General features: G+C 37.6%; 2 protein-coding genes and 1 long non-coding RNA gene across 4 annotated transcripts in view; 2 read left to right on the forward strand and 1 right to left on the reverse strand.

Annotated features, from left to right (window-relative positions):
• Positions 1–2,542, forward strand: part of LOC135209173 (SET and MYND domain-containing protein 4-like) — a 24,420-nt gene extending 21,878 nt beyond the window's left edge. For both annotated transcript variants that reach the window (XM_064241852.1, XM_064241851.1), the window contains exons 4-5: positions 730–1,209; positions 1,512–2,542. In XM_064241852.1, the coding sequence (XP_064097922.1) occupies positions 730–1,209; positions 1,512–2,159 (1,128 nt within the window). In that variant the 3' untranslated portion in view covers positions 2,160–2,542. The remainder of the gene's footprint in view (positions 1–729; positions 1,210–1,511) is intronic.
• Positions 2,543–6,471: 3,929 nt separating this feature from the next.
• Positions 6,472–55,289, reverse strand: LOC135209175 (mucin-17-like). The gene is made up of 7 exons (XM_064241853.1): positions 54,380–55,289; positions 17,918–18,030; positions 16,256–16,873; positions 15,584–15,695; positions 13,732–14,206; positions 11,640–11,771; positions 6,472–10,879 (listed from the first exon to the last, which is right to left on the reverse strand). Exons 2-7 carry the CDS (start codon positions 18,015–18,017, stop codon positions 7,514–7,516), a joined length of 4,803 nt encoding a protein of 1,600 aa, XP_064097923.1. The 5' UTR covers positions 18,018–18,030; positions 54,380–55,289; the 3' UTR covers positions 6,472–7,513.
• Positions 55,290–67,280: 11,991 nt separating this feature from the next.
• On the forward strand, positions 67,281–70,331 carry LOC135208964 (uncharacterized). The gene is made up of 3 exons (XR_010313256.1): positions 67,281–67,364; positions 68,627–68,721; positions 70,165–70,331. It is a non-coding gene; the product is annotated as an uncharacterized LOC135208964 (long non-coding RNA).
• The last annotated feature ends 1,758 nt before the right edge of the window (positions 70,332–72,089 follow it).

A 72,089-nucleotide genomic window follows, 5' to 3' on the forward strand; every position in this document is an offset into this window, starting at 1 on the left:
TGGCTGTTGGTAAGCCAATCACAGGGCTGGAAACTCTCTCAGTCTCTCTCGAGAATTCACGTAGGCAGGGTGTATGTTTCACCTCTCCTGAAAGACGTATACCTCAGCATAGATGGAACATACATCCTACCTATGTGAACTCTCGAGAGAGACTGAGAGTTTCCAGCCCTGTGAATGGTTTATCAACAGCCAATCAGGAGCGTCGTAAGGGACTGGTCTAGACATCAAACGCATGGCTGATGTGAATCTGCTATAACCAACATACCTACTTTGATGTGTTCATTAAAATTCAACATCCATTACTCAGTTATACTGATAGGTCAATGAGAATTCCAAAGTGCCACCTATGCAGCTGAAGTGGTCCTTCTTTACAAAAGAAAATAATTATGAAATTAAATTCTTTTGTCATAATCAGCTGAATACACTGCAAGGATTACTTTCCAATTTTTTGTCAAAATGCCTCAAGTTCATTTATCATTTATTTCCGTAGTTATTTATGTCAGTATCCCCTACCCTCCTGATCTCCTACCTACCCTACCCCCACCCAGGCAAACAAACAGATTTGCAAGAGGTGGATGGATATCTCTCCTCCCCTACCATTCCCCCATACTGTCACCTGGGGGAGGACAAACAAGATCCACTTGGATTTTTAATATCATAGGATATACTGAACTGGTGTTGAAAATGAGAGAAGTGACAAAGGCGATTACAATTCTTACTGAATTTCAGGTTGTATTCTGCAGTCAAGGATGCAGGGGAAAAGGACTCTCAGGACAGCACTCCCTGGAGTGCCCAGTCCTACCAGCCCTAGGCTCTATGAACACCTGTCTCATCATTCCATACAGGATCATTACAAAGCTTCCCTTCGCAACCGTGAAGGACCTTCTGGCTCACTTTCGATCAGAAAAGGACAGCAAATCGCCTTTAGCGCTTGGGTTTAATGAAAAGGGTGTCTATGATTCGAACAGCTACCGAACCGTCTATTGTCTGGTTACTAACCAGGAGAAGAGGGACTCTAGAAGCCTCTTCACAATCTGCGCAGGTGCCTTCATGCTGACGAAGCTACTTATCCGATCACAGCGTTACTTTGTCGATGATTCGCTGAAACCTTTTGAACCCAGCAAAGAGGATGCGATAGCGATTGGCAGTGCCCTCTTCCATCACATCATGAGTGATCTCTCCAACGGGCATCGCTATGGAGAACTACTGGTGGGTAGGCCTAACTTTTCTCTCTTATGTAATATCAATTTAGAATATAAACCTCATCACAAACCCCACAAAAAATATTTTAAACGAGCTTTGTACATGTCACACTTCGACATTATGTAAAAAAAAATACTATATACGAGAAAGTACTACGTGAAATTTGTAGGAAAAGTTTATATGTTTGCGTCTAGTTTTGAATTTAATCTCAAAATAATACTTTATTATGTATATTAGCTCTGCGCCAATCTTATAGCAAATATTCTCTGAAACTGGAATTGATTCCTTCCACCTTTTTTTTCTACCAGACATCAGGTGCAGACGGAACCCCTGACATTCAGAACATAGGATCGTGGATCTCCCCAACACTGAGTTTGGCCAACCACTCCTGTGACCAAGCTGTGATCACATGCAACAAGGGAAACCTGGGCATCATGCAGGCAATCCAGCTCATCCAACCGGGCCAAGAGGTCACGACAGGTTACCTGCGAGGCTATGGCACTCAAAACCCCTCTCTGAGGAAAGAAATCCTGACGAACAACTACCTCTTCTCCTGCACCTGCAGAGCCTGCACGGAGGGATGGCCAACCTTCAATCAACTCCCGGACAACTACCAACTGAAATGCTCCCAGTGCTCTCACTTCATTAACCGCAGCGATAACAAATGCTCCTCCTGCGGCGAGGACTTCTCAATGGATACCCTTACTAACTTGAGCTTGAAGACGATAGACCAAGAGGTAGGCCTAGCAGTTCTGAAGTTCTTGCGCATGCGTAAGGATTTCAATATGAGTACCATCATAGCTAGGCAAGAAGACCTAAGGGTGACAATGAAAGTGATAGAAACCATGGATAGGTATGTCATTATGCCAAATAAGATTTATGCCAATGCCAAAGCTTTCTTGGCGGGACTGTTAAGGAACCAGAGAGATTACCTGAAGATCAGATCTGGATTTTAATTAGGGTCATTGTTTCATAGATGATACTCTTCACCTCAGAACTCAGAATCAATTCCACTAAATGAAGCAGAAACAAATAGTTTAGTTGATGTATGCATGTTGTAAAAATAACAATACAATTCTGCTTGTTAGAAAAAATTATTAACTGAAAAAATATATGGGAATAGTTCAGTCATTTCTGAAATGTTCTGGAGATCCTAGTGGAAGAAAAAATATGATACACATATTTTAAAGATATCATGATATTAGCTTCTCAGATTTTAAAATTTCTTTCTGTACCTAAGCAGAAACTTGATAAACATAAGGAAGGCCACATATATGGGAAATGTTTGCTTCGGAGTAATCCTTAACTCAAAATTCCTTTTCGAGAGGTTCGTACTGTCGACAGGGTAATAATAAATATATATATATAGATATTATATATATATATATATATATATATATATAAATATATATATCTATATATATAGATATTATATATATATACTGTATATATGTTGCTACCCCACCCTACCGATCCCCTATGTACCCCACCCCCACCCAGGCTGGACAAACAGATTTGCAGGAGGAGGGTGGATGCCTCCCTTACCCTACCATTCCCCTACCTACCTACCTACCCCTACCCAACCAGGGTGGACAAACCAATTTGCAGCAGGTGGGGGGCTGTGTCATGTCTCCCTTACTGTCACCTGGGGAGAGCACAAACATTTTCCCTGATCATTTTGCAACATTTCTTTGCAACAATAAAAATCATGATGTGGGTTCTATAATGTTATTTGTGGCTCATCTATTACAGTTTTATGTATTATACCCGTTGTTTGTTATGCTTCTTCATTTCACGTTACTGTATTGTTATCTACCACGATTACTTTTTGAAAATAAAATAAAAAATCTCTCTATGAAAGTGTTTATTTTCTGGTAGGTAGGAGACAATAATTTGACAAGCTACAGGCAGTCCCCAAGGTAGGAGACAATAATTTGACAAGCTACAGGCAGTCCCCAAGGTAGGAGACAATAATTTGACAAGCTACAGGCAGTCCCCAAGGTAGGAGACAATAATTTGACAAGCTACAGGCAGTCCCCAAGGTAGGAGACAATAATTTGACAATCTACAGGCAGTCCCCAGGTTACATCAGGTTCAGCTTAAGTCATTCTGGACTTAAGGAGCTTGCTTCATGGGACTGTTAACTTGCTTTAGAGCGCTCTAAACCGGACTTGCAGCTTGGTTGCTATTTATTCCCATTATAATTATTTGAGTTAAGGTGATTTTTGGATTACAGCGCCCTGCCGGGAACAGAACTACCGCTGTAACATAGGGACAGCCTGCAATCTGTTCCTGAATTTTGTTGGAAAAGTTTTTTGCTTCGATATAACTGAAGTTTGTCATCTTTAATATTTAAACTTCCTGTATTTTATACAAGTTTCTTTCTGCTGACTTCAACTGTCCCTGGGCCTTGATATGAAAAATTGGAGATTTTTTTCTGTAGTAACTCTGCCTTACAGTGGCCGTAAAAACTCAGTTTGTAACTCATGTGAAGAGTTGCCCCACTTGGCTCTCAGAATTCATTTTGTCCTTTTGCATCTCGTATCCGACCCCTTTGCGTTACTTTGCTCCGAGGCATTTCAGTCCAATCATCATTTGGATTTCCAGTATCCAGCAGATGTAGTAGGCTGTTGAAGTGGGTTGCCCCATTTCAAGTCTCTACCGACTGTTCTGCCTCCTTCCATGGGGTTGCTAGGCAAATCAGGTCCAGTAGGGGGGTTAGTCCATTAGTGCATCCTCACATGGTGCAATGTAGGCATTACTAAAGGGTGGTGTAGCGTCACTTGGCTCCCTAGCCCTTAAACGCCGAGCCGGTATTTCCGAAAGTGTCTCCCGTATGCAAGTATGGCGTTCGCAAGTGAGTGCCGAAGCGGAAAAAAAGTTTTTAAAAAAATCACAGCTCGCTTAATTTTCATTATTAAGAGTTCCTTTTTTTGTCATTGCCTGAAGTTTAGTATGCAACCATCAGAAATTAAAAAAAATATCATTATCATATATAAATATTGGAATATATGACAGCACGAAAAAAAATTTCATATATAATTGTATACAAATCGTGCTGTGGGCAAAACGGTTAAAGCTAATGAGTTAATTTTTTTCTTTGTATTGTACAATAAATTGCGATGATTTTGGTATATAACAAATTGTAAAACGATCAAAGCAACACAGAGAAAATATTATCACAATATGATGCATGAATTCGTAACGCGAGGACGTAAAAAAAGCTCTTTTCAAAAATTCACCATAAATCGAAATGTGCTACAGACTTCCCGTTTGTTGCAAAATGAAGGTAATTGATTGAATATTACTAGACTGTAAGTGTTGTAGCTTACAATTGCAGTTTACGACCATTTTGGTCGAGTTAAAGTTGACCAAAGGTCAATTTTTTTCTATTTATCGTTATTTATCTGAAAATATTTCAAAACTGATAAAAGCTACAAACATGGTTTTTTTTTTTTACATGAAATTGCGCACATTTTCATATATAAAACTTTATGTAATGGTTAATTCAAAATGGTGCAAACATTATGACAATCGGACGAAAAAATTTATGATTTTTTCAGAAGAGTTACCGCGTTGACGTAGGAAAAAGTTATTTTTCTAAAATTCACCATAAATCGAAATATTGTGCTAGAGACTTCCAATTTTTTGCAAAATGAAGGTAAATTATTGAGTATTACTAGAATGTAAGAGTTTTAGCTTACAATTGCGTTTTTCGACCATTTCGTTCGAGTTAAAGTGACCAAAGGTTGAAATTTTGGCACATCGTTATTTATATGAAAATATTTCAAAACTGGTTAATGATACAACCATGGGTTCTTTTACAGTTGTATTCTACATGAAATTGCGCACATTTTCATATATAAAACTTTATGTAACGGCTAATTTAAAATGGTGCAAACATTACGACAGTCGGACGAAAAAATTTATGATTTTTTCGGAAGAGTTACCGCGCGGACGTAAGGAAAAAGTTTTTTTCATAAATTCACCATAAATCGAAATATTGTGCTAGAGACTTTCAATTTGTTGCAAAATGAAGGTAAATGATTGAATATTATTAAATTATAAGAGTTTAGCTTACAATTACGTTTTTCGACCATTTCGGTCGAGTCAAAGTTGACCGAAGGTTGATATTTTGGCACTTATTGTTATCTATATGAAAATATTTCAAAACTGATAAAAGCTACAACCATGGGTTGTTTTTCGTTGTATTCTACATGAAATTGCGCACATTTTCATATATAATACTCTATGTAACGGCTAATATAAAAATTATGTCAAAGTGATGAAATCATTTCTGAGATGTGTCGCTAATGCTTTTTAGTGCGAGAAGAAAGAAATTCGCGCTTGCGCGCCTGGGCAACGATTGTAAACAAAACAACAGCTTGATCCGTGAGCTCCCAGCATCCCCCAAGGCGCGTGATTCAAAAGTTTTCCCCTAGTAGGCCTGTAACTATTTTTCCGCGAATTTTTAAAAAAACTTTTTTTCGTCGATGTACCATACGTCGGTTCGGCATCCGACAGGCAATTTTCGTCGACGTTTAATACGTCCAATCGGCGTTAAAGGGCTAGCTGCACCATCTTTTAAGTCTTTACATATAGTCATTTATTGTTTGTCTATCACTGAGCCCAGTCTTCTTTGACTCTGTCTACTATAGCTAGCACTTCCCTTGGACCTCATTTTGACCTATGCTAGATAGTCTACGAGCAAGAGCCCGTGCTGGCGTAAGGCCAGCTTAATAAAAAACAACAACAGCTAGATAGAGATTCTATAATAGGCACACAAGCTTTACCAACGAAATCTTTCTGCAAAGCAGGGTCAAGCTCTAGGTCATACTGGAAAGTCAAAGGTCAAATAAGAGTTCTCCACCACCTTGGGCACTGCATTTCACAAACACATCATCTGTCCACCCGCCTGTGGTGTTTGGGTATGGTAACACCGCGTCCTGGGCTTTAGATAGTTACGCTATGTGTAAGTTTTAGGTAAATAAAAGGATATCTGGGAGTACATTTGCAACTGAAAAGTGTTTTAATAATTTAATGTATGAGAATTACACCGTTAATATTCGGAAAAGGATATTACTATTGTTGAATGTAAGCTGAATGTAACTATCTAAAGCCCGGGACGCAGTGTTACCATACGCAAACACCACAGGCAGGTAGACAGATGGAAAAAAACCGAGTATAGTTCCATAGTGAAATGAAATAGAACTAAATGTTGCAGGGTCTCTTGAAGGGAACCTCAAGTAAGACGAAATAAAAGCCAAATTTAAAAAGTTAACAATGCTGATTTATTCAGAAAACTTAACATGTTTACCAGACACCCTCACGAGGACGTAAATTCTTTCAAAAGGCGATAACATCAACATTATATACAAGTAACAGATAACAACTAAAAAAAATAATTACTTATTAACCCTAATATGATAATAAGATGGATCTCTATTGTTTGAAAAGGCTATTTGGCTCAAGAATTAATACCTTTCTTATCTATACAGAACGCCTCCCTGTAAAATGAGTTACTAGTATACTTGGAACTAAATTTATGTAACATTCTGAAAACCAGGAAAAATTGTTACAGATATCATAGGTATTTTTAAAAACCTAGTCTTCGTTCAAGGAAAAACACCCATTTTCAAGTAAATGAAAAGTAGATTTCTTTACAGCATCCTTCTGTAGTCTAACAAAGTTTAAGATTTAATTTTTTTTTTTATAAATTATTTGGCATATTCGCAGGGTAAGTTTCCCACAGCTGCCTCAAATGCTCGACGGAGTTTTTGGATGGCCGTATTTTGAACTAATCAGGTATTTACAATTCCTTCTCGTTTACAGAAAGGTGCATAATAATGTTAACCGAATGGAAATGAAAGAAGACCATCAATCTGAATTGTACTTGAATACTAGACAAGTCTTGTCAGATAAATGGGGGAGCCATTTGGAGAGCGTCCTTCCTTATGCAAATATGTCATAACAACTTCCTTGCTATTGCATCCTGTTATATAATAAAAATATTCAATAAATAAATTAACGAATAAATATTTAAATAACTCTCTAGGGAATAAATAAAAGTTAACTATAGGCAAGAAAGCAGATAATGCTACAATTAAGATATGCTTAATTTCAAGTCAGCTACTAACCCCACCTGTTAGTTTAATATCTGCCAGAATTTTCTGAGAAGTTCACAGCTGGTCAGTAGAAGTCTTGAAGGCATGGCCTGTTTCCTGACTCGCAATTTATCAAACAGTAAAATATTAACTCTTACACATACAGTATACCTTAAACTGAATTGCAGCTTTCAAAGACGAAAACTTTACTTGGCTTTCTTTTGTTTCTGAACTTCTTTTAAAACGTAGAAGACAAACTTTTTTAGGGATGGATAGTGTCTGAACAGATCAACTTCATCATCTGTATTGCCAACAGACATGGAAGTCCCTTCGGTCAGGCTCTTAGATTCATACAAATCTGTTTCTCCCTCTATGAATGGAGGGTCCTGGGTCATCTGCAGAATATTTAGGGCTTCCTCAATGTCGTCCTCTGACTGGAGATCTCTCCTTCGGCGTCTCTTGCCCAGGACAATGGGCAGCCACAGAGGCATGAGGGCTGCTGCCCCGTACACGGCAACGGAGCCGACGAAGCCCATAGCTTGCTGAAATTGGCCGTTTGAGTCTAACACTGCCGAGGCAACGGAGTCAAAGAACCCAGGAGCAATTGTTGTTGTGGTAGTGGTCGGTTCAGTAGTCGTAGTAGTGGTGGTGGTGGTAGTTGTGGTTGTGGTCGTAGTAGTTGGAGGATCTGCTCTAACAGGGGGCGGTGTGGGTGAAGTGGTTGTCGTTGTTGTAGTGGGCGTGGTTGTTGCAGCAGTTGTAGGTGCAGAAGTTGTGCTTGTTGTAGATGGAGCAGTTGTGGGGAAATCAAATTGTGTAACAGGATTGGCCGTCGTTTTCTCAGTCACCCACTCTGGGGAAAGATCAATACTAACGTGGTGCAAATCAAGGGGATTTGGTGATGTTTCAATGTTGATGAATGCTGTGTTTGAGTCTTTCACTGGAGTTGTTATAGGCTGATTATTTATGAAAGCTGTGATGCTTTGTTCTCCGCTGGAAGAAGTTACAGTAGCGCTTGGTTGTGCAGAGTTACCTGGGTTGATAGGTGGTGTTCTAGTGAATGCTGAGTTTGGTCTTTGGGGTTGCTGAATGCTGTAAATAGGACGAGAGGCTCCACTGGTACCATCAGTTATCATTGGCACACCATTGATGAAAACTATTGGACTATTTGTACCAGTTACCATCTGCTGAGGAGCATCTGTGATCAACTCTATGTCAATAAATTCAGTAGAATCTGCAATTGGAGACCCTTCTTTAGGAGCTGGGAAATTAGGACTTTCACTCCCAGTTTCTTGGTCATGATTCCATTCATTAATGGCACTGTAAAGGAAATTTGTAACTAAGGCAACATCAGGGGAGCTACCATCCTCTTTTTCCTGACCACTCACTGTACTTACTGGCTGTGAGGAGTCATCATAGCCAGAACTTTCTTCTGATGTTAATGATGATATAACTTGCGTAATAGACTGGTCCATTTTCTCACCTGTTTCAATATTATCTGACTGATCTGTTGATCGTTTCACTGTTGTGGCTTTCTCTGTAGTTCTGATAACACCAGGAGTCACAGAGTCTTTTTCCCCTTTTGTATTGTCCTTACTTTTAGATTCTCCATTTCCAGGCTGTATTACAGTTGGCTCTGTGGCTCCAGATTTCAAAGTCCCTTCTCCTGATTTAGCTGCGTCATTTTCAGAGAGTGTTACAGGCTTCTCTTCATCAACTGGCAATATCTCTGTGTTTGTCATTTCTGTGGTGCCTTGAACTGTGCTCCTGAGTGGAGTAGGATCTGTTTCTGGTAATGAGTCAGTAGTAAGAGTTTTTTCTTTAAGCTTTGGAGCCGATGATGGCCTTCTATTCTTTATTTGAGCATTGGTTTTCTTGAGGGTAGTTTTATTCCATGCTGATGGAAATTCAGTTCCAGCCTCCTTGTATTTAGTTCCAGTGAGGATACTCAGCCAATCTACAGGTATTCCTGAACGAGCTCTTTCTTCAGCCTTAATTACCAAGTCTTTTCGTTCATTTTCCGCTTTTTGCATATTATATATGAGATGCTCCAATTGAGACGAATCCAAATCAAGTGACCTAGCCAAAGAAGATTCAGGCAGAGGCAGATACGGTCCACTCTCTCTCTTTCTTCGTTTTCCAAGAAGGAACGGAGCCCAATAAGGCCAAAGAGCAGTAGCAACAGCAATGCCACTTGGTAATGCTCCAACAGCAACTGCTTTCATAAGACTATCTAAAGCTCCTCCCTCTGGTATTATATCATCAGATGCAATTTTATCCTTTTGTAATACTTCTTTTGTCTCCTGAGCCTTAGTTTGCTGACTTATCTCTTTAACTGGCGGCACAGTTTCTTCTGGTTTCACAGTCTGTGTTCTAGGAGATACTTTTTGGGGTAACTTTTTTTCATGGCTAGTCTCAGTTTCATTTCGAGTCAGCTGAACTAAATTCATGTCATCTCTATTTTCTCTTCTAGTTTCACTAACAATATTAAATGCATGATATGGACTCTGATAAGGGTTAGGGTGGCGAGGAATACTATGACCTGGTACAGGAGGAAAGGGTTTTGTTGACAAAATTCTAGTGAAAGAAGAGTTTTCTAGTCGTGGGGATTGAGGTGCATATGAAGTTGGAAGCTGGTGATTTGCAAAATAAGCTGTCACATTCCCCACAGGCTTTACTCGCATAACTCCTCCTCTTGTATGATTACTGGAAGAATCCACTAATGGTCTTGTGATTTGGAAAAGTTGGTTTGGAAGTAGACCTAAAACTGAGGGCTTTTTTCCTAAGATATTATGAGCGGTAGTATTGTACAAAGGAACTATAGGAGGAATAGTTGTTGCTTTTACAAATTCAGGAAGGAGATTTAAGACATAATTGTGATTCAAGACAATTCCATCATATGTAACCTCGGGAACTGAACTTGTGCTTTCAATTCCCTGCCCTTGCTCAGCAGTCACCAGTAGTAACTCCCCTTCAGGCACTAAGCTCTCTGGGTCAATATAACCAGATGATGGCAACGCACTGGAAGATGGGTTTACATAGAATCCTTCGTAAGGTGGTGCTGGGGGCAGTGGCTCACTTATGCCTGCAGAGGGTAGATGAGGCACAGGGCCAATCAAACCTCCTTCAATGAGGCTTATTAGATGAGGACTGTTCAGAGGAGGGCCCTCTGGGTGATGAGAGAATCCTGATGGAACAGGCTCTAGGTTGGAAAGTTCATCGCTGCCTGCCGAAGTAGAAATAGGAACCACAGATGAAGGTGGCGAATCTTCACTCGTGCTGACCTCAGCTCCACCAATAATGTTAATGATGAATATGTTTACAATGTTGGTCTTTGAGGTTGAATTGATATTGAGATTATCGATTCCTATGGTGTTATTCATGAGCCTGTTTACCACTGAGCCATTGGGGGAGGGTATATACCCATGCACACTGTTGGACTTCCGGTCTTCTTCTTCGTAAACAACTTCAGAACCCAGGAGAGAGTTGATGGTTGATTCGAGCTGGCCCAGATCTGGAATGCTCGAGTTAACGACATTCACTGTTGGGACAGAGCCGGGTTTCTCGATCACCTTGAATGATGGAAAAAAAATTGGATATCAAGATTTCGAACTACAGGCGACGTGAAATTTGTTTCAGACTCTAAAAAAAATCTAATTTTCTTACAGATGATTAGCTGTTACGTTGCAAGCAGGACAAAGGAAACCAAAAAAGCTTTTCTCAACTTATGGTGTGTTGTAGCTATTCAATAAATAACTCATAATCATGGAAAGGAAAAGGTGTCCATTATCTGCTATAACTATATATATGTATGCACGCACACATACACACATATGTGTGTGTGAATATACACATTCTATATATATATATATATATATATATATATATATATATATATATATATATATATATATATATTATATATACATATATATATGTGTCTGTATATATATATATATATATATATATATATATATATATATATATGTATATATAAGCAAAAGTACTAACAAGATATAATATATATATATATTATATATATATATATATATATATATATATATATATATAGCAAAAGTAATAACAAGATATATATATATATTGTTAGCAGTACTGCTTGATATATATATATATATATATATATATATATATATATATATATATATATATATATATATATATATATATATATATATATTGTTAGCAGTACGCTTGATATGACCAAAGCCAAAAGTCTCCAAGTGGCGACTTATTTTATCTTCATAAATAACAACTACTGATGAAACAAAGGAAAGCACAATTGCTTTGGCAGGCTTAAAGGATAATAGTCACCTGTGCAATGGCCTCTTGGAAAGTCACGGGGTTGGTGGCCATAGCCTCATGTATGGCCTTATCCACAACATTCCGGAGAGACGACACTGTGTTCACAGAACTGACGGTGGAGTTGAGGAGCATTGCATTCACCTGGAGGAGAGAAAGCATTGTGGTCTTATAGATTTTCAATGTCTTTAATGGTATGAGAAGATTGTAACCTTCAGTTTCACAAAGCTACTTTTTAGTTTTCTATAAAAGAAAACTTGAGGTGGCTACTTGTCTGCCCATCTGCAGTTTGTCTGTCCACCCTCAGATCTTAAAAACTACTGAGGCTAGAGGGCTGCAAATTGGTATATAGTGAGAACAGTTTACACGCCGCCCAAGTTAATTATCTGATACAGTGATTATAGATTAGCAAGCCCCCAAACTCAATTATCTGATACAGTGATTATAGATTAGCAAGCCCCCAAACTCAATTATCTGATACAATGATTATAGATTAGTAAGCCCCCAAACTCAATTATCTGATACAGTGATTATAGATTAGCAAGCCCCCAAACTCAATTATCTGATACAATGATTATAGATTAGCAAGCCCCCAAACTCAATTATCTGATACAATGATTACAGATTAGCAAGCCCCCAAACTTCATTATTTGATACAATGATTACAGATTAGCAAGCCCCCAAACCTAATTATCTGATACAATGATAATAGATTAGCAAGCCCCCAAACCTAATTATCTGATACAATGATAAGCCCCCAAACTTCATTATTTGATACAATGATTACAGATTAGCAAGCCCCCAAAACTAATTATCTGATACAATGATAATAGATTAGCAAGCCCCCAAACCTAATTATCTGATACAATGATAAGCCCCCAAACTTAATTATCTGATACAGCGATTATGGATTAGCAAGCCCCCCAACTTGAGTTCCGAATCTCATTGATTAAGAATAAAATTTGATGTCGGAGTCTTCCATTAACACTGCATCCTGGCCAAATCACAACTTTAATCGAAGTCACTTGAAAAAACGATTTGATTGATGCAACGTTGCAGAGATATCTCCGCTTTACAAGCTCACTCAGTTAACTTCATGTTGTGTTGATGAAATTAGCATATCATAGCGGAATGGAACCGAATGAAGAGTTTAGGCCAAAGGCCTCTTACTGAGACCTAAGAGGTCATCCAGCCAATAGGTTTGAAAGTATAACAGGGAGAAAACCTCACAGTTGCACTATGAAATATTCGTTTCGAGAAGGTGGATAGCAAGATGGGAGAAAGATAATATGAATGGAGGTATAGTAAAAGGAACGAAAGGGGTTGCAGCTTGGGGCTAAAGGGACGCTGTAAAGAACCTTTAGTCATGCCTTCAGTGCACCCCATGAAGTGCAATGACGGCAAAAATCCCCTACGGGATTGATTATAGTTACCTTATATAAATACCTCAGCTTTGCTTTGTCACATCTAAACTTTGATTTCTTGGTGAAGTGATTTGGCTATAGTGACATTTTTCAATATTGAAATTAACCGTTTAAACAGGCCCCATATGGAGGTAGTGCCGTCAATGCACCTCATGCAATGCACTGTAGGCATTCCTTAAGGTCCCTAGCTGCAACCCCTTTTGTTCCTTTTGCTGTACCTCCTTTCATATTGCTTCCTTCCATCTTACTTTCCACCCTCTCCGAACAATTGATTTATAGTGCTAAGAGATTTTACTGTCAAATTTCCGTTTCAGCGCTGAATGAAACGAGACCACTGAGCTGATTAACAGCTCTCCTAGGGCTGGCCCGAAGGATTAGATATTTATACGTGGCTGGGAACCAATTGGTCACCTAGCAACGGGACCTACAGCTTATTGTGGAATCCGAAACACATTACATCGAGAAATGAATCTCTATCACCAGAAATACATTCCTCTGATTCCCCGTTGGCCGAGAATCGAACTTCAGACCACCGGATTGGTGGCCAAGCGCGAAAACCACTCGTCCAACTCGTCCAACGAGGAACTTTCAGCGCTGAATGACCTCATAGGTCCCAGTGCTTGGCCTATGGCCTAGGTTCTAAATTCGATCAACTGTTGAAACAGGATTATATGAGTAACCTTAGTATCTGAGAGATACTGGACAGTCGGCTTGGAGTGACCCGCCGTCAAATTCTTGGTGATGACAATGTTGAAAGTGTCGACGTTCTCCGCGAAGGCGCCCGTGGAGCTGGGAACCGGCTCCTCGGGAGAGGCGTGGTTCTCGTGCTGCCGAAGGACGTGCTGCAGGAGACCCTGAATCCCAGAGGCCCCCTGGCTAGCGTTATGCTTTGACTTGACCCGGTCGCTTTCCCGCCGGAAGGACTGGGCTTTGAGGGCCTCGTTCTTGAAGTGTTTGGGCGACTCGTCCGTGTAAGGGAGTCCGTGTCTACTGCTGAACTGATGGGGGGGAAGGAGTCCTTCTTCCGGATGCTCCTGAGGAAATGGGGGGCCAGTGAAGGACCCCTGTTGTTGGTGACGGTTGTTGTTGCTGTGGTCATCAGAGGGCCCTGGCTCTTGGTAGGAGATGTGACCTCCGAATGTATTTGCAGGATCTCTGAAATAAGAAAAGAAATGTATATATATATATATATATATATATATATATATAGATATATATATGTATATATATATTACGTTGAAAGAATGGTTAAAACGAAAACTTAACCCAGAGTAACCTTAACAGGTGACAACTGGAAACATCGCAAGCCCCAAGTGACAGATCGACTCTGTATGTATATATAGGTGTATATTACATATATATATATATATATATATATATATATATATATCTATATATATATATATATAGATATATATATATATAATATATATATATAATTATTATATACTTAATTATAATATATATAATGTGTGTGTATACACATTGAAAATAGGAACTACTAATTTCCATGTCAATTGAAATCAGACTCGGTACAAATAGAATTGGTCCAATAGGATTAAAATTCGGTAAACAGACAAATAGGTGAATTATAAACAAGTTATTAAGATAAGCAAAACCAATATCGAGCATCGTAGTGTCCGTTTTGCCCAAGTTTGGATTCACGTACCTAAGAAATAGAGACAAATGACATAGGATCTGTTCAAATGCCTCTGTTCATTGTTTTATCTCATATCAATTAATTTGATTGGACTATTTTGAGTACTGATGAATTACACCTTTGCGAGATGCCCTTATTTTACACAAAACTTTGGCAGGATGTTCCTAAGTTTCAATAATCCTAGGAGACTTGTGAAGTAATATTTTGCAGTACTCCAGACACCGTACCAATAAAAACAAATTTGTATTGTTAATTCTGCTATCAAACATTTTAAATATAAACCAAAAGACTGAATGGTATTTGCCAGCAATCAAAGGGCCGATAGTTTGAAAATATTTTAATTGTCAAGTAAAATCTTACTATACTATAATGGGCATTATGTCTGTCCGTCCGTCTGTCATTCAATCACGGCCAAACGGCTGGTCCGATGGGCATGAAGCTTGGCAGGTTTATAGTGGGGACTCCTAAGATGGTTTATAATGGGGTTTCATCCTACTTCCCCCTCCTCTGAAGGGGGTGGGGGTGAGAAGGGATTCCCTGAAAAAGAGCTAGTGCTGCCCGTGAAACGAGGCTGGCTACGCCCGTAGACTTAAATAGTTTACGAATTTATTTTCATACATAATTTCTGTATACATATGACTTATCATTTGGAAAAGAATACTATAGGGTTAACATCAATGACATAACAGGTAAGAAACACTGGTGAGTCACTGTTATGAAGTTGCAGATGAATATGCTTTTAGTAAGGATTGGTAAATTGCTAGTATATACAAAGACTGCTGACACATTCAGTTGACTTTTCTTGGCTTTCATTTCTGTTTAGATCAATTTCTTCATAATTTATTGTCTGTGTGCTTTCTTGTTTTAGTTACCTGTTGTCGTCGATTAGAAGGGCATCCTGATTGTTATAAAGTGAGCTGAGGTCATAATCGACTGAGTTTATCCTCTGAGTGGATTCCTCTTCTTGTTCTTCACCCCAGTGATCTGGAAGTAAGAGGAGGACAGTACTTTAGTAAGAAGGGATAGTATCTATACATCAGTTTACGAAGAAAATAAATACGGGAAACCTTGAATATTTTGGACGTCGAGTAGATGTTTACTCGTACCTAACTTCTTGTCACAACAGATGTATGTAAATCATTACCAGTTTCATTTTTTCAAAGGCCAAATGCCATGACTTCATAGTGATACCTTTACCTAATATCTTTCATTGGAAATAGTTAGATTTTTCCGTGTTGGACTAATAATCTTATTAAGTTTTGCTATAGGTTTCTGTTCGAATTCCTCAAGTCCTGGGTTTGCCGGAGACTATTTTTGATCGCTTAAATAACAAGTGAACTGACTGAACCAAAACATCTGAAAAGCCATACCAACGTAAAACCTACAAAGTACGAAAACGAGACCATCTGCCTTCCTTAGACAAACAAATTGCTTAGAGAAGGGATGAAGATGGTCCCCTTCGAAAGTTAAATCAATTTCATTCTCGAGCTTTGTGGGGTTTACTTTATCTTGCGTAAACGATAAACGTGTGGTTGACAGCATACCTACATACGCGTTCTTGTTAGTACCAGAGAAGCCTCGCATCCTCATCTGTTCCCCACTCAAGTCAGGCCTCATTTCTTTGACCATCATCTCGAGAACTGAGGAGCTCGGGAGCAGGCGAGAGCTACTGGCTTTAGTAGTCTCGACTTCTTCCTCGGGTGCTTGTGCCTCCTGGTCGTCCTCGACCTCTTGAGACGAGGTCTGCTCCTGGAAAGGCGTAGTGTCTCCATACCATCCTGGAAATTCAGGATCTGTATCGGTGTTTGTCCTTGTGTCCTCTGAGGATGGAATGAAGGTCTCTTCTCCTTGAGGTACTACACCTACTGGGGTCGATTCTCCTTCATCATCAGTGTCTGTTGTTGGCCAATCAGCTTGCCGTTCGGTCTGCTGGGGTTCACTGAAGGTGTAAATGATGCTTGGATATGGAAACGTCTCCTCATTGGTGACTCTCTCCCAGAGAGCTGGCGTTTGTTGTTGCGTGACGTCACCAACTCCAGTGTTGCCATCAGCAATTTTCCGAAAAACTTCTTCACCGTGAGGGTTATATGCCAGCGGAACGTCATGAAGGTCAGATGACGCGGGCTGTCTTTCATTCCTGAGATTCCTTGATTCCAGTTCATCTGCAAATGTTCAAAGTAAACTTTAGAATCTAATGCAGCAAAAAGGACAGTAGGGGAGACATGACACAGCCACCCACTCCCTACAAGCAAGTTTGTCCGGCCTGGTGGGGCAAGATAGGAAGGGGAACGGGAAGGTAGGGGAAACATCCACCCTCCTCCAGCAAACCTGTTTGTCCACCCCAGGGTTTTGGGGAGGGGCTAAAGGATCAGGAGAGCAGGGGAAACAGCACCCGCCAACAAGATCATTCTGGAATATTCTTGAAAGGAAGCTATGTTGTGCTAGTGTTATATTCACAAAATAATATCGCCTGGGCTGTTATTATCAGAGATATAATGGAAATGACAACACTTGACATACTTTCTACTTTAGAAGTTCCTAAATATGCTTCCTGACTAAATAAAAACCTATTCTGAAAAAAAATGTGATGAATGCAAATTAATTTTTTTGAGAAATATAATATAGATCCCATTCCTGAAGTCTCACCGTTTCACCAAAATCAGAAGATAATAACAGCCTGAATGTGAGGTCTTGTCTAATAAAGGATATCAGTTGTTTGCTGCCATATGTAAGTATATATTATATATATATATATATATATATATATATATATATATAGATATATATATATATATATATATATCAGTCATATCGCATTATCGTGATCCATATACAAATATCGAACTACAAATGTCCTTTAATATCTAATTCTCTCTACCTCGGAATTAATATATTTTCATATATGTTTAACTGAGGGGGAATTTTATTAAGCGATAATAGGATGGGCGATCGCCAGGCTCGAACCAGCGAACTTCTCAATTTCTTCACAATTTAAAAACGCTTGGCACTACTAAGCCTAGGTCCAAGTGAAGAAAACATGAGGGTATTCTGATGCCCGGGCGAGATTCAGACTCCCACCTGGGGTATCAGAACGAGGTAACGTTAACTCCCTGTGTGTGTCTGTGTCTGTATGTGTGTGTGTGTGTGTGTGTTGGTTGTATGTCTGCCTGTCTGTCTGTGTATTCATAAAAATAAGAAAACATTACCCTGGATGGCTCCAAGGTCAATCAGTATTTGGGTGTAGACTGGAGAGACTGACAGCCACAGAATCCACCCAGCCCATAACTTCCTTCTTGTCGTGCCCATGTCTCGTAAATGTCTGAAAAAAAAAGAGAATTTTTATTAGAAATTATTTCTGAAGCAAATTCGGTGACTTTACTACTCTTGTTTCGTTTTCACAGATATGATTTTACTCTAAGGGAAATCCCTCTGAGTTTCGGAAGAATTTGACTATATTTCAATCGTCGTCATAATAATAATTATTATTAGGGAAAAACTCTCTATCACGAGAGTATTTATAATGTTCTAAAGGGTCCACAATAATACAAAGTGTAAAAAGTCCGTGTACAATTTTGAAGACTTTACAGAAAGCTTTCGAACCCTTCCCTGGGTTCATCTTCAGTCCAAAATCTTCAAAATTATACACGGACTTTTTACACTTTATGTTATTGTGGACCCTTTAGAACAATAATTATTATAACGAGGCGTGATCCGACCACCATCTTATTCGGGGCACATGCAAGATTTTCACCTCATGCATTAGTTGCAAACATTATATTCCCAACTTTTAACGTATATTAAAACGTGCTAAAATCTATGGTCAAATAGAAGCTCATTTCAACAACGAAAACTAAAATAAATACGCTGTATTTTTTTAGCAATAGTTTTTCAGTACTGTTTAACATGCAGATTCTTTATCTTTTACATTTTCATTCTAATAAATTCATCATAAATATCCTATCCTAAAATTCCTGTATCTTTCACTCACGCAACAATATACTATATATATATATATAATTATATATTAGATATATTAATATATATATATATATATAGATATATTATTATATATATATATATATGATATTATATATATATATATATATATTCTATAATAGTATTACATTACAATTTAACATACATACATACCATTACATCATACATACATACATACATACATACATAACTCCATAATGCAAAATAATAAATATAAACAAAACTCTCTGTCTCTCTCTCTCTCTCTCTCTCTCTCTCTCTCTCTCTCTCTCTCTCTCTCACACACACACACACACAAAACAAAATAAACATCTCTCTTAGACTAAGAAAATTCATCCGAAATTTGAATGACCCATGAAGTGCTTGTTCCCGTTTCAGCTAGCCTTATGCCAGCACCGGCTCTTGTTCTTGGGCAACCCATTTGATCTTCCTTATCCATCCTCATGGGAGAGGTAGAAGTGAAGAAGAAGAAGAAGAAGAAGAGGAAGAAGAAGAGGGGTGGTGAAACTCTAAGAGGGAAAAGATGAGACTAGCGTGTGCGGTGCCATTTATTATCGAAGGCCGCTGGAACTGTGTTTCCAGTTTCCAGTTTCCTCTCTGGAACTCCAGGAATTTTTAGCGACTGATGGACCCGCCATATGGTGGCGGCTCGGTCAAGATGTAGGTTTTAGATCACGGCATTGCTCTGCAATCATTTTTTTTTTTTTTTTTTTTTTGTAAGTATGGATGATTTTGTTTGCTTTCTTGTTTTTTCTATAATGACTTAAAGACTTAAATTGCATATAATTAAGGTTTTGAGTTTTCTAATCTTATTATATATATATATATATATATATATATATATATATATATATATATACGTATACATATATACATATATATATATATATATATATATATATATATATATATATATATATATATATATATATAATGTCATCAAATGGACCCACGTCTTTTGGGGTTCCACTGTAAAGTTAAAATTTAATCTGCCTTGTTCAACAACAACAACAACAACGACAACAACAACAATAATAATAAGTAGAATTCAAATAACTGTTTTAACCAGTTAACGTAAATCATTTTTTTCCATATTTATAGGCGACCTTGAATGTCCTACAAGCTAATTACAGGTTGCTTCGGAGGTCATCTTTGTGTTTCCCCGTAGGGAACTAGTGCCGGCGGCGGTGCGGTGACTTTAACACCAGTTTGGAACATTCGTTCCTCCGGAGTGATCCTGTCTTGTCATCCAATTTTCGAAGCATGATTTCGGCATTGTCGAAGTCAATTCAAGGTCGGGTTCCAGAGACGCATGAAAATCAAAAGAATCGGGCAGCGCTTTTGAAGTCTCGACACTGTAATGGTCCAGTTTTCGAAAGGATCCGTCTCACTGAAGGTCAAATTTTGGGAAAATTAAGGAATAAGTCTAACAAAATCAATACTGAACAACATTGTTCCTCACGGATTCATATTCCCCGCTTTAGAAGTCTCGACACTGTAATGGTCCAGTTTTCGAAATGACCAGTCTCACTGAAGGTCAAATTTTGGGAAAAGTAAAGAATAAGTCTAACAAAATAAATACTGAACAACATTATACCTCACGGCTGGTGTTATATTGACAATATCAAAAGGATTCATATTCCCCGCTTTTGAAGTCTCGACACTGTAATGGTCCAGTTTTCGAAATGATCCGTCTCACTGAAGATCAAATCCAAGGGAAAATAAAGAATAAGTCTAACAAAATCAATACTGACCAACATTACCTCACGGCTGGTGTTATATTGACAATATTAAAAGGATTCACATTCCAGTTTTCGAAATGATCCGTCTCACTGAAGGTCAAATTTTGTGAAAAATAAAGAATAAGTTTAACAACATTATACCTCACGGCTGGTGTTATATTGACAATATTAAAAGGATTCACATTCCAGTTTTCGAAATGATCCGTCTCACTGAAGGTCAAATTTTGTGAAAAATAAAGAATAAGTTTAACAACAATTATACTCACGGCTGGTGATATTGAATATTAAAAGGATTCACTTCCAGTTTTCGGAAATGATCCGTCTCACTGAAGGTCAAATTTTGTGAAAAATAAAGAATAAGTTTAACAACTTATAACCTCACGGCTGGTGTATATTAAAAGACCAATATTTTAAAAAGATTCACATGTTCCAGTCGAAATGATCGTTATCACCCGTTTTGAAAGAGTCATTTGGGTGAAAAATAAAGAATAAGTTTAACAACATTATACCTCACGGCTGGTGTTATATTGACAATATTAAAAGGATTCACATTCCAGTTTTCGAAATGATCCGTCTCACTGAAGGTCAAATTTTGTGAAAAATAAAGAATAAGTTTAACAACATTATACCTCACGGCTGGTGTGTTATATTGACAATATTAAAAGGATTCACATTCCAGTTTTCGAAATGATCCGTCTCACTGAAGGTCAAATTTTGTGAAAAATAAAGAATAAGTTTAAACAAAACATATACCTCACGGCTGGGTTATATTGGACAATATTAAAAGGATTCACTTCCAGTTTTCGAAATGATCCGTCTTCACGAAGGTCAATTTTTGTGTAAAAATTAAAGAATAATTTTAACAAACATTATTACCTCACGGCTGGTGTTATATTGAACAAATATTAAAAAGGATTCACATTCCAGTTTTCGAAATGATCCGTCTCACTGAAGGTCAAATTTTGTGAAAAATAAAGAAGAATAAGTTAACAACATTTCTTATACTCACGGCTGGTGTGTTATATTGACAATATTAAAAGGATTCACATTCCAGTTTTCGAAATGATCCGTCTCACTGAAGGTCAAATTTTGTGAAAAATAAAGAATAAGTTTAACAACATTATACCTCACGGCTGGTGTTATATTGACAATATTAAAAGGATTCACATTCCAGTTTTCGAAATGATCCGTCTCACTGAAGGTCAAATTTTGTGAAAAATAAAGAATAAGTTTAACAACATTATACCTCACGGCTGGTGTTATATTGACAATATTAAAAGGATTCACATTCCAGTTTTCGAAATGATCCGTCTCACTGAAGGTCAAATTTTGTGAAAAATAAAGAATAAGTTTTAACAACATTATACCATCACGGCTGGTGTTATATTGACAATATTAAAAGGATTCACATTCCAGTTTTCGAAATGATCCGTCTCACTGAAGGTCAAATTTTGTGAAAAATAAAGAATAAGTTTAACAACATTATACCTCACGGCTGGTGTTATATTGACAATATTAAAAGGATTCACATTCCAGTTTTCGAAATGATCCGTCTCACTGAAGGTCAAATTTTGTGAAAAATAAAGAATAAGTTTAACAACATTATACCTACGGCTGGTGTAATTTGACATATTAAAAGGATTCATCCAGTTTTTTGAAATGATCCGTCTCACTAGGTCAAAATTTTTGAAAAATAAAGAATAAGTTTTAACCAACATTATTACCTCACCGGCTGGTGTCTATGGCAAATAAAAATAAAAGATTTCGGACTTCCCAGTTCTTTTCTTTTGGGAAATGATCCGTCTCACTGAAGGTCAAATTTTGTGAAAAATAAAGAATAAGTTTAACAAACATTATACCTCAACGGTGGTGTTATATTGAACCAATATTAAAAGGATTCACATTCCAGTTTCGAAATGATCCGTCTCATGAACGTCAAATTTGTGAAAAAATAAAGAATAAGTTTTAACAACATTATACCTCACGGCTGGTGTGTTATATTGACAATATTAAAAGGATTCACATTCCAGTTTTCGAAATGATCCGTCTCACTGAAGGTCAAATTTTGTGAAAAAAAATAATAATAAGTTAAACACATTATACCTCACGGCTGGTTGTTATATTGACATATTAAAAGGATTCACATTCCAGTTTTCGAAATGATCCGTCCTCACTGAAGGTCAAATTTTTGTGAAAAAATAAAGAAAATAAGTTTAACAACATTATACCTCACGGCTGGTGTGTTTATATTGAACACTTATTTTTTCAAAAAGGATTCATCAGGTCCAGTTTGACAAGGGGGGAAATGATCGTATCACTGAGTCAAATTTTTGAAATAAAGAGTAAGTTAATCTTTAACAACATTATACCTAACGGCTGGTGTGTTATATTGACAATATTAAAAGGATACATAATCCGAGGCATTAACTTTCGAGTCGGCACCATTACACCTAAAACTAGCAAAGCGCGTTCGCCATATGGACTGTGATGAAGGTTAATTTACATATTTTATTTCTATTGCAAATTACATATCGCGGAAAAATTGCTGTTTTTATTTGATTCGGTTCCGACAGATGTTGTTTCCGCGCTACGAACTTCGTAAATAAGGCTCAGGATTAGGATCTGTGTTACGCTTTTGTTTGCGAAAGCGCAACGAGGTAATTGTTACGACGGTCATAATTTCGTTTCCCCCAGTGGGCTAGTGCTGCCAGTGCACCTTACACGGTGCACTGTAAGCATTACTAAATGTCCTCTGCTGCGTCCTTCCCTAGCAGCTGCAGGCCCTTCCATTCCTTTTACTGTACCTCTCTCTCTCTCTCTCTCTCTCTCTCTCTCATCTGACTTCCCACCGTCTCCTAAATTGTCTCAAAGCTTCTGTACTCTCAATTTCTTTATCAGCACTGAATGACCTCATGGGTCGCAGTGCTTCGCCTCTGACCTGAATATATTTAGAAGTCCAAATATGACTTCAGTGTTACCAAAGCCGTGAATAAATCAGCCTAACGACATCAGTGTTACCAACTTAGGGAAAACTAAGGAAATCACCTTTACCAAACAAGAATAAAACGTTAGTTTTATGAAGTTCATTGGTTAAATACTGATACAGTTCGACTTATTTAATTCACACGTGTTTGGCATCTGTTACCAAACACGTGTAAAAGCAGGAAATGACGTCAGTGTAACGAAAGCAAGCAGAAATATCTAATGGCAGCAGTGTTACCAAGCACGTGTAAAAAATGATCAGTGTTACCATACAAACGTAAACAAACACAAAGGTGTTACCATACAAACGTAAAGAAAACGTGGAAAAACTTTATAGAATCGCGCGTCAGGGATCCGAATGACGTCACCGCTACAAAACACGTGTAGATAATTCACCACCCCCGCCCCCCCCCCCCCCCCCCCCACACACAACACACAGGGATCGTTACTGGCGCCGCTCCTTAACGGTATAATCGTCGGGAGGAGCATTGCTTCGGTCACAGCGACTACTGTTTAGAGACGCTCGCCGACCATTCGAGAGAAAGAGAGAGAGAGAGAGACGCAGAGACAAACACCTGATGTAGTAACTGTATCGTAACCCACATGTGGAAACGTCACGTTACGCGCGCTTGTTTGACGTTCATTTTTCAGGGCAGGGGACGGAGGGCAAACTTTTGGGTATTGGGCATGACGTCATGGGATAGTCGATGAGAGGTGAACTTGGGTATCAGGTGTGAGTCATGGGATTATTCATAGATGTTGAATTTTGGTATCGGGTATGAGTCATGGAATTGTTCATGGAAGTTGAAACTGGGCACTGGGTATGACGTCATGGAACTGTCGATGATAGGCTCAAGTGGGTATTGGGCATGACGTCATGGAATTGTTCATGAAAGGTGAAACTGGGCATTGGGTATGACGTCATGGAACTGTCAGTGAAAGGCTCAAGTGGGTATTGGGCATGACGTCATGGAATTGTTCATGAAAGATGAAACTGGACATTGGGTATGACGTCATGGAACTGTCGATGAAAGGCTCAAGTGGGTATTGGGCATGACGTCATGGAATTGTTCATGAAAGGTGAAACTGGGCATTGGGCATGATGTCATGGGGTAGTCGATGGAAGGAGAACTTGGGTATGGGGCATGATGTCGTGGAATTGTTCATGAAAGTTGAACTTGGGCATGGGGTATGACGTTATGGGATAGTCGATGAGAGTAGTACTTGGATATTGGGTATGACTCCATGGAAGTGTCGATGAAAGGCACAAGTGGGTATTGGGCACTACATCATGGAATTGTTCATGAATGGTGAAATTGGGCATGGGAAAGTCGATAGAACGAGAACTTGGGTATTGGGCATGACGTCATGGAATTGTCGACCAAAGGCTCAATTGAATATTGGGCATAACGTCATGGAAAGTCGATGAAAAGCTAAATTGGGTATTGGACATGACGTCACGGAATAGCCGAACTACCCAAAATACGACGGCACGAAATAGCCCTCATATGTTGGCATGACGGTTACTGAATGAAAATAGCTCGCAAATGTTGCCGTGACACATATGCATGACGTAAGCAAGAAATAACCCACTTATATGTTGGTGTAACATAGGCTGGAGTCGTGTATATATATAATATATATATATATATATATATATATATATATATATATATATATATATATATATATTATATACGTATATATATTATATACATATATTTATTTATTTATTTATTTATCTATCTATTTATACATATGGGAAAGATCCTTGAAATAAATGGTTAAATCAATATTTGAAACCAAATGTGAATACTCTTACTTAAGTCTTCTACTTGTTTTTCCAGATGTAGTATATACAAGGCGTGATCCGACCTCCGTCAACGAAAATTAAAATAAATACGCTACATTTTATTAGAATTAATTTTTCTGCACTGTTAACATCCACATTACTTATTTTTTACATGTTCATTCTAATAAATGAATCTTAGATATACTTTTAGGCTTTTCCAAAGGGCTTTCCTACCCTTCCAACAAGAACAACAACAGCAACGACAACAACAAAATAGTTTATAGGCTTACTCTCCGAGTAAGCGATTAGTACTTGACGTTCTGTTACTACATAAAGGGGTTGCATTGTCTCCTGATTATATATGAGTTCTATAATCATTCTTGTATTTGCATACATCAGTCTTGCTGAGTGAGTCCGTATTATAATAATATTATTATTGGAATGGAAAAAAATCCACACTTAAGTATAGTTACGTTTATATTTCAAAATCAATGTCATTGAAAAAAAAAAAAACTCCACAGAGAGCTTTCGGGAATCTGGAGATGGGAACCGGGAATCGGACAGATTCCCGAAAGCTGTGGACTTGTTTCTCCATTATTATTATTATTATTATTATTATTATTATTATTATTATTATTATTATTATCTATTATTATTATTATTATTATTATTCTTAGTATTATTATTATTATTATTATTTTATACCTACTGTATATACCATCCGGAAAACACATGCCTATACTCGGTTTTTTCCACCTGTCCAACCGCGTGTGGTGTTTGCGTATGGTATCACTGCGTCCCGGGCTTTAGATAGTGACATTCGGCTTACATTCAACAATAATAATAATATCCCATTTCGAATATTAACGGTGTAATTCGCATACAGTAAATTATTAAAAAACTTTTCAGTTGCATATGTACACCCAGATATCTTTTTATTTACCTAAAACTTACACATAGCATAACTATCTAAAGCCCGGGACGCAGTGTTACCATACGCAAACATCACAGGCGGGTGGACAGATGGAAAAAAATTAGAGTATAGACACTTGCCTTAGACCTTGGGTGTCTGATGTGAGGGGGAATGGGTCACAATGAAGCCCGCAGCTCCATTGAAACTCTTAGAGTGGCCTTCGAGAAGCTATGTGTTTTTTATATAAGTCTTGTCTGACTTCATTAAAATAGACTGAGAGTCCTCATACAATACCACTGTATGAATAGACACATATACAGCATATAATTCATTAAAAATTATACACAAGAGTGACCTTTTTATAAGCACAAATATTAAACCACAATTATCGTTTAATATTGAGTTCACTGTACCGTGAGAATGAACGATTCCCAAGATTAATTATAATTATTAAGTTACTCTGTCCCAGACAGGATTCGAACACGGGACTTCGGTTTAGATACGACGATAAGCAGTCGACATTGTGAATGTAGAGATATGATGAATATATGTATATTGCTTGAATATTTAAGGGTATTTATATATACATATATATATATATATATATATATATATATATATATATATATATATATATATATATATATATATATATTTGTGTGTGTGTATGTGTGTGTATGTATATATGTCAAGTAGGGAGACAGATACCAGGTAGGAGTTTGTCTTTGTGTTGTCGGGCAGGACCTCCTCCGACTCACCTGTACCTGTGGTTACCTGAGTATTCATGTCCTCCCTCGTCTGCAGAGCTGAGATGTATTGGATCACGGCCTCCGTAAAGGCGATTTGAATTTATTTTGGATTGAAGTTTCCCCTGTTTTGTGTGAGGAGTTTGTTGATTTTTTTTATATATATCTATTTTTCTATACAATATTTATAGACTCTGATGGTCCTTATGGCCTATCGGCCTTGGTGTTTATATTGTAATTCATAGGTAGGAATTTAAGTGTTTTCTCACTTTTATCCTTCACCTTCTTTCTTTCGTTTATAGTTATAGGTATATTTGGATTTTGGCCTGGCCAGCCATTGTATGGATATATTCCTGTTTAGACGTATTCTTGTGTTTGTTCTCTCTCATGTTTCTATCTAGGGCTTAGTTTTCTTAGCGTTTAGGGATCCTACGGGATTATTTGAGGGACTAGTACGTCCTTTTCAGTCACAAGGTTGACTTAATGTTATTTTTGTTGTGAATAAATATTGTTGAGTTTTCCCTTTTGTTTTCGTCTCCACTGACCATTTTACGCAGAGTATTTTTGAACATCACTGAGAATATAAATAGTGCAATAAAAGAACTGCACCAGGACCCAATAAAGGGGGTCCGTAACAAGTTGGCGACCGTGACAGGATATTCTCAGGGATACTCGGTATCTTGGTCTGTGGAGCGACACTGGGGTGGTCTCTTCAATATTTATTTTGTAGTATTGCCTTTCTCCCTGTACACTTTATTTTTTTGGCATAATGGAAGAGTTTGTTTTTGATCCTGCCGAATATTTGGGGTCGGCCGATTGTATAAAGCATTTGCCGTATTGAGTAGGAAGCATTTAATTCTTGTGCTCAGTGGTTAGGTGTTCCGCTGAAATCTGCGGGCACTAAGAGGGAAATATTGATGGCAGTAAGAGAGAAGATTTCTCAAGATTTAGCAGAGGCTGGAAATTTGATTAACGAAAGTCGAGAGGACAGTGATGATGAAGGTAGTATGTTTGATGTAGATTCAGAGGAGGAAAAATTGAGTGTGAGAGCAGGTTTGACTTTGTTTGAGGATCCTCCCTGCACAGGTATTATTTTTGAAGGTCCATCTAATTTACCTAAATCTAATTTGTCTACTAATCCTTTTTTGCCTTCCCCAAATCCTATGCCAGAGGGACCTCTGGCTCCTATTCAATGTTTGGGAGAGTCTAAGGAGGAGGTAGAATATAAGTTAATTTGCAAACGCATCGAATTGAGGAAATTGGAATTTGAGGAGAACGAGAGGGCGAGGCGTCACGAGCTGGAGGTAGCTAATATAAATTTACAAATGGCAAGGTTGCAGGGGACCAATATGATCAGTTCCCCTAAGAATAATTTTAATGATAAATTTAATTTAGGTGCGGCATTAAAGTTAGTGCCAGTCTTTGATGAGAAGAACGTCCCTGAATTCTTCAAGGCATTTGAACGGGTTGCCACCCGATTGTCTTGGCCCTCTGAAATGTGGACGGTATTGATACAGTGTAGATTGGTTGGCAAGGCAATCCGGGTATACAATGCCTTGGAGGAAGGAATTGCTCGGGACTACCAGAAGGTCAAAGCACTGATCCTAAAAGCCTATGATTTGGTACCCGAGGCTTATCGTCTGAAATTCAGGAATTACAACAAACACCCTTCTCAATCCTTTGTTGAATTTGCACGGGTCAAGGAGGAACAATTCGACGACTGGCTAAAGAGTCGTCAGGTAGTGTCTTTTGCTGCGTTGAGGAATTGTTGCTCCTTGAGGAATTCAAGAAAGCGTGTAGCAAGGAGTTGAGAGTTCATCTCGAGGAGGTTAAGGCTATAAAACTGAATGATGCCGCCCAATTGGCAGATGAATATGTCTTGACTCATCGTTCTGGAACTGGTAATTTTGGTTATCAAGATATGAATAATCCCTCTTCTCGGGTCGTCAGTAATGGAAGGAGAGTAGAAACCATTTCGTCGTCTGTCTCTAATATTCCTAAGGGTAATAATGACCATTCTTTTACAGGTGACAGAAATGTTGGTGGAGTCTCTGCAGGGCCTCCTCCTCCTCGTATCTTTGTTAACAAGGGTATGCCTAATTCAGGCAAGAATAACTATAACAGGTATAATGATAACAGAGGTACTGGACGTAGAGGAACCTGTTTCTGGTGTGACAAACCAGGTCATTTCCAGCACCAGTGCAATGCACGTAGGAGGTATCTGCAGAGAAATGGTCAGAATCCAATTTCATTAATTTCCAACAGGTCTGGTTTTAGTGATAAGGTTGAAAAAACTGAAGTAGTTAGCAGTAGGGTAGATAGTAATGATAATTCATTTCCTAGCAATAAAAATTTGTGACTCGATTTTGACAAATATGTCTGGCCAGGTAAAATAATTCATAAATCTAAAACTATCAATGTGAAGTTTTTGAGGGACACTGGTTCAGCTCGGTCTCTGTATTAGTGAGACTTTGAATGGTTTACAAGAGCGTTCAGGTAATTATGTCGTTCTGGGAGGGTTCCCGAACACTGTTGTTTCTGCTCCGTTGGTGGATGTCAGGTTGTCTTTTCCCGGATATGATAGGGTTACTGAGTTGGCCGTTGTCGATAATCTCCCCATACCTGGTATTGACGGTATTTTGGGAAATGATATGCTCAATAGTGAAGGTCGGGAATTATTTCCTATTTTGTCTGTTCATGCCCATCCTGTTTCTGTAACAACCCGTGCCACAGCAAGAGCTGCTGAATCAATTAATGATGATGAATTATTATTTAGTAGTTTAGAAGTAGATGTAGATAGGCCCGGGTCTGTAGATAGTAGTGATAGTCATATTATTATTATTAATGATGTTCTGAAACCTGATTGGGATCGTTTGGCTTTCATTGAGGCCCAGAAAACAGAATTTAATTTTGAGTTAGGTGATATCAATGATCTAACTAAGCCTCGGTTTGGTATAATCAATAATTTGTTGTACAGATTTAGTAGACCTTCGACAGATGATCTGAGCAATACTTCTCGGATCGAGCAAATTGTGGTCCCTTCCCATTTCCGTGAATCAGTAATGAGTCTCGCTCACGACAATTTCCTTTCAGGTCATTTTGGGGTATGGAAGACTTTCCGTAAATTAGCAAGATATTTTTGGTGGCCTGGAATGAAATCGTCTGTGAAGCGTTTTGTGAACGAATGTGAGGTTTGTCAGGTTATGGGAAAACCAAATCAAATTATTCCTAAGGCTCCTTTAAATCCTATTCCTGTCATCGGAGAACCATTCTCGGAATTGGTGATAGATGTGGTTGGTCCTTTGCCGAAAACTAAGTCTGGTTATATTTATCTATTAACAATTATGGATAGAGCCTCTAGATTTCCCGAAGCTTTCCCTGAGACGGATAACCTCTAAAGTAGTTTTGAAAAATTAATGGAATTCTTTTCCAGGTACGGTCTCCCCCGTGTTATTCAGACCGATTGCGGTACGAATTTCACAAGTAAAATGTTTAGAGGTAAGTGTGCTGAACTGGCCATTCAGCACATTACGAGTGTTCCGTATCATCCGGAGAGTCAAGGTGTGGTGGAGAGGTTTCACCAGACATTAAAATCTATTTTGAAAAAAAATTGTTATGAACACGGAAGCGAGTGGGACAAAGCACTGCCGCTCGCACTGTTCGCTCTTAGGAATCATCCCAATGCCTCCACAGGTGTAGCTCCCTTCGAACTGATTTTTGGGCACAAAGTCCGTGGCCCTTTGGACATTTTTTGTGAAGTATTAGGGGTCAATCGAAGGGGAGATATCAAAATGGGAGAATTTGTGGATGATTTGAGAAAGAGAATGTTCAGTGCTTGGAAGTTTGCTCGGGATAATTTGAATTATTCTCAGGCTAAAATGAAGGCTAACTTTGACAGGAACACTAAAGTCCGTTCTTTTGAACCAGGAGAATTGGTTTTGATTTTGAGTATGGACCCAGACAATTTTCTTTTTTGAACCTAGATATAAGGGTCCGTGGAAAGTTTTGAGGAAATTGTCCGAGGTGAATTACGAAATTGAAGCTCCCGGTTCAAGCAGGAAGTGTAAAGTTTTTCATGTAAACAGGTTGAAAGCGTATCATAGTAGAAGTGTTGATCCTTTAACAGTTGTCTCTGAGCCAGTATCTGTAGCTGTGGAATTTCCTCCTCGGGATTCGGATGATTTAATTAGTCAGGTTTCTTCAGATGCTCTTTTTTCTAATATACAAAATTTAGAAGTTTTACAGGAAGGTCTGAAACATTTGGATCCTCATCAAAGAGAGGATGTGTTTAATCTAATTTATTCCTTTTCAGATTTATTCAGAGACTCTCCTGGTAGAACTAATTTTTTTTTTCTTTGCCATGATGTAGATGTAGGTAGTGCCTCCCCAGTTAAACAAAGTCCTTATCGGTTAAATCCTGTAAAGAGGGATTTGGTCGAAAAGGAGATTAAATATATGTTGGAGCACGACCTCATTCAGCCATCAGTCAGTCCTTGGAGTTCCCCTATTGTTCTTGTTGAAAAAGCTGACGGGAAGTTCCGCATGTGTGTGGACTATCGAAAGGTTAATGCCCACACCAAAAATGACTCTTTTCCTTTGCCACGTATTGATGATTGCCTCGATCAGATAGGTTCTGCCAAATTTATTACGAAACTAGATTTGCTGAAGGGTTATTGGCAGGTTCCGTTATCTGATCGAGCCCGTGAAATCTCGGCATTCGTAACTCCCTTTGGTTTGTATGAATGCAAGGTTATGCCATTTGGGATGAAAAATGCCGCGTGTACTTTTCAGAGGCTTATGAATAGGGTAATTTGTGGTTTGAAAGGAACTGAAATTTATATGATGATTTGGTTGTATATAGCAATGATTGGAGTACGCATATGGGTAAGATTGCGTAAGAGGTATTTGAGGCCCTTAGGTCTGCTGGTTTGGTTTATTAATTTATCAAAGTGTGAATTTGGCAAGGCAAAGGTTTGTTATTTGGGTCACGAGGTTGGTTTGGGTCAGGTGGCTCCGAAACAAGCTAACCTCGAGGCTATTATTAATTTAAAAAGGCCTGGTAGTATTAGAGAGGTGAGAAGAGTTCTGGGAATGTCTGGTTATTATCGCCGTTTCGTGCGAAATTTCTCTGATCTTGCTCAACCTCTTACTAACCTTTTAGAGAAGGGTAAAAAATTTTGTTGGTCTAATCAGTGTGAGGAAGCTTTTAATAAGCTTAAAGCCATTCTAATTTCGAAACCTATTTTGACTTCCCCAGATTTTCAGAAACCTTGTATCATAGCAGTAGATGCCCGTGATGTGGGTATAGGTGGTGTCCTTTTCCAAAGGGACGATGAAGGTGAGGTACACCCCATATCTTATTTTAGTCGGAAGTTATTGGTGGCTGAAAGGAGGTATTCTACCATTGAAAAGGAAGCTCTTGCTTTGGTCCGTACCCTTATACATTTCAAACCTTATGTAACTAACTTTTCTCTTCCCATAGAGATCTGGACGGATCGTAACCCGCTTGTTTTCATTGAGCGTATGAAAGGAGCCAACCAGAGGATCTTGCGTTGGGCTCTCTTGCTTCAGGAATTCAAGCTGGTTATTAAGCACATTAAGGGGTCTGAAAATAAGATTCCTGACGCGCTCTCACGAATTTGATATGTTTGCCTTACTCCCTCGTACGCTGCCCTGCTCGTTTCTCCGGTGGGTTTGTATAAAAACGTTTTTTTTTTTTTTTTTTGTACACTGTAAGTCGAGGTGTGTATACGTAAGTTTCCTTCCTTGATTTTTGCGAGTTTTGTCTGTATTGTTCAGATTTGTTTTGTATGCTATGTGAAGATTTGGTTGTTAGTCTTTTCCTGTTGTCGTTTTTTAGACTTAAGTTATTTATTTTTTTGTTTATATACCATGTTTTGACTTTGCTGTTTAAATCTAGTTTTATTTTCAGGCCAGTAACTTTTGTCTTGTTGATGTTTTTTTTTTTTTTTTTTTTTTTTGTCTTTTGTTGGTGGACCTTAATGTTCCTGTTTTCCAGGTCCTATGTTCTTGTTATAAAAATTTTTTTTTTTTTTTTTTTTTTTTTTCGGGGAGGAAGGTATTAGAGTAACGTAATTTTTTTTCCGATTTATTTAAGTCAACCTTGTTCTAGATTTAAGTACATTATTTCTTAAGGCAGTTAATGTTAAGTGTTTAGTGTTTTGTTTTACGCTATAGTTTCTCGCCTCCTCCCCGCTCACTTAATTGCTTGAACTATCGTGTTAACGGGGATTTTGTGGGTTTTGTTTTTATTTTTCGAGTGCGGCAGGACTCCTGTGAGGTGACTTTTGGAAAGACGGTGCCCGGCCTAAAGTTAGTTCGGGCCTTCCTTTGCTTCCTGATACCTCTGCAGCTGGCGATTATTGGAAATCCTTGAATCTTGTTTTTGGAGCTGCCCTTCGCAGGTACACTTCTGTCACCTGCGACGTCGTGTGACCTGTATTCGACGCAGTTGACTTCGTCACCTGCGACTTCGTCGTACTGCCACCTTAGTGGATATATATATATATATTTCCCTAGGGTATTGAGTGCCATCGTGTTTTGCTGGCACTAGAGGAGCTTTGGGCAGTCATCAGTCTATCTCCAAGGACACCTTAAGCTGCTGCTGAGGGAGCAATCTGGCTCGTGAGGTGTCAAGTAGGGAGACAGATACCAGGTAGGAGTTTGTCTTTGTGTTGTCGGGCAGGACCTCCTCCGACTCACCTGTACCTGTGGTTACCTGAGTATTCATGTCCTCCCTCGTCTGCAGAGCTGAGATGTATTGGATCACGGCCTCCGTAAAGGCGATTTGAATTTATTTTGGATTGAAGTTTCCCCTGTGTGTGAGGAGTTTGTTGATTTTTTTTATATATATCTATTTTTCTATACAATATTTATAGACTCTGATGGTCCTTATGGCCTATCGGCCTTGGTGTTTATATTGTAATTCATAGGTAGGAATTTAAGTGTTTTCTCACTTTTATCCTTCACCTTCTTTCTTTCGTTTATAGTTATAGGTATATTTGGATTTTGGCCTGGCCAGCCATTGTATGGATATATTCCTGTTTAGACGTATTCTTGTGTTTGTTCTCTCTCATGTTTCTATCTAGGGCTTAGTTTTCTTAGCGTTTAGGGATCCTACGGATTATTTGAGGATAGTGTACGTCCTTTTCAGTCACAAGGTTGACTTGATGTTATTTTTGTTGTGAATATTATGTGAGTTTTTCCCTTTTTGTTTTCGTCTCCACTGACCATTTTACGCAGAGTATTTTTGAACATCACTGAGAATATAAATAGTGCAATAAAAGAACTGCACCAGGACCCAATAAAGGGGGTCCGTAACAATATATATATAAATATATATATATTGTTATATATTGTTATATATATATATATATATATATATATATATATATATATATATATATATATATAAATTATGCATAGCAGTAAACTTCAGATGTTGCAAAATTTTAAAATACAGTGAGACAGTTATGTGGATGTAAGCTCACAAGCCTAGATTGTCCATAATATAACTATAATAACAGCATTTATCGAAGAAGTAGAACACCACTCCATTAAAGAGAGAAAGAAAGAACAACAAAAAGCTTTGTACAACAAGTTTGACATTGCATTGCAAGTTTCTCCTGAGTGTCACCTTATATGTGGCCCGCTCGAGCTGCACGTATAATCAAATACACCCTTAAAATCATACGCCGAATACAATCCTAATTTCCACCTGGTGTCGAGAAAGTGGAAAGTCTTGTATTACATCGTATGTGCTTTGAATGACAGCTGTGCACAACATTTCATTCATGTTATTAAATAACCGATTAACCGGATTAAGCGCTTGCGAGGGGAAACTCAGCTAACCTCAATATGCCTTACAATTTGTCGCACCCTCACCGGATCTACGCAGCGCGGGAGGAATTATAAGTCTGGCGATGGAATGTATGTGCTTACCCGAGGCGAACTATACGCTTCTCACTTTTCTTTCTCCCAGAGTTTTACTTCCGGCTGCCTTTGCCACTTAAGGTGATTTGTCCACCGATTGGTTTGTCGTGACAGGGGAACCGTGGAACGGAAATATTTGTCAGGGGAGTTCAAAAGGCGGCGGTCGCTTCTGCTCTGCTCCTCCGAAATCAGAGGTTGTTGGTGCCTGCGTCGGATATGACTTGCCGTTTCTCTCTCTCTCTCTCTCTCTCTCTCTCTCTCTCTCTCTCTCTCTCCTTCTCTCTTCGCAATTGCTACATAAATTGTACACTGCAGGCAGGTAATTTTCAGTCTTGTGTTACAATAAAGTTCGTAATCTACGGAAGGCCACTTCTTATTTTACATGCTAGAAAAGTATATATGTGTATATATGTAAATATATACATGCGTTGCGCAATCATGCATGCATGCACACACACGTATCAATATTTATAATATACACACACATAATATACATATATATTATACATTTTCATATATACTTGTATGTGCGTGTGTTTTTTTGTGTCTGTCTGTGTGTTTGCGTACGCGTGCGTGTGTGTAATAAAACAATACCGCTATTATAGTTACCTTTAAGTCTTTTCTCAAGGATGAACTCCCTATGCTGCAAACTTCCACACCATCAGCTCATTAAGAGCCTGGGAATCTCACCCCTCCTACCCACATTGCAACAATCAAATCTATGTCACCAGCGCTCTTCACCTTCCTTGGTATTGGATCCCCTTTCATTTAGTCTCGTCATGACTTCTCTTTTTCGTTCCTTCTCGTCTTCCCAAAAAATCACTAAAATCAAACAAGTTTCATCTACTTCTCTCTTTTCATTCCCTTCGTGATCAGAGCACCTTGAAATGCTTATCAGTATTTTCATATGTATTTGTAATTTTAGTCTATCTTTTTATTTTATACATTTCATGGACCCTATTTCCCTTATTTTCTTCACATAGCTGGTCGGCTGGTATGGTCGGTAGTGTCGTGACATGTCGCGAAGATATGGCGAATTCGCGCTTCCTCCAAGGCGACGATAAAAATCACTGGCTCTGTATCGTGATCAGTTACTGATGCAATGTGGGGTTTGCGGTGGGAGGTTGAAACCAACATTCTTTGGAAGCTTGAATTTCAAGTCAGTGGACCCTTTGGTGCGCTTGTTCCATGTAAATAGGTTTCAGCTACCTAAATAATATATAAGTAATATATATGAAGCAGACGATCCACCTTAACAGCTTTGATGTATTTTACCTTTCAAGCAAATCTGAATTTCCCAATACGCTTCTATGAAAAGCAAAATGAACTGACCTAATATTGCTTCTTCATTACTCCCAACTTCCTCTCGACGTGGTTCGGAAGTCACGTCAAGCCGTTGGTCCCGTTGCTGAATAACCACTGGTTCCATGCAACGTCAAAACACCGTACGAACAAAACAAATCCTCCCAGCTTCTGCTTTCAAGGAACTGTCTCTTCCCCTCCAAACGTTTTTATCTAGATCTTGAAGCAGAGATCCTGCTGTTCTTTGCTTCACCGATTTTCTGCTTTACTTACTCTCTCGTCCTAGCATCAGCCGCCATATTGACCCTCCAACACCTACATGAATCAGCAACTCCCATCCTTCAACCATCCAAAGGAACAGTCACTGCATTTCTTTGTGCTTGATTTCCTGTTCTCACCATAGACTTCCGTGGGCTGGCATCGTCTCTCTACTTTCTTCCTACGCAAGCAATCATCTGTCAGCAGCTGATACGTAGCATCATCCACACAACATTCAGTGCGTATCTCATTTTCACGAACCAAATGACCTTCATCTGAGATTAACCCTCCCTTCTCTATATTCTGAACAAAGTAGTCATATTTTCCAGGTTGCTCTGAGAGCAAGAGCCCCTGCTGGCTTGAGGCTGGCTCAGTCAATAACAGGAAAAAGGTCTTGTAATATCACAATTTTTTAAAAGTTAATTGTATTTTTTTCTATCTATACAAACCTGAGGTCCTTTACTCTAGGAATTACTTCCAGCCTACGCTGAAAGTAATTTCTGATGTAAAGGACCTTAGGTTTGTATATCGTGTAAGAACAAAAAAAGTTCTAATGACTTAAAATAAATTATGTTGCTTACACCATCTGCAGCACTTCGCTCTATGTTTTAATAGACACCTTTTCTAACTTCATGTATGATAATTAACATTTCCTCTTTACTCTCATTATCCTGTCAAAGAATTCTTTTTGTCCGTCTTCCTCTACACATATATCGTCAAACACTCCTTTGTGAACTCCTTTGTTAAGTCAGTGGTTCTCAACCTGGGATTGGGGGTGGGGGGCGGCGGGGGGGGGGGTCAGGAATTTCCATGGGAGGCGCAATCCCTAAGGAAAATGTAAAATTCTCTAATTATATTCGTTATTCTCTTCACAAGAGTGAGGAACTAGTATTCAGAATTTTACGAAACAATGCAAAAGTATCGCCTTATAACGAACACTAGTACTATACTCTGTTTATTTCCATCTGTCCATCCGATTGTGGTGTTTGCGCATGGTAACACTGCGTCCCGGGCTTTAAATAGGTAGGCCATGTCTAAGTTTTATAGGCAAATAAAAGGATGTCTGGGTGTACATTTGCAACTGAAAAGTGTTTTAATAATTTACTGTATGCGAATTACACCGTTACTATTCGAAATAGGATATTATTTAAAACCCAGGACGCAGTGTTACCATGCGCAAACACCACAGGCGGATGGACAGGTGAAAAAAAAAAAAAAAAAAAAAAAAAAACAGAGTATAGTACTAGTCTACAACTCTAATTAAACTCGTTGGTCTTCCCATGTTTTGTAATTATTTACCTCCCTCCCTGTCTCTCGAAAAACCTTCTATTTCACTTTTTTTTTTTTTTCCCTTTAAATTTGGGAGGGAAGTTCACTCATAGACGCAAAGAGGCCGTGGAGGGAAGTATCAACTCTTACAGCGGCCGTGGTAATAAAGAGGACAAGAACCAGTGGTCCAAAGGAAATTACAATTAAGTCTTTATGGTAAAATAGCCATCACCACGGTCAGTAAAGTAATATCTCAGCATACAACGTAAGACAGTTTTGTTTTTTCGCCTACTTTCTAGTTGACTGAATTTTGAGAGAAATGAACCTTAATGGGTAAGCACATAAGGGTCAAAATTTCGTGAACGGTTTTCAAGTTCCCCGATAGGATTAACACGACATTGGTTTTGTAATCTTCAAGAATTCCCGTATTTCCACGCAAGTACTTTCATGTGCACGTCTGAGCGTTGAAAGATGAGAAAGGGGAAGGGCAATGGAAGAAATAACAAGAATTATAAACGCAAAAAAAAAAAAACGGAAATTATCCACCGTTTAAAACCGAGAGCCTATGAAGTATGAAGCTAGCGTATAGTGATAACGGACAAGTAACCAGCATTCTTTAGATTTCTTCAGCCTTCTGCACTGGTCCGTTGTGTAAATAAAACAGACTACCCACAGATACTCCTACCTAACCCTTCCCCTACCCCATCCAAAGACCCAGAGCAACACTATCACAACACCCGGCCCCCAACATCAGTCCACTCTTGCTCTCTTGTTTACGCTCAATCGGACACGTCTTGTGAAAAGGCGAAGTGTGGGAATGTAGCGTATGTTGTCATGCCGGTGTTACACCAAGGGTCAAATGAAGGTCTCTAGTTAGATGGTGTATTTTTTTTTTATAGATAATTAATTCATTTATTTGTATGATTCCTTAGCTGGCCTGCAGTCTCTCTCTCTCTCTCTCTCTCTCTCTCTCTCTCTCTCTCAGAAATAGGAGAGAATGCTACGTTATCCACTTATTAGCAACTGGCTTGTCATGTCCGTCACTCGTTTTAGCCGTCTCAACCTAAAGTTATTCAGTAATTTGTATTTATTCATTGAATGTCAACTTTCTTCTTGTTGTCTTATGACCATTTTAATCAAAGGCCCCTGTGGGTTTCGTTTACCGAATAATAATAATAATAATAATAATAATAATAATAATAATAATAATAATAATAATAATAATAATAATAATAATATGTTTTATTAAGAGTAATTGCTGCCTCAGTTGCGTTAATTTTATAAAGGTTCTTCACTATTTTCCTAATTATTGTTTTCTCATTGTTGCACTGAGAAAACGATAATTATAAAAATAGAGAAGAACCTTTATAAAATTAACGCAGCTGAGGGAGCAATTACTTTTAATAAAACATGCTTAAAAGAGTGTTGACTTCCAGTATACACTAACGAAATAATAATAATAATAATAATAATAATAATAATAATAATAATAATAATAATAATAATAATAATAATAATAATAACATATATACAGCAACTAAACCTCCATTTCTGTAGCCAAAGAGAGATCTCACAAACAGCCATATATCTTTAAACATAATGACCACATTTGACTTTCTACCTTATTATGACAGACATATTTAAATACAACTACATTAACTTTCTACCTTATTATGCTCATACTTCCGGAGAGAGACAGAATGTCTGTAGCAGTATACTGTCTGTCAACCTTCAGACAGCACAGACAGAGTGATTAAGACAGACAGGCACCAGTGCGTAATTTAGAGCGTGACAAATGATCCGCATTTTTGTCATTTTAATTCTCGGAGAAATTTGAATAGTCGCAAAGAATAACAAGTTTCTTGTGATGTCGTTTTTTGGCGCCCGTGCTGTTCTTATATATATAATATACTATATATATATATATATATATGATATAGTATAAGTATGTATGTATGTATGTATGTAGGTGTATATGTATGTAATATAATATATAGATATATATATATATATATATATATATACATATGCAAACACACACACACATAATATATATATATATATAATATATATATTATATATATATGTGTGTGTGTGTGTGTGTATGTATGTATATGTATGTGTGTAGGTATGTATGTATGTAGTATGTATGTATGATGATGTATGTAGTATGTATGATTCTATATACATTAGGAATCCTAACAGTCTATTGTGACATCAATTGAAATGATAAGATTATCATCATATCACCAGGAATCAGTGATATCAAGAACTGATCTATCAGTAGGAACTAACTATGACGTAGTAGGAATTGTGACGTCACTGGGAACCGTGATTTTACTAATATCAATGACGACGATATTCGACTCGCTACTCTTGCAGAAATATTCTGTATTTTAAGCTCCAAGGTTTTATATTTTGTTTGATTTGCTTTGATCACTGTTCCACGTTTTAGTACCGTTGACTTGTGTCTAAATATACGCACGCACGCACACACACACACTAGATAGTATGTATATATAAAACTATAAATATATTATATATATATATATATATATATATATATATATATATATATATGTATGTATGTATGTATGTATGTATATATATATATATAATAAATATTATATACATTATATATTTCATTATACATATATAATATATATTATATATATCGTATATATATATATATATATATATATACAATGGCCCAGTGAAATAAATATATATAGGAGCTTCAGAAGGTGTCCATGATACAATGAGTAAAAGGGTAATAAACTTGATCCCTTTTACTCATTGTATCATGGACACCTGAAGCTCCTATAATTTATTATTACCTATAAATATTTATATACATATATATTATATATATATATATATATCTATATATGATATATATATAATATATTATATATATATATGGTTTTCCAGTGGTATAGATGCCACTTTGTAACTTTCATTGTCCTATTTTGATGTTGACATCAAGCAATCCTCCTCTTCGAAATTGTCCGGATAAACAAAAAGCTACAGCATGTATAAAGATTTACAATCGTATATCTTATACTTTACCGCAAAAACCAAAGGTTCCCTATCACAAACAAATCATACTTTCAGAATTCACAATATGTACCACACAGATGCGCCTGACAGCGTAAAGCTATAACAATAATAATAATAATAATAATAATAATAATAATAATAATAATAATAATAATAATAATAATAATAAACATTTAAAAAATAAATACTTCACGGATAAGGGAGACCGATTTTCCACGGTTCGATCCGCGTCGTGGGGTACGAAAAAGATTCGAACTGTACAGAACAGCAGCAGCGGCAACAAGAAATCACACATCTTGATCCAGGTTACGGAGTCAAGGGTTTAGCAGCTGGGCGGATGTCGAGACTTTATTCTTTTTTCTCTCTCTCTCTTTTTTTTTGAATAACATACTACATCTGACTAGCACAAAATTAAGGATGAATAAATGCTATTACGCTTTGTTTACTCGGCAAATGTTATCCCATTTTCCTTTAAAGAATTGTTTTTCCCATTTTGGTCATTTTAAGCCGCGCATCGTACTATTATTTCGATCAGGATAGACAAAAATCACAATCGAACCTGGCCCCTATTCGATTTGCGCCGTTAAATGACTTTGGGGACAATATATGTTTTTTTCTTTATTCCTAGCATTAGGCCTACTTAATCTAGCACCAGAAACAGACCTTCTTCTGCTTCTTTTTTCTTGTTAATGTTGCTGTTATTGTTCTTCTTTTCGTTTGGACTTTGAGGATAGCTTGTGTTATTTATCCCATTCTTCTCTTAGACTTTCGGTACACGGCTAGGCCCGGATTAATTTCTGCTCTCAGACTCTTGGTACACGGTTAGGTTAATCCGCAGTTTCAAAAGAGTAATTGCAGCTTTTTGCGTGCTCCTCTTACGATTATTCACTTTCCCTTCTCTCGAACTCTTGAAGGTACACGGCTAGGCCAATCCACAGTCTCAAAAGTATAATTGCAGTTTTTCAATTCGCGCGCATGAGACTACTGGCAAACAACCAACTCACTGGGATGTGAACTAAGCATGGGTCTAATCCGTAAGACGTATTCCATTCTTCATTGTTTTTTATCAAGACTGTAGGCATATGGTTAAATGATCCACATGTTCAGAGGTCTGATTACTGGCAGAGTAATTTAGACGATAATGCTTTTAGTGTTCTCGTTTTGTTCTCTTTACCTTCCGCGATTCTAAGACATATGGCGGACAGATCTCCCGCCTTTTTTTTATGGTAGGAGGAAGGGCAGTTCGTCATCCGTAATTAGCTTGTTATAATTACGTTCGGTAATATTGTCGTTGTTTGTAGTTAATCATCGTTTCTTTTGTCTTCTCTCTTTAGCGGGGTTTATACTTAACCTACCTATTGAGCATCGAGCCTTATAAGTTATACCTCATTCTTGGAAAATTGGCGTACGAGATTTTCATATTATGCAATGCTTCTAATTATCTCATCTCGTGAGGAAATTTGATTTGAAAATGTGACAACACAGACAGATGAAGTTTTGGTATGTTATTAAAATAAAAAACACTGGTTGGAAAACATAAAAACTTGAAAAAATTAACACGCGATACGCCAGTTCGTCCAAACAGGGACGGACAGTTACTGGTCTGTTTTAACCTTTGTAGTGAAGTTGCCATCATGCCTTTAATTCTTCAGTTCCGAGGGACTAATTATAATTTTTCAATTCAAAGAGAAATATAAGATAAATATATTTTTTTGTGGAATGCGGAAGGAAGTTTGAAGGTCTGGATGTTTTCCAAGATAATCTGCACAAACAATTCCCTTTGAAGTTTGGATACTTTTATTAGGGTTTCCCCAACGAACAATCCTCTGTGCATCAAAGCCCACACCATCGGAAGTCAGTTCAACGTCAATACCTATACTCTTTTTTTTCCATCTGTCCATCCGCCTGTGGTCTTTGCGTATGGTAACACTGCATCCCGGGCTTTACATAGTTGCATTGCTTACATTCAACAATTATAATTATATCCTATTTCGAATATTAACGGTGTAATTCGCATACAGTAAATTATAAAACACTTTTCAGTTGCAAATGTACACCCAGATATCCTTTTATCCACCTAAAACTTAGACTTAGTTTAACTATTTAAAGCCCGGGACGCAGTGTTACCATACGAAAACACCAAAGGCAGATGGACAAATGGAGAAAAAAGGAATATAGCACTACAACTGTGCTGTCGAACCCAAGAGCACTTTCCTCATAGGAAGCTCTTTCGCGCCCCAGTAGTACAGGGGACCCTGCAAGTCATTCTTTTCACGCAATGATAGATGGTCGGTCTATCATGCTGCATGCGTGTCGCTCCAACCATCTTGAATTGAGAGTTCGAACCGCTTGAGGGCTCAGACTTATTCTTCCATATATAATTGTATGCTGCATTACTATACGTTAGTATACGAGAGTATATATATATATATATATATATATATATATATATATATATATATCTACACACATTATATGTATAAGAGGTTGCAAGAGAGAGAGAGGGAGGGAGTGAAATTACAAAATGTGTATTAGTACTATCATTCATCACGAGCATTTTAGTCTAATGAACTTTAAAGGTTCAGTAACAATGAGGCTCTCTCACCGAAGAAAAACCGGAGAAGAACAACAATAAAGCAACAAATTCAGAAACAACATAACCTCATTTACAACAATGCAGAAGATATCTTAACTTAGAAGCACAAAACAAAAGCACAACGTCAAATAAAGCAACACTCCCCTCCCTCACCGCCCTCGTGACCCGGTTAACGAGGAATCCCTTCCCCACCTCCTAGCTCATTTCATCCCCACAAACCACAAACAGAGGCGATGAATGGCGCCACAAACAGCTGCAAGGATTGGTTGAATTCCCCCAGGAGTGACCCCTGAGGTCACGCTGACCTACAGCAAGGCAACGGAGACTATACTTAGTAGGCGCAGTAGTTCGGTGTTCGCCCGATAGTTGGCGTTTTACCGTTTTTTTTTTTTTTTAACACGTTGAACCCTTGCGTTCTTTCAGGATCCTTGAACTTTTGCTTGCTAGGCTAAACGCTCGTGATGAATGAGATTAATACCTATTTTATGATTTGCTCTCTCTCTCTCTCTCTCTCTCTCTCTCTCTCTCTCTCTGCATTATGATTTCTCAATCTCATGTACAAAACTTTCATACACACATACATAAATACACACACAACACACATTTATATATACATACTCATTGTGAAACGTAAAAGCTGAGTCTAGTGCTCATTGCTTATATGACGCCTGTCGGCCCGACAACCTCCCCCTTCTCCAACCACCCCCCACCCCCCCCCCCCCCCCCCCCCCCCCATCTCCCTCTCTCCCTCTCTCTAAACACTTCAAAGCACACCTACATGGTACCACCAGCTGTCATCAATCATCATGGTACGTTGGAGGTTTCGCGGTCTGACCATACCGACTCTTTGAGCCTGGTAACCAATACCTGTCTCGTACTTGCCCGACCTCCAGAATCCCTGACTAACCGCAGTCCTAGGGTGAAGTTCAAGGTGAATGAAGGGTTATTTGCAGCCTATTTGGGGGTTTGGAGGTTGGAGTGGGAGATGAAGGAAGGCAGCCATTGTTCTCTTTATAGATGTACTTTGGGATGCGACTAGTATGTTCCTGTATTTCCGATGCCTTACAGTGCGAATGTAGTAGTACGTCTTTTAGAGTTTTGCTTGGCTGTAAGACAACTCCTTTAAGTTAAGTTGACGCAAAGATATAATATATATATATATATATATATATATATATATATATATATATATATATATATATATATATATATACATATATATATTCAAACTAAGCATTTGCTCTTTACAGTGAGGTGCCATTTGATGCAAAACGTTTGTCATTTTCCAAGGAATATCTCGAAATGCTTAAAGTATTTGCCATCTTCAAAGGAATATCTCAGAGTAGGAAACGTCTGTTATATTCAAAGGAACATCTCGGAACGCACAGCGTTTGTTATCTTGATGGGGATATCTCAGAGTCCAAAATGTTTTGTTACTTGTAAAGGAATACAAACGTTGTTTGAATTTCCCTCCCTCGGCCTATTATTGGCTCTTAAGCGCTCTTTGCGACCATCGGCCGTTCGACTCTATACATGGTGTCCCTCCACCGTTCGCTCCAGATCTCTTTTCATCTCTATTTTACGCCCTGTCATTCCAGCCGTATTGTCTCTTTAATCATATGCAGTGCACGTAGATATCACCAGAGTTGCCAAGTCTTTCTTTTTGTCTATGTCAATTCAGCAGTCCATTTTACGTAATTACGTAAACGCAGATAGCTCCAGACTCATTTAAATATGAATTCTGATGGTGTTATTTTAGTGTCTGTAGAGTTCACCAGAAGCCAAGTCTTTGGTCTGTCTGTCTGTCTCTCTCTCTCTATCTCTATCTCTCTCACACACACACACAATCCAGTAAGTTTAAACATCCAGTTGTTGCACTTAGGTAGCACTGAATTCGACTGTATTACCTCTGTCAGTGTTCTTTCAATGCAACCATCTTTTCAGTCTTCTTACAACTGATCTCTTCTTTCTGTATTTCAAGTGAACACCGTGCTCTTTGGAAGCTTGAATTTCAAGGCAATGGCCACTGTGGCTTGTTCCGTAGGAAGAGGGATTTATCTTCTAAAGAATAATAATAACTAAAATTATAATAATGGTTACACGGAAACTTTTCATTAGTTAACGCCAATCGTCCACTAGACCCATGTCGTGTAGAACCTCAAATCAAAATGCTACGATCTAAATGTGCTGGCTACTTTATGGATATCGATGGCGACATATGGCACCCGCTTTCGGATCTCTCTCTCTCTCTCTCTCTCTCTCTCTCTCTCTCTCTCTTACCTTGTAATTTTTGGGGGGAAACAATGAGGAAATCGTAGAATTATGTCCATTTCTTTTCCTAGGAAAACGATAAACAGGAAATGGAGTTCCGTAGCAGATGGTATATCGTGGATGGTACCACTCACATTAAGAAAGAAAACGGAGATATCTTATTGTAACTAAAAAACGGAAAGAGTTTTCTATTCGTTGGGAGTTGAGTTTTCAGTTGTCTGTAAAAGAAAGCTCTTGAGATGGCTATGTATTGTGTCCGTCCTCAGATCTTAAAAACTACTGAAGCTAGAGGGCTGCAAATTGTTATGTTGATCATCCACCCTCCAATCACCAAACACACCAAATTGCAGTCCTCTAGCCTCGCTAGTTATTAATTTATTCAAGGTCCGTGGCTGAAAGTTTCATTGGCCTCTAGCTGAGAGTTCCATACAGCATTATATATACGCTGTACAGAAAACTAATTTTTTACTTGTTTTTTTCTTCGAATTTTTTTCTATGAGAAAAAGTATATTTTCTCTTGTTTGTATTAAAAAAATGAGTTTTTTATATATTTCTTATGAAGACGTTTTTTTTTTAATATTGTATTCCTGCTTTCCCCTTCATTTTAAAATACTATTTTCTGGTTATTTATTCGTTTATTTAGGCATAATTTTTCACTGCATCCAAGACCAACACCTTCCTAAACAATAGGTGACATTTGTCGAATCTACGACCAAATTCATTTCTTATTACTTCGCTTAAGGTAACTTCTGTACTGACCTCCCTACCTCTCGTAGTCCCCATTTACTCAAATCAGAATTTCGAGTTTTATTTATTTATTTTTATTAAATGTTCACGACAGCTATGCCAGTCATCCACCTTAATTCGTCATTATAATCGTAAAACTCAAGGCTTTCTATCGTCATGTCCCACTTTGTGATAACAAGGACGTCAGCAGCCTCTATTTTTGTCCATTCCAAAATATAATGTAAAAAGGTACCGTGTTTATTTTTCCTTACTTATTTCTATACTTAATGGACACTTACTGCTCAAATCAAAGTATTTTAAGTAGATTTTAAAACTGTCTTTTAGTTTTCTTTTAAAAGAAAGGCACTACAACGGCTTTGCCTGTCCGTCCGCATTTTTCTGTCCGGCCTCAGATCTTCAAAACTGCTGAGGCTAGAGGGCTGCAAATTGGTCTGTTGATCATCCACCATCCAGTCATCGAACACACCAAATTTCAGCTCTCTGACCTCAGTAGTTTGTAATCTATTTAAGGTTAAAGTTAGCCCTGATCGTGCATCCTAGCGACGCCATAGGACAGGCCACCACCAGACCGTGGCTGAAAGCTTCATGGGCCGTGGCTCATATAGACAATATTTTAACCAGTTTTCTTATTTCTACACAGTTTTTAATTTACCTAAGGTTAAAGTTAGCCCTGATCGTGCATCCTAGCAACGCCATAGGACAGGCCACCACCGGACCGTGGCTGAAAGCTTCATGGGCCGTGGCTCATATAGACAACATTTTCACTTTTTTACTTATTTCTACACATGTTTTTACGACTGCCAAGACCACCAACCTACTAAAACCCTCAAACGGCTTCGCATACCGTTTTAGAGGAATCCGCAAAACCTTGCGGAATGTGCGGACGTTCCGGATAACTGGCGGATGACCGCATCCGTCCGTCCGCGCGTGGGAACAAGCGAGATTAACTCTGAGGAATTTGAGGTGGGATTTATTATGTAAGGCTCATTCGATCTGCTCTGGTTTTCAGTTCATGATTCGTGAAGTCACCTATTCACTTACGAACATTTGATCACCGAGGGGCTATAGTACTAAACACAGCGAAACAGTAATTCATCTACACTGTTCAGTCATGTTTAGTACCTACCATAGTAGATTCACATCAACCGTGCATTTGATGTCTTAGGCCAGTCCCTTACGACGCTCCTGATTGGGTGTTGATGAGCCAATCACAGGGCTGGAAACTCACAGTCTCTCGAGAGTGTTCACATAGGCAGGATGTATGTATGGTTCCACCTCTCCTGAGGGATACTTTTGAAAGACGTGTCCCTCAGGAGAGGTGGCACATGCATCCTGTGATGTAAACTCGCTCCAGAGATTGAGAGTTTCCAACATTGTGATTGGCTTATCAACAGCCAATCAGGAGCGTCGTAAGGGACTGGCCTTGACATCAGATGTACAGTTGATGTGAATCTACTATAGTACTAAACACTACTTAACAGTGTAGATGAATCACTGCTTTAGTACTATAGCTCTTCGGGTTCGATTCTCGGCCATTCCATTGAGGAGTGAGAAATGTGTATTTCTGGTGATAGAAGTTCACTCTCGACGTGGTTCGGAAGTCACGTCAAGCCGTTGGTCCCGTTGCTGAATAACCGCTGGTTCCATGCAACGTAAAAACACCATACAAACAAACAAACAATACAAGAGACATATCTGTAATTCTCCCAAAATTCATGTCACAATGGACAATTATTAAAGCTTACAAAACTTTCTTGCGTTCCCTAGTCCCCCTCGGGACAAAGTGACAAGCAACTCCTCTTCTTATAAAACTTTCCCCAAATGATCAGGTAGGCGTCAACTTTCACCGTAGTTTTCACTCGAGTCATTTCTCATCGAAGCGTCGGCGGACAGAGTCCCTTAGAAATTATCATATGAAAAAGACTCCTTATTGGGTCGAAGGGAAAGCTGGAATTCTTTGGGAATTTCTCTTATGTTGGTCACTAAGGGTTGGTCCGCGCTATACAGTAAGATATAATGTCGACGCCCGTCGACAACTTATTGCATTCTTGTCACGTACAGTTTTAAAACATTAACAGCCACAAGTGGAAACCAAATCTTTGGCCAGTGCTACGTAGATAAAACATCTTAAAACACGTCTTCAACACAACTTATTCCATATCACAAACAGGTTGTAGACAAATAAACTACTGTTTAGCCAGCTCTAGAGTAAAATATGTTGCCAAACATGTAGTAAAAACAAGTAGGCAATTTATTGCACTTCACAAACAAGTTCTCAGAAAACAAACCCCTGGCCAATGCTACAGTAAACTATCCACTTCACAAACAAGTTGATAAACAAATGAACGACCGTTCTCTGGGAACAAACCTCTGGCCAATGCTGGATAATCGCAAGAGGCACTGGTTAGGACTGCTAATAGGTCAGTCATCCTGTTTGTGAAGTGTATACGACAAGTTATCGACGAATGTTTAAGACTTTGTTTTACTGTAGTGTGGACGTACGCTCCAGTAAATTGTCATTTGGAAGTACTTTCCTCTGGGGTTGGAATCCTGAGGCAAGATGTATTTGTGGATTATGTCTATAGTTATTTATAACAGTATTTATTTATCTCATATTTTGGAAAACACGGACCAATCTTATCATAAAAGTGAGGTAGGAAATGAAATCCTCCCAAATTGAATTACAAAATGATTTCTTTGACAGACTGAATGTATATGCGTACATGATTGTGCCAATACATATGCACTAGCGCAGACTATCACATATTATACAAATTCAGCTTTATATACACACACACAGAGAGAGAGAGAGAGAGAGAGAGAGAGAGAGAGAGAGAGAGAGAGAGAGAGCGAAATCTTCCTATAAGAGAGGCCTCACTGGTTTTTCCATTTATGCTTGATATCAAAACCTCTAATAAAACGTAACCAGGCCATAGAACTGGGAACACAGAAGTCGAAATGGAGATCCAGGACTTAGAAGTGGTAAGAGCCTTCATTTTTGAGACCAATAGTTTTTTTAGGAGGGCCTTTTGCCAACGTACTTTTTTGCACACAGGCTAGTATGAATTAGGATGGCCTTATGGTAGCAACATTCATTGTTAAAAGGTGGCCCTCAAGTGACAGTAAGGCGTCCAAGTAGTTAATAGACTAAGAGTGGAGCTCTGGACTCGATCCCACCAACTGAGACCTGCATAAGTAATCTAAAGATGATCATCTCGAGAGTAAATCTCTAAGATCATTCGTGTCGGGTTTATGTCTTATGCAACAATTGAAAGATGTTTTTGTCATCTCGAGGGTACAATGCCTTGATTATGCTAGCTTTGGGTATCCATTCGCTTCAAAGACTGAGAAAAGTATTGGCATTACGAAAATATACAACGAATTAGTCATGTAAGCCTTGGTCTTCAAAATAACCTGCAGGAGATGACCAACTCTAGAGTAAAACGCTTAAATTACTCAGCCGTGAGGTTATGAGGAATGTGCCTTTAATATATATTTTGACATTAAAAAGCGCCCTCATACTCTTGCAGAATTTGGGTCAGTAGGAAAATGAAATCGACGAAAAAATTAGAAAAGATAAAGAGATAAACCACAATCACGTCTCGCGAAAATCTTTATAAAAAAAAACTTTTCAAACTTAGAGGGAAAAAAGTGTCAGGTGAGATTTTTCGTCAATTTCTATTAAAAAGACTGATCATTTTTTCTATATTGAATATGACTCATTTTGTCGAAAGAAATGGCGCACACTATAATGACAAGATATGAAAGTAAGTGTTCCAAGCATGTGCCACTCGTTCGTGCCTTCAAGCGCTTGAGGAGTATCAAGTGTCATTTGTACGTGATATACCAGACAAAAAAAAAATCAAAATAAAAGAAGAATGGTTGCGGAAGGTTTTGTGATTTTTTTTTACTTACGAAGGGCTATTTACTTATATAAACAGTAGCACTTTTATTATTTGATTCGTGTGTTTACTTTATTATAGAGCTTGAATGCTGAGCATTCATGTTAAATAAATACGCTTATATATATATATATATATATATATATATATATATATATATATACATATATATAATATATATTGTATGTGTGTATGTGTATGGCTATCTGTCACATACACATCCATGACTTATTTTCACATTCACAAAATCCTAAGCCACAAATATCGTTTGGTATCGAATTTACTATGCCTCGTGAATAACTTAACAAAAGGAGAATTACAACTAATAAGTGACTCTACCCAGCTCAGGATTCGAACCTGGCCCTCTGGAGAGAGAGAGAGAGAGAGAGAGAGAGAGAGAGAGAGAGACTCAGATATCCCCTTTTTATATCCCAGTGAGAGACAGACATCTGCTCAGTGACTGAAATTCTCTCAGCAAATAAAGACCTTCACCGCTAAGAGAAAAAGCAGGTGTTCCGCCCATTACCTCCTCATTCCCGAAGGCAAACCTTCCCTGAGGTCACATCTCCCTTGGAGGTGCAAAAAGATCCGCCGAGGAAAAGAGAAACATTAAAAAAAAAAAAGTCGACAATTGTCGAACGGATCTGTATATGCCGCGTCCGTCGCCCGCAGGGCTACCCAAGATGGCGCATGCTTTCGAAGAAATTTTTGCATTTGGAAGGGGGAAAAAAATGCGCCTAGAAAGCTTGAAAAAGAAAGTTTAAGCTTCACTTTTTCCGGTATTGCTGGTAATTAGGAGGAATTTCGTTAGGAAGAACTGTCATTTAAAATAACTAATGATTTCCCAGACTCGTAGGAAAGATTTAAGAAGAAGATAATGGACAAAGAGAAATTGAGCTGTAGCGGTATTTATTGCTTGCATACTATTAACACCTGTGGGAGAAGTAATAATTACGTTGGTCGGTAGTTTAACTCAGCAATTTCTCTTGTTTTCACTTCTCTAATTGTCTTTTAGTTTTGAATGCATTTGTTTAATTTATCATATATATATAAATATATATATATATATATATATATAATATATATATATATATATATATATATTATATATATATATATATATATACATATACATATATAAATATATATATATATATTATTTATTTATATTATAAAAATATATATATATATAATGTATAATATATATTATATATATATATATATATATATATATATATGTATATTATATATATTATATATATATATATATATATATATATAATCTAATAGCGAAAGCTGGCGTGTTAACCAACATGAATGACTCTTTAGAGATTAAATTGGACATTAAGATACCACCTAACACGCAAGAAATCTACTTCGGTTTCACCAGACCTTGGCACCTGGTCGGTTTCGTAACTGACGAGGACTAAACAGGATTCGGTCTCGTTATCATGGCTCCTCAGGCTTCCAGAGGCAATCCAGGAGGGCTCCAGTTTTTCCAGAATTCTCATTTCCAGCGAAGAGAACGGAAGTTACATCCAGCATGGCTTCTTCATAGATGTTCTAGTTGGTATTAATTATAATCAGATCCGTCATTGTTCCACTAAGTAGTTCTAATAGATTATTTTTCATTTTTTTAATATTCAAATTATTTTTCAAGGTTTCCTGAACGGCCCAATGAAATGTATTTCTTAAGCCTCCTCTGGGGCTTATAATTACTTAGCAAATTGTTGAAATCTTTCTTGGGGTGTTAAGTGACTTTGATGAATACTTTATAGCGACCTAGCAGAATATCTAGGTCAATTTTAGCGGAGGTCCTCAATGAACTTCCAAGGTATGAATCAAACAAAGATTTCTTTCAGTTCTCTTCTGAAGATGGAAAAAGAAATCCCGAACAATATTACTAAGTATAACTTGTTTACTTGTAATTGAGTTTTAAGTAAAATACTATGTAAGTACAATTGAGTTTTAAGTAAAATACTATGTAGATACTTACAAGTAAACACGCTATACTCAAGTAATCTAAATACTATGTAAATACTTACAAGTAAACAAGTTATACTCAGGAATCTTGTGGGTTTCTTTGTCCAACTTCGAAGATATCTTATGTTCTTTGACCTTCCAAAATAGAAGCCAGGAGGACCTGGCAATATGGAGACTGTCTAGATACGATTCTGATTAGCTAGAATGACCGTAAAATTAAACAAAGTCCACCATTGGAACCACACCGGAGAATTAAACGTAAGTATTTAGATTTCGGCGGAAATATTGAAGGTAGAGCCGTCACAGTGAGAGCTTCCAGGCGTGAACGCTTGAGAGACATTGGTCGGTAACTTCACATTTTCTCACGTCAATGAAGACTTTCGGCTGCTAATGGGTTGGTTACTCCTCTCTCCCTCTCTCTTTTGTTTGTAAGTGTCTCTCTCTTGCATGTTTCTTTAACACTTTTTTATAATGTTTACTTATATTTCTTCGAAACCTTACTTATCCCAAAACTCATCGTAGACATAATCTCAAAAAACTCTCATGTATAGTCGGTTCCATTTTCATGATATATATATATATATATATATATATATATATATATATATATATATATATATATATATATATATATATATATATACTTCAGTTATTTACCAATAGATATATCTAATTCATAGGATTTTACCATTCTAGTTTCTAACGGCAAATGTCTTTCTTCAGCACATCTGTGAACATTTTAATATCAACGTTAGAGTTCAAAAATGGCTATTTAGCTTAAGGCCGTTATATTTAGCTAGATTAAATCAAGATTACAAATCCCGTATCCTGTCGATTAAATCACTTTATCCATAACGGGAACAACTCTTGAGTTTTAGTTTTCTTTTTCGTCCTCCGCACTTTTTCTGTCCGCCCTCACATCTCAAAAACTACTGAGGCTAGAGCGCTGCAAATTGCTATGTTGATCATCCACCCTCCAATCATCAAACATACCAAATTGCAGCCCTCTAGCCTCAGTAGTTTTTATTTTATTTAAGGCTCAAGTTAGCCATAATCATGCGTCTGTCAACGATATAGGACGGGCCACCACCGAGCCTTGGTTAAAGTTTAAGGGGCGTGGCTCGTACAGCATTATACCGAGACCACGGAAAGATAGGTCTATTGTCGGAGGCCTTATCATACGATGTACAGAAAACTCGATTGCTCGGAAGAAACTTCGGCGCATTTTTTAATCGTTTCTTCTTCTTCCTACTTCTGTTTGTCTTCTGTTCTCATTCTATCTCAATTTACCATCTGTCACTCTCGTTTTCTATTATATTTGTCTGGTCTTTTCTTATATGAAGAGAATTTTGGATAACACGACAAATATTCTACAACATACAAATTGATTGGTCTGTTTGAGAGTTTTTTTATACAGAAAATATAATAACACTAGATCTTAGAATTGCTTTTTGAATTAACATAATGGATAAACGGCTTTAAGGTTCTGCTTTCTTAATACACTCCTACACACACACATACTCACACACACACACACACACTATATATATATATATATAATATATATATATATATATATATATATATATATATATATATATATATATATACACACACACACCTTACCGAGAAAAAGGAAACTACAACATATAAATAAACACACATACAATAAACTGTCATTTGCATGACGAAAACAGCTCTATAACTGCGAACTTTATTTTTATTTGAAGCAAATATGGACTTTTCATTCATCTGGACCGCATGAATTATTATAATGGTCTGAGGGACTGTTCTTGTGAAATGTGTCCTTAACATAATCTTTTTTTCTTTTTTTAATGAAATAATAGGTTATTAAAGGGATTAACAATAATAATAATAATAATAATAATAATAATAATAATAATAATAATAATAAAATAATAAAGGGAAAAATTAGCCAAGACTACGAGACAAAAGATATACCAGAAATAATAATAATAATAATAATAAATAATAATAATAATAATAATAATAATAATAATAAGGGGAAAATTAGCTAAGACTACGAGACAACAGAGATACCAGGCATAATAATGATAATAAACGTTCAGACTATTAATATAACCCAGCCAAACTTGGTCGCTACTAATTCAGACAAAATCAAACATCACACTTACCGTTAACCGCACAAAATCCCGACGTTGGTTCTGCAGATGTCGACACAGCTCCAAAATACCTACGTCGAACACAAAGTTATTCTCTGGGTACGGTCGTGGGGCGGGACTTGGTATACCGTGGCGTCGTGCAAGGGAGTAACCCGAGGTTATAACTGTACTACCTTCTTCTGCCGGGCAGGAGGAGAAACTGTGGGGGGGCCTGTGCCGTCCGTCGGCAGCCGATCGAGACAAAACGGCTTGAAACTGTGAAGATTCCGTGCGGTGGTTCGTGGACACGCGCCGAGAATTTGGAGCAACTCGTAGCTCAGGGCACGAGCTCCAAGGATACGACGACACTTACTATATAACCTGTTCGGAAAAGTAGTTTGTTCCCGATAAGTAAGGTGGAACGCGTTGTCTATTAGTCTTGGTTCGTAGTACTAGTCTTTAAATTTAGTCTGTCGTCAAGTTCGTAGTACTAGTCTTTAAGTTAGACTGCCATCAGTTCGTAGTACTAGTCTATAGATCTTCGAAAGCTGTCACACGGGACAAACGAATATTGATACGAGATCTGTCACATCAGAATTTCCCCCAAAAAATCTTTGTTTTCCTTATCAGTGCACGGGTTCAATATATCTACGTAAAACTTACAAAGCAACTTTCCTCAAAGCACAAATCACTCGGTCTACAACTAGAATCGGGCTGAGACGCAGATTCTTTCACAGTTACAGCGACGACAGCGGCGCGATTCGAGCGCTCTGGAGTTCTCAGAGGGAAAATAGGAAGAAGAAGAAGAAGAGGAGGGGGATTAGGAAAGAGGTGCGCGCGCAAGAGACCATCTGCAGCAGCAGCAGCAACGGCAGAAGAAACCTGCAGTACAGAGAGACTGGAACGGGATCCGAAACGTTGTTTGTCGAAGGCTCCGGACGCGATCACTGCGAACAGAATCGCCTCGCTCCTTACTCTTAAGATCCATGCTCACGTGGGCGGGAAAAAACGGGGACGTGGGCGGGGGTTGAGATGGGTGGTAGGGGGGAAATGATGTATACCTCTGAGAGGGGGAGGGGACGGCTTGTTTTGTATGTTGGGAGGGGGAGTCCTTCTTCCTTTTGGCTGATGAGTAGTTCACCTCATTCGGTGGATTACAGACTTTCTCCTAAGTTGCGCGCATGCGCGCTGCTGCTACGGCGCGTGAATATTCCTGGATGGTAATATATATATATATATATATATATATATATATATATATATATATATATATATATATATATATATATATGATGAAGATAAGCCACATCTCCCGTAGTGAAAAATATCCAAGAATGAATTTCCTTACATATTTCAATTATGCCCAAATGTGCACCGATGTTTTTAATTATTATTATTATTATTTATTATTTATTATTATTATTATTATTATTATTATTATTATTACATGTTTAGCGGCCACCCATGACAAGTCATAGCTCCCTGGAAAACTAGATAAATGTATATATTCGTTCCTTGATGATGTGTCTTAGTAAAGACGAAAGCGCTTGGATACCTGCCCATCATTTTCCTGAGGTAATCGCTTATTTAATGAAGTCACGTCCACCTACTGTGATTTTTTTTTAAAGTATATATATATATATATATATATATATATATATATATATATATATATATATATATATATATATGCGTGCATTTACCGACTTGTTAGTGTACGTAATTGCATATTTTCTATTTTGGTATATATTCAATATTGTCGTTTATTCAAGCTGACGAATTCCTTCGAATATCCAAGATCAAAGACTGACGAAGAAGAAGATGAAGAAGAAGAAAGGAAAACGGCCCAAAATACACTACGGATTTCTTCATGCAAAATGATCTTAACGAGACCACAGAACTCCATTAATAGACTCTCACCTGAGGTATTCGTTATCAATTCCTCAGCTGTGGAGTGAAAATGGGAGCGAGACGAAGCTAAAGAAGTTGGCCAGCTGGTCGAAAGGACATGAAGAGTCGATGAAGAATAAAAAGGCAAGGAGCACTGTAGGCAATGGGACGAAGCAAATAGCCTCGAGGCAACAGATTGTATAGGAATCAGTTTAGGAATTGGCTTAATGATACCAGGTCTCCTTGAGATCCATTACCGCTCTTGTCAGATTCCTAAATCCTGTTACAAGTGTCAGCACTGGTCATGGGAGGTCAACAGCCAACGGCATCAACTGAGATTGGTTGATGGTCACCTGTCCGCGTACTGACCAGACTCAAAGTTACTCGATCATATTTGCTTTAAATTCGTTAATTTATTCAAGGGAATATTTGTAATGTAACCCTCAGCCGCGCCCGTGAAACCTTCAGTCTCGGCTCGGTGGTTGCCTGTGCTATAGAGTCGCCAGATCCACAATCATGGCTAAATTTAACCTTGAATAAAATGAAAATCATTGAGGCTAGAGGGCTGCAATTTGGTGTGTTTGATGACTGGAGGGTGGATGATCAACATCCCAGTTTACAGCCCTCTAGCCTCAGTAGTTTTTAAGGTCTGAGGGCGGAGAGGAAAAGTGCCGACGGATAGATAAATAGTTATTGCGAAGGTGCAGTTGGACTGTGTAATCATCAGAGGCATGAGGCTTCAGGAGGAATAACATTTTCAAAAGCATTTGTTTCAAGAAATGCAAGAAAGGATCAATTCAAAGATACGACTTTTATTTGAAGCTATACATTAGAGGTCAGGAACAAAAGGAAACTTATAGAAATGAACTGAAAGTGGCCAAGAAATAAAATTAAAAAAAAAAAGCTCGCATATCATATTTTGTACGTACATAAGAACATACATATTTTGAATTGTAGTGATCTACAGTAAGATGTTCGTCTGACCAGTACATCATATCATACAAAGCGCCTCAGTGGCGTGGTTGGTTTGGTATTTGCTTCTCATCTCGGTGGTCGCAGATTCGATTCCCGGCCATTCCATTGAGGAGTGAGAGATGTGTGTATTTCTGGTGATAGAAGTTCACTCTCGACGTGGTTCGGAAGTCACGTAAAGCCGTTGGTCCCGTTGCTGAATAACCACTGGTTCCGTGCAACGTAAAAACACCATACAAACATATCATACAAAAACAAAATGAACAGACACTATTTCTCCTTCTGAAGTTATCATGAGTTTAGCATCAGCCAACTGATAATAATCATCAATCACGTAGATACATCCATGAAAAGATAACGATCTTATGTCACTTCCTTTCGGATGATAAGTTCTTGAAAGAAATCCTTTCTAAATAATAGGTGAAATATGTAGGCATTACTTATGTTCTTAACAGCATGCCTTCGGCCCCTAGCTGCAACACCTTTCGTTCATTTTACTGTACCTTCTTTCATATTCCCTGTCTTCCATCTCACTATCCACCCTCTCCTTACAATTGATTCATAGTGTAACTGCTTTGAGGTTTTCTTGTCAATTTCCGTTTCAGTGCTGAATGACCTCATAGCTCCCAGCGCTCGACCTTTGGCCTAAATTCCATATTCAATTTAGACACGGAAAGACCAAAGCTATTATCATAACATTCCATGATTCTGCCTCCCCTGATATCATTCTTAAAACTGTAAATATAATCCATGGCCAAAGCACCTTATGGTACTTTAAAACGAATTATTGAAGGTCACACTGACCAAGAAATATTCGACTTTCAATTAAGCTGGAAACTCCCTCTAAAGACAACGATGCAAGTTGACCTCCGGACGCGCAAGAAGTTCTGGAAAGATTTCCAGAGCCAATAAAACGGTCTTGAAGATTTCACTGAGCGCACTCGAAAGACTTTCTAATCTTTTCGCTCTCGCCTCTATTTCTGCTTGCTGCTGCTTTGGTGCCAAGACTTACAAATAAGTGAAAAAATCGACTTTTCTGTCCGGTGGTGGCTTCAGCCAAGGCCCACGAAACTCTTAGCCGCGGCCCCCAAAACTCAGTCACGGTCCGGTAGTGGCCTATATTGTTGGTACCTATAGCACTGCCAGAAGTACGATTATGGCTAACTTTAACTTTAAATAAAAAAAAACCACTGAGGATAGAGGGCTGCAACTTGGTATGTTTGATGACTGGAGGGTGGATGATCAACGTGCCAATTTGCAGCCCTCTAGCCTCAGCAGTTTGTAAGATCCGGGGGCGGACGGACAAAGCCGGCACTATAGTTTTCTTTTACAGAAAACTGAAACGGTCCTGAAGATCTTCCCGAGCACTCTCAAGAGCCCTTTTCCCAGTCATGTCTGTTTCTTCTGGTTAATGGCAAGATCGATGACTTCAGGACGCACAAAGAACCCAAGGGCTCAGGGAGACTCGATCCCAGGGCATGCCCTGGACCCCACTTAGTGGGCATATACCCGGGGAGAATCGATTAGCCTCGCTGTTTGCCCAGCAAATAATAAGGCAATTCGCATTGCCTCCTCGCCTACTAACCTTTGCCCATTCTCTCTCTCTCTCTCTCTCTCTCTCTCTCTCTCTCTCTTTCTCTCTCTCTCTCTCTCTCTCTCTCTCTCTGGCTAGTTTGCTCTAAACGGTTCGGCCCCTATCTGCGTGCCCTAGTGGCTCAATGCGATAGAAGGATAGGTGAGGAATGTAGCGAAGAGAATGTAAATATAAAATTTCAATTCTGATTAAAGCAGAGCTAACAGCAGCATTAAAAACGCATTTGAAGAAGACGACATCGTGTCGAGAGAAATCATTATAAATTCACACTTACCTTGATATTTATTAAGTTCCAGAGGGTTTAAAAGGGATGCTTTAGAGGCCCTTACGCTGGAGAACCAATTCTTTATTTTTCGAATGAATTCTTGAAGCTGAAATATAATGTTTAGTATAAATAGACATATTTGATGATTTTCATTTTTTTTCTTCAGCTGTGTCAAACGTTATAATGTAAACAATTTTACATTAATTTTGTACGGCTAGAAATAAGTAAAGAAATACGTCGAAGTTTCTTCTGAGCAATCTAGTTTTCTGCACAACGAATTAATGCTGTATAAAATTATCAGCTACGATCGGCAGGGCTTCATTTGCTCCCTAGATGCTGTAGAGTGAGGGTGCGTCTCACGCCTCCGGGAAGTGCTGCCAGACGCATGATCCATGGCTAACTTTAACCGTAAATAAAGTAAAATCTACTGAGGCTAGAGGACTGCAATTTGGTATGTTTGATGATTGGAGGGTGGATGATCAGCAAACCAATTTGCAGCCCTCTATCCTAACTAGTCTTTTAGATCTGAGGGCGGACAGAAAAAGTACGGACGGACAGACAAATACAATAGTTTCCTTTTACAGGCAGCAAAAAAGGATCACTTGAGGGAGAGAATGAATGACGAAAAGGGAACATCGAAAATTAAGAACTGGCAGCAAAGATGGCGGCGATGAAAATCGTCTTCCAAAAAGGCGCATCAGACTGAGCAGTTCCGAGAACTGGAAAACTGGAACCGTTCGGTTCTGTCCAGTTCGTGCGACGAGCACGACTGGTTTCCAGGGAGAAACGAGTAAGAAAAATGCTTAGGTACGACAATGGACGAAACGCACAATAATCGTTATAACATCTATTCAGCACTTCTTAGACACAATAAAACCCATCTACAACAAACGATTGTAGATTTTTAGAAGAGTAGAGTGATAATAATAAATATTATTATTATAATCATATTATTATTGTTGTATTGGAGAAACAAATCCACAGTTATGTATGGATAGAAAATTATTCAAAAAAATAAAACTAAACAGAGAGCTTTCTGGAATCTATGGCTGAGTTTCTCCGTCGTTCTATTTTATTATACATTTTGCCTTTTGCAGAATCTGTCTCCTTATGCAGTTTACTGTCTACGAAATCGTAATGTTTAATTACAATTCTTTTGCCCCAGTTCACAGGTTGGAATATATATATATATATATATATATATATATATATATATATATATATATATATATATAATGGGGTATGGGATGGATACTTATACAAAGCCATTATTTCTTAATGTGCTGAAGCATCAATGTTCCGATATTCATATACATAACTCTATATGTCTTCGTTATAGATGTTTGTTATCACTGCAACGACAAAAGCAGCAAACAAAGAAAGGTTCTTTTGTTTCAATTTATTTTCATCTAAAGAAAACAAAAGAGCGCTTTTTGTTGACAAAACCACTAGTGCTGGTCTTGACGATGACCTAGACTTAGTACTAGTGGTTCAGCCCATCAACAACATAATCAAGAATCGCATATATAACGGCCCCTGTCATGAAATAAATTATGAATTCTTGGTAACAAATGCTCTGTCAACCACTGGAAAAGTCTATGAACAAAGGAGCGTCGGAAAGCGCAGTTTGTTTACGCTCCGCCTGTTTTTTAAGGAGCTTAAAAAGCTACGATAATGAAGGAGACGGCGCTGCGTGATTCTGATACACTGTTGCCAATTAGTAAGCGTCTTCTCTCAAAACTGGGTATAAGTGAAATTAGCGTATCTATTTGTACTATGTATAAATAAATATTAGATCAATTTTATCATTATAGCATTACTATGACAACTAGAATTCATGGAAACAGTTTGTAAAGACATCGGAGTACTTGTCAAGTTCCATTAAGTTGGTAACGATGGCCACATCGAGGGGGTACGGGCTTAAATCAACAATAGGATTGGTCGATTAATGTTAAAAGCGCGAACTTGGAGGGGCTACGAACCCAAAAACATTAGCATAGGTCGATTAATAGTTCAGGACAAAGCAGACTTAATTCCTTATATTGGCTGTATTTCTTCTTTGATGATTATTCGGTAAGTTGAGCCGACAATTCATGATGAATAATGTATATAAAATCTATGTTTCTTGAATCATGTTTTATTTGTCCATGCGTATGTTTGACACACACTTTAATACATACTACGCGGCATTGTGGGAGATGTCTTAAAAACTCAAGGCGGAAATTGTCAAGTGCTCAAGCATCTATGCATCACTTATCCTAGTGATCTTAGGCATAACGTGTGTGTATGTATATATATATATATATATATATATATATATATATATATATATATATATATATATATATAGGTACTTGTATATACTGTATATACATATTGTGGGAAATTTGTTTCACTCAGTGTGAAGATTGAAGGAATATACTCTACAGAATTACGAGGGTAATAGTAAATTGTATAAAACGGGCTGTTAAGCACACAATTCTTCCGTGCTCCTAACGTGTTTTCAGACTTGTGCCAGAAAATCCAAAGGATTAATAATTGCTTTGTAAGTTTAAGTAGGCTAGTTAAATTCAGGTACGAGTAATTTAGGTAAATGCAATTAATCTAATAAGGACTATGAATAAATTAAACCAAGGCCATAAAATTCCCAGGGCAGTTCAGTTTGGTCCCAGAATTCTATTAAGTTTTGACCCGGTTAAAGTAAAATTAAAGTAAACTAATCCCCAACAGTAATGCTAAGTAAACAGACAGACCTAACTGACTAAATTTTCTACTACGCCCATGTAATTATATAAACCCCTGTAAAATGGTTCAATCTGAGTCTATGCCTAATTAATTCTCACAAACTCCAATATTACAATAGCCTAACTACGTAAAAGGGTTCAAAATTTAGTTAAGGTAAAGAAAACAGTATATTACGTCTTAAATAAGTAATTTAAGTTAAATAAGTAAGTTAAACGTTAAAAGACGAAACCGCTTCCTAACGAAATGACCGTTGGCTCAAATCAGCCGTCCAATAATGGCGGTCTAGCCTTTGTGGAAAATTGGTATGTTGACCTACCTTAAAGTTAACCCGGTTTGGAGACACACCTCTTAATTCACTCCTAAACTAAAAACAAATCCTATATATTTAATCAGCAAACCCAGCAACCTCTAATTACATTCGTGGAAATAAATTGGTACGTTGACAAGAAATGTTATCTTACTCACCGAATTTTCCGACGACAGATCAGTGTGAATGGCCGTTTTAAGTTTTGGTTCCAGATAAGGATTCGGATAGGATATGGGTTAGGATGGGTACAAACAGGAAAGGAGATCTTACAAACTAATTATCTTAAGGGTTATTAATTTCTTAAACCCTACACTACGTAAATTAAACTCAAGACGAAGTTGACGAAACAAGTTGTCGCCCGTCTACCAGTGCTTTCTGTTTGAACGAGCCCCAAAAACCCGCGCTCGACCTTATATATAAAGCCTATGTCAGGTCAATGGTTCTTATCACTCCCTAAATCAATTAAATAATTTCTTAAATAATTTGAAGGGACAGTTAAATCTATTTATTAAATCTATCTATAAATATTTTAAATGCTAAGTAAAATTAATCAGATTATTTAAAATATAATATCATAATTTCTGCAGAGCTTATACTAAAGAAAATGGGGTATAGTTATTTTATAGCTCTTGGCAGTGACTTCGTTAAAGGTTAGAAAATGGATATGTACAAATAAATTTACAACATATATATATATAAATATATATAGTATATATATATATTATGATATATATATACTATATATATATACACGTATAAATATATAATGATTATATAGTATACTTATATAGATAATTATTATATATATAGAATATAAAATAATATATAGTTATAAATATATCATTATAAATATAGTTATATATATATATATATATATATATATATGATATATATATATATATATATATCTATATAGTATATATATCATATATATAGTTATATATATTATATTATATACATAAGTATATATTATATCATATTATATAAAATATATATATATATATATTCATATTATATAGTTATATATTATATAAATATGTTAATATATATTATTTTAATACATATTATATATATATTTCTATATATATATTCTATATATAGTATTCTGTATTTCATTTATAAATAAATAGTTTATATATATTTATATATATATATATACATATGAATAACTTGATCACGAAGTATATAAAACGTGATGCTATGTATAAATAAAGGTTTTTGCCACGGAGAAAAAAATGAAAGGGGAGAGAGCCAAGAACTTTCGGTCTAGTACGACCCTTTACTTGTGGCTAAGTAAAGGGTCGTACTAGTTCTTGGCTCTCTCGCCTTTCATTTTTTTCCTCCGTGGCAAAAACCTTTATTTAGATATATATATATATATATATATATATATATATATATATATATATATATATATACGTATGTATGTATGTATATATGTAAATATGTATATATAATATTCATGATATATGTATATATATACATAAAAGTTCTGACAACATGTATGTATGTATGCGTGTGTGTGTGTGTTCAAGCAATTAAGATGCCAATTCTGATTGGCTGGATTTTATTCGTGGGAGGAGCCAACAGGTGATAAAACAAAGCCACCAGCGAATCACATCCACGCGCCGAATGGATGATAATTTTTTTCAAAGAATTCGGCGCGACAATAGATTCGGTTAATTGAGCTCTGGCCTCTCTGCAGTAGTCTCCTGCAGAGGACCGCGGAGGAAGAGCGTTCCACTACGGCAGGAGTCCTTTGTCAAGAGGGTGAGTTCATTTATCTCTCTCTCTCTCATATATACACCTATAATATTCATATCTCTCTCTCTCTCTCTCTCTCTCTCTCTATACGCTCATGATCTTAGTAAATTTAAATAGTTACATCAGATACTTTTCGTATTAGAGGGTAATTTCTCTCTCTCTCTCTCTCTCTCTCTCTCTCTCACTCTCTCTCTCTTCTCTCTTCTCTCTCTCTCTCCTCATATATATATATATATATATAATTAATATATATTATATATATATATAATATATATATATATTACGATATCTATATTATATATATATTCAAAACGGTGTGTGTTATGTATATCTATAAAAATAGTTTTTGCACATCTTCCACATGTTTCAATCACCTACTCATTCTGTATCACTGAATTTTTTTGCAAATTTTATTTTATCTTTCTTCAACAGGGTCCGAATGTCGTTGGCAAAAATGGCTGCTTGCAGAGTTATTGTCTTTGGTAAGATGACAACGATACAACAGTGTTAATAAGACTTAGAAGAGTCGTTTTCTTAACACATGAAAGATTGCCTTAGATAAATGAGAGGGGCTGCATAACTGGTATATATATATATATATATATATATAATATATATATATATATATATATATATATATATATATATATATATATATATATATATATACATATAAAACGTTCTAAGATAAGGTGTTTACTAGAGCAGATTCACATCGACCGTGCATTTGATGTCTACGCCAGTCCCTTACGACGCTCCTGATTGGCTGTTGATAAGCCAATCACAAGGCAGGAAAATTCGAAGTCTTTCTCGAGAGTTCACATAGGCAGTGTGTATCTTCCACCTCTCTTGAGGAATACGTCTTTCAAAAGTATCTCTCAGTAGAGGTGGAACATACATCCTGCCTATGCGAACTCTCTCGAGAGAGACTGGGAGTTTCCAGCCTTGAGAATGGCTTATCAACAGCCAATTAGGAGCGTCGTAAGGGACTAGGCTAGACGTTAAATGCACGGTTGATGTGAATCTACTATAGTAGCTCGGACAACAGAAGACTACTATAGGAGGAAGTATATACATCTCAAGTGGTCCTTAAATACATTTATTGCTACGTTTCAGAACACAAAGGTTTCATCTTCAAGCTATAAAGACAAAAAAAGCAATAAAATTAACATCAAAAGCGCTAAAATACAAATACAAGGCACAATACAGTTTATAAATAACAAAAGTAAAACCAGTTGTAGCAGAACCAACCACCAAGAGAGAAAGGAAGGTCGGAAGTCAGGAGGAACCATCCAGAAATGACAAAAAAAGGCAACAGTTCACATAAGGTAAAGAGTTGTCGAGGAAGACTGCTCAGTGTTCAATTAAAGAACAACTGTTTAATAAACAAGGACTCCAGGATTGTCAATAACTCGCCCCTCGGTGCGTCATAATTTCAAAATCATTTTATCGTATATCTTGTCAGCACTTATTGGCGTGTTGTCTGATGTTGGAAAATTCAGGATTAGCCAAGCAATTTTGTTACCTGTTCGATAGCGAACTCCGCTAACGCCCTTATGGCAATCAATTCAGACCCTATGAAACCTCTGTGTGGATCCCACGGAAGTCCCTAGATTACATCTAGGCCAATTAAACTTGCATACAACACTTGGCACGCGTTAGCCATCGAACTGGTAACATACTTGCGATTCCTGAATGTTCTAACGTCACACAAAACGCCAATAAGTACAGACATATTAGTACGATACAATGATTTTGAGCGCCTCAGTGTCGTGGTCGGTTTGGTCTTGGACTACCACCGCGGTGGCCGCCAGTTCGATTCTCGAACCTCAGTTCCTCGCTGGACGAGTGGTTTTCGCGCTCGGCTGCCAATCCGGCGGTCCGAGGTTTAATTCCCGGCTCGGCCAACGCGGAATCAGAGGAATTTATTTCTGGTGTTAGAAATTCATCTCTCGATATAGTGTGGTTCGGATCCCACAATAAGCTGTAGGTCCCGTTCCCAGGTGACCAATTGGTTCCTAGCCAAGAAAAATATCTAATCCTTCGGGCCAGCCCTAAAAGAGAGCTGTTAATCTGTTCAGTGGTCTGATAAAACTAAGATATACTCTCTAACATCGCACAAAACGCCAATAAGTTCAGGCATAATGTACGATACAAAGATTTTGAGCGCCTCAGTGGCGTGGTCGGTTTGGTCTTGGACTACCACCTCGGTGGCCGCCAGTTCGATTCTCGGGCATTCCATTGACGAGTCAGAGATGTGTATTTCTGGTGATAGAAGTTCACTCTCGACGTGGTTCGGAAGTCACGTGAAACCGTTGGTCCCGTTGCTGAATAACCACTGGTTCCATGCAACGTCAAAACATGCAAACAAACAAACAAAGATTTTGAAATTGGGACGGTCACCGATTGGCGAGCTATTGACAACCCTGGGTCCTTGTTTATTAAACAGTTGTTCTTCAATTGAATAACTTGTTCCTCAGTTGAACACTGAACAGTCTTCCTCGACAACTCTGTACCTTACGTGAACTTTTGCCTTTTTGGTCATTTCCAGTTTGTTCCTTACTACTTCCGTCCGTCCTTTCTCTCTTAATGGTTGTTGCTTCTACTACAACTAGTTTTAATTTTGTTATTTATTATAAAGTGTGTTATGTCTGGTATTTGTATTTTAGCACTTTTGATGTATTATGTCTGGTATTTGTATTTTAGCACTTTTGATGTTAATTTTATTGTTTTCTGTCTTTATAGCTTTAAAATAAAACTTTTGTGTTTTGAAACGTGGCAATAAATGTATTTTGAGGACCACCTGAGATGTATGCTTTCTCCTATAGCAGTCTCATTATATATATATATATATATATTATATATATATATATATATGTAGTATATATATATCATATATACATATATATATACACATATATATATATAGATGCTTAAAAAATCACAGTAGATGCACAGTAGATCCAAGCGCTTTCGTCTTTATTCAGACATCGTCAAGGAGCTACTTGACGATGTCTGAATAAAGACGAAAGCGCTTGGATTCCTGTCTATCATTTCCCGTGGTATTCGCTTATATATATATATATATATATATATATATATATATATATATATATATATTACTATAAATGCATGCGTTTACAAGTATGTATATATACACTCGCTTTTAGACAAAAGATCTATACATATATATATACATATGTATATAGTATATATATATATATATATGTGTGTGTATAATATATATATATTATATATAATATATACATATAAATATATAGTATATTATGTGTGTGTAATATATATATACATATCCTATAAATTCGTGTGAGTACAATTATGCATATATACACTCGTTTTTAGACAAAAGATATCAATTTTATTTTTCAGCTATCATCGCATCTACTGCATTACTGCGAACTGCCAAAACCTACAGATGGCTGCAAACCAGAGAGAATCTTCCCCAAGTAACGAACGAAAGGTAAAAGGTCAGAATGACTTCAACAATAGGTCAGGTTAGGTCAGACGGACGATAGTTACACCTCCCGATGACTCAGTTCTCCTAAGGATGACCTATTTTTTCAATAATGATATTAATTGGTTACTCTACTTACTAGGTTGGGTAGTGACCGTGCAACTATTGTTAAAAAATCTTAGGATATGATAGTCTCTGAACCCTGGCTTTTCTTAGCATTTTATTTCAGTCAAGTAGACTAATCCTCTTATTTTGTTTTTATGCAAAAAAAAAACAACACCCATCCAGAGGGAAAAATCGTTATGAGAGCCATAGTTGCTAAATGTTTCTAGAAGATACATTTTCTTAAATATCATCGGTTATTTCATGCAATAAGCATAACTGTATCACGAAAATATGGAACGTGATAAATATATAATGACTAAATCCACGAAGGGAAGTGAAACAATGGAGTAGCCGCTACGAGGCCTTTCGATTTCTCGTCCTTTAGGGCTCTTTCACACTATGCGATTTAAAACCGCCTCCACCAGCGGAGCGGCACCGCGCTTACAAGTCGACTGATAAGCCTTTCACACTATAGCGGCGCGGATTTTTTGCCGTCGCGGTGCCGCTTTGCATGAGGTTTTTCCCACTGGCTGGAAGCGGTGCCGCTCCCGTTGACGGTTGTATAACTGATTCACTTAAGGTAGATTCTTGAACGAGCCCTATGTCTACGAGACGTTTGTTTGGCGACCGCTGATTGGCTGGTACCGGTAGGTAGGCAGCTCCCAGCCAATCAGCGGCCGCCAAACATAAGTCAACCAGCTTTAGTTGGCCATCACGGTCAATGCGCGTCTTCACATCAGGCGGTTTTTTCCCGCCTTTACAAGCGGTGAGCAATAGGAGGTCACTGGTTTTCTTCGTGAAAATATATCAATTATATGGATATGGATCAAAACATTGATATAAAGCTTCTAATTTCTTTAGTTAAAACGAAACCGGTTTTATGAGATAAAAGTAGGGAGGAGTATAAAAGTCGTAACTTAATTACATTTGCTTGGATGTAATCTCAAAAAAAAAAGATGTTGGAACAAGAGACATCAAGATTTATAAAGAAATTTATCTATGTAGACGGCGACCACGCAAATGAGCGGACCCTGAGATTGGTAGTCAAGCACGTAACCAGCTCGTCTAACGAGGAGCTAGTGAGGTGAAAAAAAAATATTAGAAGATTGTTTTGTGTTGAGTAAGCACATACTTTATTGTAAATATTATTCATTTATTTCCAGCGAAGTTACCAACAACGAAATATCATCTTTCATTAAGACCCTCGCCAAAAGCGGCCCTTTTGATCTTCAACTTCTCTACGATTCAGAACACGGAGGTAAGATACCTTTTAATACAAAAAAAAAAAGGAAAGAAAACAGTCGATACTATTTAAGTGTTTCTATATTTAAGTCTAATTTTGAATTAACTATCTTCTGAAGTGTGAGACTAAAAAGCGTTTTTTCACGACTAACTTAAACAGTAGGGAGTTAATGCTGTCAGTGCACCTCATGCGACGCACTGTAGGCATTATTTAAGGTTCTTAGCAGCGTCCCTTTGGCTCCAAGCTGCAACCCCTTTCGTTCCTTTTACTGTACCTCCTTTCATATTCTCTTTCACCCATCTCGCTATCCACCCTCTCCTAACAATTGTTTCTTAATGCAATTGAGAGGTTTTCCTCCTTTTACACCTTTCAAGCCTTTTATCATCCCTTTCAGTTTCAGCGCTGAATGACCTCATAGGTCCCAGTGATTTGTCTTTGGCCTAAATTCCATATTCAATTAAATACAGTGATTAACTTAATTCATCTTATTTTCTAAACATCACAGTCTAACAAACATTGCATCATAATTAATTGCCTGAAATTCTCGGTGGACGTGTGGTTAACGTGCTCGCCCACCGATCCGGTAGTCCCAGGTTCGACTCCTCGCTCTGCCAACATGGAATCAGAGGAATTTGTTTCTGGTGATTAAAAGTAAATTCCTTGATATAAAGTGGTTCGGGTCCCACAATAACCTATAGGTCCCTTTGCTAGCTAACCAGTTGGTTCATAGCCACGTAAAAAAAAAATATCTGGTCTGGTTGAAATAAGATATATACTATAGCTGGTTCACTTAAGGTAGATTCTTGGGTGAGCCCTATGCCTACGAGACGTTCGTTTGGCAGCCGCTGAGTGGCTGGGAATTGCCTACCTCCCGGTACCAGCCAATCAGCGGCCGCCAAACAAACATCGTTGAAATCATTTCATATCAGTAATCAACTCCAAACATTACACTTTCAAGAAATAAAGTATGACAAATGTTGCATTTTAAGATATTGGAATAATCTAACAAATTATACGTTTAGGAAATGTCTTGTGAAAAAGTAATGCGTAGAATTTACTATGTAGATATAATGGAAAATCATTATGATAATTAAAATTAAGGTTAAAATGAGAAAATTGGAACTTTATTAAACATGATTATACTGTTAAGAAATAAAATTCAAAATATGTAATCTGTACAATTCACCATATTAATATGTAAGATCATTTTTGTATTATGTTAATATTAGTTAGAAAATTGTACCCTTACCCAAATATAATTGTGGATAAACCACACTTTACATTACTCTTACTAATACTTAACTTTTTAAATTATTCCCTACCTTGGTTAGCTAGCTAACTGCCCTCACTCTTCTTTCACCCATCTTACCTATCAGCTAATAATAATAATAATAATAATAATAATAATAATAATAATAATAATAATAATAATCTAACCAATTTAATTATTTGGGAAAGGATCTGCGACTGAAGTGGCAAGTCAGTTGTCATACGACGTAGAAGGGCTGACGGGGTTTGAATACAACCAGGCATCGTCGATGACGCTCAAGTTGCTGTTGCACTCTGCCAGACGTACGACTCTCGTCTTGACCTTCTGTCAACCTGCCGTTATCCTAGAGAGCTTCAGAGAGGTATTTACCAAGCTTCTTCTTCTTTTATTATTATTATTATTATTATTATTATTATTATTATTATTATTATTATTATAGGATGAAATTCATGACAATCTCTTTATGGAGTTGTATTTAAGTGATTTTACTGGACTTGAAAACTGTCAAAGAAGACCATTATTATCATCATTATCATCATTATTGAGGATACATAGTATAATCAATGCTACCGAAAATAAATCTATCTTTCGGTGGTCTCAATATAATGCTGTGTGAGCCGCGGCCAATGAAACTTTAACCACTGCCCAATGGTGGCCTATCCTATATCATCGCCAGTAGCACTATTATGGGTAACTTTAACCTTAAATAAAATAAAAACTACTGAGGCTAGAAGGCTGCAATTTGGTATGTTTGATGATTGGAAGGTGGATCATTAGCACACCAATTTGCAGCCCTCTAGCCTCAGTAGATTTTTTAGATCTTAGGGCAGACAGAAAAAAGTGCGGATGGAGAGACGAAGCCGACACAATAGTTTTCTTTTACATTGTCTTCCTGGCCCAACAAAAGATAATGAATGGATTGATTTAAATATGCTTTCAATACGCATCCAATGATCATCATTATTCTAACTGAAATGTTCAACGCTTCTCATTTTAAATGTTGTGATTTTAATATTACCATCAACATGATTTGGGCACCTTGGCCAGAATATATTTCCAGCTGTTCAATACTTTAAAATTTAAAATACATTTGAAAGTAAAAAAAATATTCTATATAAACATTTCGGAACCTTAAGTTTTTCTTATATCAAACACCCACATTAATGCAAGCTTCGAATCTCCCAATAATTGCAACAATTTCAGACAGCTCTGAATATTTTCTGTAACATAATTCATACCTCTTGTTACACTTCATGGAAAAGACTGCTATTATTCCATGTGAGTTTGACGGCATTTAAAGCATATATATAACATACGTGACTCACCAACTATATGATTATTATGGTAATTTCCTTTTAAGAAAGTATTACCTCTGAAACGACACTAAATACCTTTCTCCTTCGTTATCACAGATCAAAGCTCAGAGGCTGGAGAGCCACTTGGCCACCTGGATTATATTCCTAGCAGACCTAGACTTCAAGGAAGAACTCATCTCGTCCTTGGAGGACCTCATATTCGAAGGAACTCGAGTCCTTCTTCTTCTCGCCGAACCTGACGGAGGGCTGGTCTTCAAGTTGGCCCAGCTGGAACCTTCAGGAGTTGTACGGTGAGAATGGGAATTGAATTGAATTTGGAATTTAGGCCAAAAGCCAAACACTGGGACCCATGAGGACATTCAGTGCTGAAATGGAAACTGACAGTAAAAGGGTTGATAGGTGATATAACAGGAGGACAACCTCAAAGCAGTTGCACTATGAAGCAATTGTTAGGAGAGGGTGGAAAGTAAGATGGAATAAAGAGAATATGAAAGGAGGTACTGTAAAAGGAACGAAAGGGGTTGCAGCTAGGGGTCGAATGCACGATGCAAAGAACCTTATGTAATGCCTACAGTGCACCGCATGAGGAGGTGAGAGGGAAAATACTTCTAGAAGTTATGATTCCATCGGACGTATAAATTGTAGGCTGTTCCTTTGTCGAAAAAATAGCAAGTTATATGAGTATATTTATATATATATATATATATATATATTATATATATATATATATAAAGATATCAGCCACGAAGGAAAAATAAACAACGGAGTTTCTGCAAGATCTTTCGACTCGACGTCCT

Source organism: Macrobrachium nipponense, chromosome 37, assembly GCF_015104395.2.
Source record: "Macrobrachium nipponense isolate FS-2020 chromosome 37, ASM1510439v2, whole genome shotgun sequence".
Taxonomy (NCBI): domain Eukaryota; kingdom Metazoa; phylum Arthropoda; class Malacostraca; order Decapoda; family Palaemonidae; genus Macrobrachium; species Macrobrachium nipponense.

Coding starts and splice junctions, on each gene's coding strand:
- LOC135209175 (XM_064241853.1), bottom strand. CDS start 18,017: ATGGGCACGACAAGAAGGAAGTTATGGGCTGGGTGGATTCTGTGGCTG. Junction 15,696..16,255: donor TAACAAGAACGCGTATGTAG/GTATGCTGTCAA, acceptor TCTTACTTCCAG/ATCACTGGGGTGAAGAACAA. Junction 11,772..13,731: donor AGTATCTCTCAGATACTAAG/GTTACTCATATA, acceptor TCTCTCCTCCAG/GTGAATGCAATGCTCCTCAA.